Source organism: Camellia sinensis, chromosome 8 (assembly GCF_055761805.1).
Source record: "Camellia sinensis isolate YWXY chromosome 8, ASM5576180v1, whole genome shotgun sequence".
Lineage (NCBI taxonomy): Eukaryota > Viridiplantae > Streptophyta > Magnoliopsida > Ericales > Theaceae > Camellia > Camellia sinensis.
The window spans coordinates 168,007,546-168,079,634 of record NC_138968.1 but is presented as its reverse complement, the minus strand read 5'-3'; the positions used below and the strand labels follow the sequence as shown (position 1 = coordinate 168,079,634).

The following is a 72,089-nucleotide window of genomic DNA, read 5'->3' as shown; positions in this document are numbered from 1 at the left end:
TTGCCACAAGTCTTGCTTTTTTCTTTTGAATAGAGCCATCCGGATTGAACTTTGTTTTGAAAATCCACTTCACACCAATTATTTCTTTTTCTTTCGGTTTCTCCACTAACTCCCAAGTCTTGTTCTTCTCAATCACATGAATTTCATCTTCCATTGCTTTCTTCCATGCTTCATCTTTAATTGCCTCTTCAAAATTTTCAGGTTCAACAATGCATAAATTGCATCTTGCATACACATCACTAAGACTCCTAATATTTCTTGGAGTTGAACTTGGAGATGAAGAACTTGAACTTGAACTTGGAGAAGATTGTGAACTAGCAATTGGTGACAATCTTTGTGGAGATTCAAGAGTTGCAACATCTTCAACTTGTTGACTTTCCGATTCTTCATTGAAAGTAATGCTTTGATCTTGGACTTTCTTTTCCTTCCAATCAAAAGACGCCTTCTCATCAAAGAGAACATCTCTACAAATTATCACCTTCTTTTGATCCAAACTGAAGAGTCTATAGCCTTTGGATTTTGAGCTATAACCCACAAAGATGCATTTCTTACTATTTTCATCAAGCTTGTGCCTCACTTCTTTTGGAACATGAGCATAACAAATGGAACCAAACACCTTCAAGTGATTCACCGATGGTTTCCTTCCACTCCAAGCTTCAAATGGAGTTTTGTCCTTAAGAGCTTTTGTAGGACATCTATTCATCAAGTAAACTGCTGTATACACGACCTCACCCCAAAAAGTTTTGGGTAGCCCTTTCTCATGTAGCATTGACTTGGACATCTCCTCTATGGTTCTATTCTTTCTTTCCGCCACACCATTTTGTTGTGGAGTGTACCCAACAGTCAATTGCCTTTCCATTCCAATATCTTCACAAAATTTCATAAACTCATTTGAGTTGTATTCTCCGCCTCTATCACTTCTCAGTACTTTCATCAAACAACCACTTTGTCTTTCAATAAGATTTTGAAATTTCTTGAAGATAGAGAAAACTTCACTCTTTTGTCTCATAAAATACACCCAAGTCATTCTAGTAAAATCATCAACAAAGATAATAAAGTATTTGTTACCTCCATGAGTTGGTGTATCCATAGGTCCGCACACATCGGTATGGACAAGCTCCAATGGTGCTTTAGCTCTCCATGCTTTCTCCTTTGGAAATGACTCCCGGTGATGCTTTCCAAGTGCACAACCTTCACAAATATGTTGCACTTCATGAATGGTTGGCAACCCAAAAACCATATTGTTTTGTTGTAGATGCTTCAAGCTTTGAAAATTCAAGTGCCCAAATCTTCTATGCCAAAGCCATGAATTATCAATCACATCCATCTTCAAAGCCGCATTTTTACTATACCGAAAAATGAGAGGAAAACTTCTATTCTTCTCCATCTTGATTTGTGCTACAACTTGGCTTTTCCCCCCATTGTCAAAAATTTTGCAAAAATCGTCTTCAAAGTGAACAAGATATCCACACTCCATAAGTTGTCCAACACTTAGCAAATTTTGCTCTAAGTCTGGAACTAAGAGAACATCGGAAATGAATCTTGTACCCATCTTGGTTTCTATAGCAATAGTACCTTTTCCTTTTGTTTGGACTAAGGCACCATTCCCCATTTTTACTTGAGGACTGGAGGAAGCATCCATTTTTACAAAAATGCTTTCGTCTCCTGTCATGTGATTGCTACATCCGCTATCGAGAAACCATACATCCTTGGTTTGATCCGATGCCTTGTGACAAGCATAGAACATGTGCCCTTCACTTTCTTGCTCCTCAGAAAAATTAGCTTGTTGAGTGCTCTTGACTAGGCAATCCTTCTTGACATGCCCAAATTTGTTGCAATTGTAACATTTTGGCTTTCCTCGAAACCAACAATCTTTATCAACATGATTGCTTCGGTTGCAAATTCCACACTTTTGTTGAGTGGACTCTTCATTTTCCTTTCTTTGAAAATTAGACCTTCCTCTTCCTCTTGCATTTCTTACTTAATAAATATAAAATACATGAATATAAAAATACATTAATACAAAGAATGTATGAACTCAATGTATCCAATGCATGCAATGTAAATATGGCATTAATTTTAACACTCCCTTTTAATGCCATATTGAGTGACACCCAACATTTCTCTAAAAAATTCAAATTTGTCCCTTGGTAGAGCTTTGGTGAAGATGTCCGCAACTTGATCTTCAGTCTTGCAATACTTGATTTGAATCTCATCATCTTCCACAGCTTCTCTAATGAAATGATGTTTGATAGCAATGTGTTTGGTACGAGAATGGTAGACGGGATTCTTTGCCATAGCAATAGCAGACTTATTATCACACATAATTGGAGTAGCTTCACCTTGCTTCTCACCAAAATCATCCAAAATTCTTCTTAGCCAAATTGCTTGTGTAGTTGCCAATGATGCTGAAATATATTCGGCTTCAGCAGATGATTGTGCCACAGTTTGTTGTTTCTTGGATAACCATGAAATTACACCCGATCCAAAGAGAAAATGCATACCCAGAAGTGCTTCTCATATCGTCAACACATCCCGCCCAATCACTATCACAAAATCCAATTAACTTTGCATCAAGAAATTTCTCATAAAAAATTCCATAATCAAGTGTACCTTGAATGTATCTCAACACTCTTTTTGCAACCCCAAAATGAATTTGGCTTGACTGTGCATGAACCGAGACAATAAACTTGTAGCATACATGATGTCCGGTCTTGTAGCAGTTAAGTACAACAAACTTCCAACCAAACTTCTATAACAAGATGCTTAGCATTAATTTTAACATTTCTGGTTACATATTTTAACATTGTTGATGTTGAAGTTCTTATGATTTAGCTGTCTCATTCTCATTGTGTTCTACCTTGTTTTTTTCCTCAACTAGATGTAATCAATTGAAATTTCTATCCTAGTATGCTCTCTGGATTTTTTGGCGAAAAGAAAGGTAGGTTATATTGCAAATGGTGTTGTTTTTTTTTATTGACTATGGCTTTTTTGGCAAGATGAAAAAAAGTTAACTTATTGGTTTATTAGCTTATTAGAGTTACATTACTTGTCTAATTTTTTGCACATCCCCAAAAAAAATAATAAATAAAATTTCTTCCCAAAATATGCCTATATAATACGCCTGGACAGCTCCTGACATGGATCACAGTAATGTGGTTTTTATGGTCTATTTATTGGGAAAATAATCAATAAGTGTTATTTTGCTCTTAAGATTATTGTCAAGTCCTAGCAAGCATTTCATAACATACTTTCAAAAAATTCATTGCTCCATAATGGTGGATGTTATCTCAATTTTACCCCTCATTTAATATGAATAACAATTTTATAAATATTTTTAATAAAATAATATTTTTTTAATTATACAAATTATGATATGATATTAAAGAAAAATCATAAATCACAATGAAAAAAATTATCAATAAGTTCTATTATTTTGAAAATTATTATTGTGTTATATCAAATTTCAATATTAACAAATAAATTTTATTTTTTATTTTTATAAATTGTTATAAAAAAATTCAATTGTGCATAATAGTGTATTTTATTTTCATTTTATCTTTTTCATTAAAACATGAACAAAAAATTTGAGAAATAATTTTAATTTATTAGAAATTTTATAATTAAATTATTTTTAATTTTCCAAATTAAATGTTTTTTCATAAACAAAATTAAAAGTATAAGATTAATAATTTTTACAATTAAAATTTTAAATTTTAATTAAGTTAAAATTATTTATAAAATTGTCGTTCATATTAAATAGGAAGGGTAAAATTGAGATAAGACACACAATTATGGAGCAATGAATGTTTTGGGAACCTTTTATCACAAATAGGACTTAATTGTCTATATTGAAACTTGATAGAACTTTATAGTAATTTTAAGAGTAAAGTAAGACTTATTGATTATTTTTTCCTTTTTTATTTCAAAATAATACATCTAACGTTATAATTTATAATTTTGAAGTTATCACTGTCAAATATTTTTGGATGAGATTTATATGAATTAGACAGATTGTATATACCTGTGCAAAAAAGATTTATGTATCATTATTTTTTAATCACTCTGTTTGATTTTGAGTTTTTAAATATAGTTTGAATTTTATTTTCGTGTTTTGTCATATTTAGTGAACTTATTTAATAATTTAGTCAAATGTTTTTCAAATTTTTCAGATGTACCTAAAAAATAAAATATTTGTGGATAATCTCATAAAAAAAATAATAAACACACAAAATATGAAAATGTATTGGATTTTTGTATTTTTTTACATTTAATAAAAAAAATTTGATTTTTTTTCAAATATTTTAATTTTTAGGTGCATGCAAAAAGTATAAAAAAAATTGATTAAAATATTTAAACAATTTACTAATCACTGAAAAATACAAAATATATATATAAACAAGAAAATATACAAAATTGTATTTGAATACTCAAAATTAAACGAAATTAATATTTTGTATCTTATACTATGTTGGGATCTTATATTTGACGAGAGAGAGAAAAAATGAGAACACATTGAATCAATTTTTTTTTTTTAATGGGTAATTAAATAAAACATTATTTATTAGAGAAATGCTTGTTTATTTATTTTTCTTATTTTTCATTCTAGTGAGACAAAAGTAACAAATAGTCTCTCTCATTTTATTTCTCCTTTCTTTCTTTATCTTTAATTTAATTTTTTCTTAATAAATTTAAATTTGTAAACTTTATTTGTTTTGTATATCATTGGCTGGCTGCACCGAAAACACACTGTAACGAATTCATAGAAGAAATTCTGTTCAAGGCCCTACATCATTCAAAAACCAGGACAAGATTATGATCAAAGCCTGAAACAGCTTGCAAAACCTCAAAACCTTCCAAATATTCAACTAACTTCGGCTCATCTTCAGCAATGGAGCTACGTAATCCAAGCCTCCCATTTCTAACACTGCCCCAAACCCGTACCTCCCTTTTAGATGTCACAGCAACAGAATGTGCACGGAGCAGTGGGAGGTTCTCTGAGCCATCCGTCCCGGGTTGAGAACTCTGGTTCCATCCCCACGACACAATGGCCGTGGTAGCTTTTGTGTCGTCCGACTTTGCAATTTGACTTATGTCCAAAGAATGGCCGAGTTTTGATGCAATTGAAATAAAACGGAAACTTCATGTTGACTGGCAGCATTCCCAAATCTTGAATTACTCTGCTCAACTGGCTGTAACCGCTGCTCAAGAGTGCCATCACCTTAAATATGACAATACAATTCCGGTTATTGCAACTCCAAACATGTTAGGCATTTTCCATAGAGAACAATATATATACATGAACCAAAACAACATAAATCAATCATTTGAGCATAAAATAGAGCAGGTTGCAAGTTTGGAGACATATTAATAGTTAAAAAGTTAATTTTTCTGTACGTTTTTCATAAATAGTCAAAAAATTAACTAAAATAGCTAATTCTTATTAAAAAGATAAAAAGAAAAAAAAAAGAGCATGTCCCATTTGGTTGAACCTTACCAAAAGAGCACCTATTAGTTGAACACTTCGTATATATCATCTAAAAAAAATTAAAAATCAATTCTTCTCTTTGCTTTTTTTTGCACGATTTTTATAAAAAAAAAAATTTAAACTAATTAAAATAGCTAGTTTCCCCCCAAAAATACAATAAAATAATAGAGCATGCCCAATTTGGTTGAACCTTACCGAAAGAACACCTATTATGAAGGAGGTGGGTTCCCTTCGATCCATAAATAGAATGGATGGTATTTTTCAAATTCGTGGGGCTCATCATGGGTTTTATCTACAAAAAAATTTTAAAAATTTAGGATGTATACTTTTGTTTTTAAAAATATATATATTTTTGGACAAATTACGTATACCTCCCTCGAGGTTTAGCTAAATTGCAGATACCTTCTGAGATTTCGGAAATTACAGATACCCCCTGAGGTTTATATTTTCGTAACAAATTTTTCCCTGAGGTTTATATTTTCATAACAATTTGCCCCCTAATTTGTTATGCAAACAGTACCTTCAGGGGGTATCTGTAATTTCTCAAACCTTAGAAGGGTATCTGTAATTTTGCTAAATCTCGAGGGGGTATATGTAATTTGTTCTATATTTTTTGATAACAAACGCGATAAATTAAATAGGTTGCAATTATTAATTCAATCTTATTTTTTGTATAAATGTTGCATACGAAATGCTTATTCAAATATTGAAACGGAACCGTGATGAGTATCCGCAGACCCGAACAGTACACCGGAGGTCCGGAGGGAATCCCACTCCATATGGAGTGGTAGTCATGCGAAAAGTTGAAGTGATGAAACTGAAGTAATCTCTATCCAACAATTGTAAATGAGCAATGAAGAGAGATCCACCAATTCATATTAGGCAAAAATGTTAAACAAACTTGAGAGACAATGACAACCATCTCAGCCGTGCCGTAGAATGTAAGGCAGAAGACAATTTCAACCATGACAAATTGACCTTGACGTGACTTGTGGCACAAAATTATGCGATCATCGATATATAGATATGCACAAAAATGTCAACCGCAGAAAATTGGATAATCTGTATCCATTCTACAACCCTTGATCTCAGGACGAACAGGTGCATCTTCAATCTCTCTCTCTCTCTCTCTCTCTCTCTCTCTCTCTCTCTCTATACATACATACATACATATATGTGTATCTATGAACACGGTGATCAGTTCACGTTTTTGTCCGATTGAACACATCGATCAGTTCGGGCTGTTGTTGAAGTCCTCTGATTTGTTTGTTGTTTATAGAGTTGTGGAACTCGCTCTTGCTTTCAATCTTTCTCTTCCCTTCATTTGAATGGATATGTAGATTGATAATTGAGAACAAAAATAGTATTTTGTTTACGTAGTTCATGTACGTAATGTATTTACGTATGTATTGGGGTAGGACACTTTTGATACTTTATTTATTTGAAATAAATCTGTATTTTACTACTTGAAGGGTTAGGCTTTACCTCCAGTCCTCATCTGCACTGGCAGGTGCTTATGTAGGGCCAACCACGGGTTCGGTTTCAATAATTTGAATCGTTTATTTTGTAACTCTCTTTCGTGTATATCGTTTATGAAAAAAATTAGATTGATTCGAAAATCGTAATTTGTTATTTTTTGTGTGAATGATATACATAAAAACTCTACAAAATACATGGCTTGAATCATTAAAACAGGATGTGGGTGGACTACACGGGTGCAAACAACACCTTCCAGTCCAAATTATGGACCGGAGGCAAGCCTAGCCCCTGAAGGTAGTGAGGTTTTTTCCTCGTTCTTTTCTTCTTCCATAAAGCCAATTGATTGTATATTTTCTCTGGGAAGGGATGGTTGGATGCCTTCTTACTTGTTAGACCAATTTCGAACACTGAGATGAAGATTTCACTTCCGCAGATTTGATGCTGAATAAGCCTTCGACTGTAGCTTAGACTAAAGAATAGTTTTGAGGGATCTGCTGTGTGTGCCTTTTTCAAACTCAATGGCTTGTAAGTTGATCCCAAAAAGGGCATATTGGGTAGCTTTCATCTATACAGTTCTTGTTTCACAAGCCTGCAATGGCTTTTGTCTTTCGGAAAACTACATGCATACATATTCAACAGGCGAAGAAATATATGCTAAAGTTAATTCATTGACCTCTATTTACACTGCGCTTCCCTTCAGCTATTGCAGCCTCCCGTACTGCAATCCCCATATGGGCATAAAGAAAAGTGCAGAGAATCTTGGACAACTCCTCATGGGAGACCAGATTCTCAACTCTCCGTACCGTTTTCGAATGAACGTCAATGAATCTGTGTTCCTCTGCACTACAAGTCCATTACGTGAGCATGAGGTAAAACTATTGAAACAGAGAACTCGTGATCCGTATCAAGTAAATATGATTTTGGATAATTTGCCTGCCATCAGGTTTGCTCAACAAAATGGAATTAAGATTCAATGGACTGGGTTTCCTGTTGGGTATGCACTGCCAAATAGTAATGAAGATTACGTCATCAATCACCTCAAGTTCAGGGTTTTGGTTGGTGAGTATGAAGGGGCAGGTGTGCTGATAATTGGTACTGGGGAAGAGGGTACGCGTGTAATTCCGGAAGCTGAGAAGAAGCAGCCTCTGGATATGAGATAGTCGGTTTTGAGGTTGTCGTTCACTTGTGATGTCCAATTTGTGAAGAGCGATATTAGATGGCCATCTCGATGGGATGCTTACCTGCAGATGGAAGATGCTCAAGTCCACTGGTTCTCCATCCTAATTTCGCTAACCGTGATCTTTTTCTTAGCTGGTATCGTTTTTGTTATTTGTTTACGGACAGTCAGAAGCGATTTGACAATGTACGAGGAATTGGACGAAAAAGCTCAAGTACAGACAGGGACGGAACTAATCTAGAGGGGCCATAGGTAGGGTGAAAGCTGTAGGACAATCTTCACTGTATTTAAATAAGTTAAATTCTGTTGTGTACAAAACAACAACAAGAATATAAAAAAATAAAGAAAAGAAAAGAATTTGTTTGATTACAAAAATCAAACTCGAAATAATAAATAAATAAATAAATAAAACCACAGATTTTATTTTGTTACAAAAACAAAAATAAAATCTAATTAAATAAACAAATAAAAACAGAATAAACTTAAACAACTTACTTGGTTAATTTATTTGAATAACTTTTCTGATCAAGTCCAGTGTTTAACACTGTGTCCTTAAGATAGATTCGTCCTCTCCACGGTGCTATCAGAATTTGGACGTCTATCTCCCAGGATAAAATGATCTTATCAACGAATAAAAGCAGCACTACAATTTAATCGTTCGTCGAACACACAAAGTGTTTACACTCTTTCTTTCAGAAATAAGATGCAGCAAAATGCAGAGATTTAAAACAGAGAATGGAGTACGAAAATTAGAGTGAAATCCAAATGGGAGGCTAGTCTATTTATAGATGTAAAGGTGGCTCTTGGTTTTGAATTAAGCAGATATGAAACCTGTTAGTTTCAAATTCAAACAGATTTGAATCTGTTGGGTTAATAATTCAAACAAATAAAAACGGGAAGGGCTCTGTTTGGATGAGTAATAAATCTAAACCAGTTTAATTCTGTTTGAAAACGGGAAGGGCCCTGTTTGGATGAACAATAAATCCAAACTAGTTTAATTTGAATTCTGAATTTTATTTTACCAAAAAATAAAATTAAATTCAAATATTTTTGGCCCAAAAAGATTAGCCTGCCCGACCGGACGGCGGCGGCGGCGCGCGCGCGTGTGGTGATTTTTGGGTCCGATGGATCTAGCCCATTTTGTCCATAACCTCTCCCTCTAAAACACTTGGGTACCCCTTAGGACACACCCCAAGTATCTCACCCAAGCCTTATAAACCCTTTCAAAACTTCTCACCAAATCAATGTGGGACAAGCCAATTTACAACCTTAAGGAATTTCCACCAAAACTCCATTTCCATGGAGCACACTTTGGCTTCAATTTCCTATTCACTCGGTAATGGTTTTGAGCAACCAAATATACCACGTGAATCACAACGCGACATAGAATGCGTTACCACTTTGACCCGAGTAAATCGACACTCGGGGCCCACCTAAAAAATAGACCAAACTTGAGAAAAATTCTGGTTTTACCAAGAATTTTTCTACCATTTCCAACAATCCCCCACATGAATGGAATTTGATGACAACGGAAATGCAACAATATGTAGACTTTTACGAAAGAGTATAAGTCAAAAATATCTTGCATCAGGATAGGTAGTTTTCGGCCTTGAACCTTCCCTAGTGATAACCTATCGGACTTACTGGCTAACCAATGGACGCGATGCCTTGAATTGTTCAGCCGTTTGTGTAAGCCAAGACAATAGATTTCACACAAAATATCTTCTAACACATCGTGGTTCTCACTGTTGTGTTCATTTTGGCCTTGAACGCGCCTGGTTTTCATAAGTGTTTCTAGAGAATTTAGCCTTTTCATTCTCATAGAACCGGCCCCAGTTCAACACTCATATAGGTGATTCTTATTGTGAGTATCTCCTTATACTCGTCTTGATTTTATACCTTAATCAAGATATAAGTAATCATTAAAAGCAAAGCTTATCCTTATACCCCTGCATACAACATATGTTGTAGATATCACTCTCACCATAGGAATGGATAGGAATTTTAATCCCTTAGTGATTTCTGGCGAGCCATATATAACTTAGTTGTCCCTTTGAACTTAGTTCTTGGGATCTCCAGTCATATAAGTAGGGTTACCATTATGACGACTCTTATGTAATAGGCTTTAATCCCATCCCCTTTGATGAACTATACACTAGCTCTTTTGTCAAACCTTTTGTTAACGGATCCGCAATATTCTCTTTAGATTTTATATAATCTATTGAGATTATTCCGTTTAACAACAATTGCCTTACGGTATTATGTCGACGACGAATATGTCGTGACTTACCGTTATACATGTGATTCTGTGCCCTGCCTATTGCAGATTGACTATCACAATGAATGCAAATAGCTGGCACAGGTTTTGGCCACATTGGAATGTCTTCTAAGAAGTGACGAAGCTACTCTGCTTCTTCACCTGCTTTGTCTAAAGCAATGGACTCAGATTCCATTGTGGATCGTGCGATGCAAGTTTGTTTCGTGGACTTCCAAGAAACAGCAGCGCCTCCTAGAGTAAAGACATATCTACTAGTGGATTTTGAATCTTTAGTATCCGATATCCAATTGGCATCACAATAACCTTCGAGTACTGCTGGATATCGAGTAAAGTTCAAACCATGATCACGAGTAAATCTTAGATATCTAAGAACCCAAATGATCGCTTTCCAATGGTCTTCTCCAGGGTTAGTATTGTACCTACTCAATTTACTGATAGCATAAGCTATATCAGGACGAGTACATTTCATTAGGTACATTAGGCTTCCAATGATTTGGGAGTATTTTAACTGAGACACTGCATCACCTTTATTTTTCGATAAATAAAGACTGATGTCTACAGGTGTTCTAGCTAAATTCAAATCATCCTTGATAAATTTATCAAGAATTTTCTCAATATAATGAGATTGAGATAATGCATATCCGTCAGATGTTTTAGTAATTTTCATTCCTAATATAACATCTGCGACCCCCATATCTTTCATATCAAATCTTTTGTTAAGCATCTGCTTAGTTGATTTGATCATGTTTCGACTACTTCCAATGATAAGTATGTCATCTACATAAAGACAAACTATGACATATCCTTGGTCAGTGCTTTTAACATAGACGCATTTGTCACATTCGTTTATCTTAAACCTATTAGTAAGCATTGCATGATCAAATTTTTCATGCCATTGCTTAGGTGCTTGTTTTAATCCATAAAGGAATTTTACAAGTCGACAAACTTTCTTTTCTTGCCCTGATACTACAAACCCTTCGGGTTGTTCCATATAGATCTCCTCATTTAGATCACCGTTTAAGAAAGCTGTCTTAACATCTATTTGATGTATTTCTAAATTAAACAACGCTGCTATAGAAATAAGCATGCGAATGGATGTTATTCTTGTCACAGGGGAATATGTGTCAAAACAGTCCAGATCTTCCTTTTGTCTGTAACCTTTAATAACAAGTCTTGCTTTATACTTGTCAATTGAACCATCTGCTTTCATTTTTCTCTTGAATATCTATTTATATCCAAGAGGTTTAGAACCTGGTGGAAGATCCACCAATTCCCAAGTATGATTTTGCATAATGGATTCAATTTCATTATTAACAGCCTCTTTCCACAAAGGTGCTTCAGGACCTGTCATTGCTGCCTTAAAGCTTTGAGGTTCATTTTCTAACAAGTATGTCAGAAAATCTGGACCAAAGGATTTTGATATTCTCGCTCTCTTACTTCGTCGTGGTTCATCATTAGTTAAATCCTGTTGGTCGAGACTATTGCTAGTCTCTTGTGTTTGATTGTCATTAGTCTCTTGACTTTGTGTACAATCATAAGTTCTTTTCTGTGAACTTAATTCCTGTCCTTTCTTGTAAGGAAAGACATGTTCAAAAAATAAAGCATTCCTTGACTCTATAATAGTGTTCACATTTATATCAGGTATTTCTAATTTGTAAGTCAGAAACCGATATGCACTACTATTCTGAGCATAACCAATAAACACACAGTCTATTGTTTTTGGTCCAATCTTAGTCTTTTTAGGAACAGGAACTTCAGCTTTTGCCAAACACCCCCACACTTTTAAGTATTTGTAGGAAGGCGGTCGACCTTTCCATAATTTATAAGGAGTGCCGTTGGTTTTCTTGTGGGGTATTCTATTAAGAACATAATTAGCAGACAATATTGCTTCCCCCCACAAGTTCTGTGGTAAACCTGAACTTAGTAACATGGCATTCATCATTTCTTTTAGGGTTCTATTCTTCCTTTCAGCAATTCCATTTTGCTGTGGAGAATAAGGGGCTGTAGTTTGGTGAATAATGCCATGTTGTGCACAAAATTCATTTAATGGTGCATCATATTCACCACCCCTATCACTTCTAACCATTTTAATGGTTTTACCAAGTTGATTTTCAACTTCTGTTTTGTAGAGTTTAAACATTTCTAAGGCTTCATCTTTACTTCTAAGTAAATAAACATAACAATATCTTGTGCAATCATCGATAAATGTTATGAATACTTTTTGCCTCCTCTAGTTTGAATAAATTTTAAATCACATACATCAGTATGAATTAATTCTAGAGGTTCGGTTTTTCTTTCAACTGATTTAAATGGAGCCTTAGTTAGTTTCGCTTCTACACAAATTTCACATTTATGATTAGGATTAATTTCAAACTTTGGTATATGATCTAAACCAATTAATCTACGCAAAGCATCAAAATTCACATGTCCTAATCTACCATGCCATAAATTTGACTCAAGAATATAAACAAAAGATGTGTTATTCTTATTCATAGCAACTTTCGGTACAATTGTCATTACATTCAACTTAAAGAGACCATCAACCATGTATCCCTTACCAACATACATACCACTCTTTGTTAATACAAATTTATCAGACTCAAATACAAGCCTAAAACCATTTTTGCTTAACAAAGACCCAGAAACTAAATTCTTCCGGATGTCAGGTACATGCAGTACGTTGTTGAGGGTTAGTTCTTTCCCTGATGTCATCTTCAAGATCACTTTCCCTTGTCCAGCCACAGTAGAAGTAGAAGAATTTCCCATAAAAATTGTTCACCATTTGCAGCCTCATTGTAGGTAGTGAACATTTTCTTGTCCGCACATATGTGACGAGTTGCTCTAGTGTCAACCCACCACTCTTTGGGATTTCCAACCAAGTTAGCCTCAAACACCACAGCAGAGAGGTTGATGTCATTCACTCTGTCAGAGATGTAATCCAATTCTGTTACATTGGCCTGATTGGTGGTCTTCATACTTGTACTTCCATGATCCTTCTTAGGGCGGCGGCAGTCAGAAGCTCGATATCCAGTTTTGCCACAGTTATAGCATTTTCCTTTGAACTTCTTGCTACTATCGCTTTGTTTAGGACCACCTCCAGTAAACTTCCTCTTTTTGTTATGCGGTTTATGAACTTGTTCAACCACATTAGCCTTGGACTCAATGGGATTTTTCCCATTCCTCTTTTTAGCCTTTCGGTTATCTTCCTCAATTCTTAATCTTACAATCAATTCATCCATAGTCATCTCTTTGCGTTTGTGTTTTAAATAATTTTTAAAATATTTCCAAGCCGGTGGTAACTTTTCCACTAAAGCAGCGACTTGGAATGACTCGCTAAGAGACATACCTTCTGAATGAATATCACGCAAAATTATTTGAAAACTTTGAACTTGAGATATTACCGTTTGAGAGTCTACCATAACAAAGTTCAGAAATTTACCGACGACAAATTTCTTCGTGCCGGCATCTTCTGTCTTGTATTTCTTCTCAAAAGAATTCCACAATTCTTTTGTTGTTTTCAGAGGACTGTATACATTATACAGCATATTGTCAAGGCCATTCAGGATGCAGTTTCTACACAGGAAATCTGAATGTTTCCAAGCATCTACAGCGGCAACAACTTGCCGATCACTTTCACCCTCTTTAAGTGTTGGAGCCTCTTCATGGAGAAACCGGGCCAAATTAAGAGTCGTAAGATAGAACAGCATCTTCTGCTGCCATCTCTTAAACTCGGTACCGTTAAATTTTTTTGGTTTTTCTCCATGATTGATTGGTACATGAACATGGTTCTGGATAGGGACCGATGTAGGTGTAACAATAGGAGTACCACTGCCAGATGCAGTTTCAGTTGTAGTAGCCATAATCTCTGATTACAAAAATCAGAAAAAATTAAAACACAAATTAATTTTCTAGTTACAAAAATCAGAAAATAAATTATAACAACAAAATAATTTTATTTTCCTTGTTACTAAAACTAGAAAAATGAAATATCACAATAATTTTCTGTAATACCAAATAATATTCTGCAATTGTTAATGACACCAGTATATTACTACTAGTTGTCAAAGAAAAGAGACAGTATATTACTACTATCTGTCAAATAGCATAAATCACTATTTGTTTTTCCAACTAGAATATTACTTTGAAAACACAGAAAATTAAATACAATGAAGATACCAAAAAAGGAGTCTGTCTTAAGATTGTAGGACAATCTTCACTGTATTTAAATAAGTTAAATTCTGTTGTGTACAAAACAACAACAAGAATATAAAGAAATAAAGAAAATGAGAGAATTTGTTTGATTACAAAAATCAAACTCGAAATAATAAATAAATAAATAAAACCACAGATTTTATTTTGTTACAAAAACAAAAATAAAATTTGATTAAATAAACACATAAAAACGGAATAAACTTAAACAATTTACTTGGTTAATTTATTTGAATAACTTTTCTGATCAAGTCCAGTGTTTAACACTGTATCCTTAAGACAGATTCGTCCTCTCCACGGTGCTATCAGAATTTGGACGTCTATCTCCCAGGATAAAATGATCTTATCAACGAATAAAAGCAGCACTACAATTTAATCGTTCGTCGAACACACAAAGTGTTTACACTCTTTCTTTCAGAAATAAGATGCAGCAAAATGCAGAGATTTAAAACAGAGAATGGAGTACAAAAATTGGAGTGAAATCCAAATGGGAGGCTAGTCTATTTATAGATGTAAAGGTGGCTCTTGGTTTTGAATTGAACAGGTATGAAACCTGTTAGTTTCAAATTTAAACAGATTTGAATCTGTTGGGTTAATAACCGGACGGACGGCGGCGGCGGCGCGCGTGCGCGTGTGGTGATTTTTGGGTCCGATGGGTCTAGCCCATTTTGCCCATAACCTCTCTCTCTAAAACACTTGGGTACCCCTTGGGGCACACCCTATGTATCTCACCTAAGCCTTATAAACCCTTTCAAAACTTCCCACCAAATCAATGTGGGACAAGCCAATTTACAACCTTAAGGAATTTCCACCAAAACTCTATTTCCATGGAGCACACTTTGGCTTCAATTTCCTATTCACTCGGTAATAGTTTTGAGCAACCAAATATACCACGTGAATCACAACGCGGCATAGAACGCGTTACCACTTTGACCCGAGTAAATTGACACTCGGGGCCCACCTAAAAAATAGACCAAACTTGAGAAAAAATTCTGGTTTTACCCAGAATTTTTCTACCATTTCCAACACAAGCTAGGTAGGTTGGATTGAGTTCAAAATTTGTCCTTATCCAGCTCTAATAATGCTTGAAATTGCCCATGCTTGTCCAAACTCAAGTTGCCAACTTAAGGTATTTAGTTCAAGTGTTATTCAAATTCAATAAATTTAGCTTGTGTTAAGTGCATGTTAATTACAAAAGATTGAGTTGTGCAATTGAACTTAATTTTTTTAGACTTTTTTTTTTCGCTGGAAAACTAGATTCTATTTTTTGGGTTTATTATAATTTGTTTATATACCAAAAAAACTCATTTGTAATTTCACACTCTAAAAAAGAAAGTTACAAACAACAATAACAAAAAATAAATTATTCATAAAGACATGTCCCTTAACTAGTTAATAAGAATCAAACAACACACTTCAAATATCACACAAAATAGATTCAGTTGTTAGAGCGAATTATGTGGGGATATATTTTCTGAGTACCAATACGTGGCAAGGTGACGCCGACGTGTCAGCCGAGGTGCCACGTGTCTTGGTCGAGACGCCGAGGTGATCTCGGAAAGGCCAAGGTTATATCCGAAGATATCAGAATCCGAGATAAGCGGATAGGGGACCAGAGTCCTAGGATAAAGAGGAGACTTAGCCAAGATAAGGATAAAACTCTTAGAGAGTTTATCTTTATCTTTGGAAGAGTCCAAAGTAAGTACTGAATTGGAGTCCATAGAAGTCAGGCTTCTTGTGGGACTAGGATTAAGTAAACTATAAAAGAGAGGCACCCCCGTGGGTCTAAGGTACGTAATTTTATGCTTTGAGCAGTAAGTTTAGCACTTGATTATCTTTGAGAGAAATACTGACTTGATCGTCGAAGTGCCCCCGGGTGGAAGAGCCACTGCCAAAGCCTTTTCTTTCTGTTACAGGTTAGCTGAAGCCATCTATTCTGCTAGTGCTCTCTAGCTGATAACTAAGCAGGCAGTGTGATCAGAAAATCACCCACACAATTTGGGGTCGTCTGTGGGAAAGATAGGAGAATAAATGGCCAGTCACTACAACAAATTTGGGATTTAAAGACGAAACAAATTTGTCCCAAAATGTATATATTTCGTCACCCAAACTAATTACGACGAACATTTTTCGTCACCCGTTTTGTCTCCAAAGGGTCGTCGCTAAAGGGTCTTAGAGACAAAAAAAAAATTCGTCATTGAAAATGATAAATTTGTGACGAATTTTTTTTGTCTCCAATACAGTTTGTTGGGAACATACTTGTAAGTAATTAGCGACAAAATATTTTGTCATTAAAGAAGAAATTAGAGACAAAAGTATTTCGTCATAAATATAAGAAATAGAGACGATATAATCTTGTCACGTTTAATATAAACGAAGACGAAAATTTTTTGTCAAAGAAGCTACCAATAGAGACAAAAACAAATTCATCATTAAAAATGATACATTTGTGACGAATTTTTTTGTCTCCAATACACTCTGTTGGGAACATACTTGCAAGTAATTAGCGACAAAATATTTTGTCATTAAAGAAGAAATTAGAGACAAAAGTATTTTGTCATAAATATAAGAAATAGAGATGAAATAATTTTGTCACGTTTAATATAAACGAAGACAAAAAAAAATTTGTCAAAGAAGCTACCAATAGAGACAAAAACAAATTCATCATTAAAAATGATAAATTTGTGACGAATTTTTTTTGTCTCCAATACACTCTGTTGGGAACATACTTATAAGTAATTAGCGACAAAATATTTTGTCATTAAAGGAGAAATTAGAGACAAAAGTATTTTGTCATAAATATAAGAAATGGAGACAAAATAATTTTGTCACGTTTAATATAAACGAAGACGAAAATTTTTTGTCAAAGAAGCTACCAATAGAGATAAAAACAAATTCATCATTAAAAATGATGAAATAATGTCAAAAAAAAATCGTCACACATTAAGGGTAATAGTGACAAAATGTGACAATATTTTTTGTCATGACAAATTCATTTAGCGACGAAATAAAGAATTTATGACAAAATTAATTATCCACCTAAGCCAAATAAGAGAAAAAAAAACCTTCTTTAGGAATGGAAAATTTTGTCAATAATTGCATAATATTTTTTTCCACATCATATACCTATTTTTATCAAAATCTAAATTTTAGTTCAACAAATATGACCCTGTTCATGTTGAAACCTGTTGAATATAACAATTCCATCACAACTTAACCTAACCTGTTATCAACACATTTATGAATTAACAAAATGAAGATATCCATTCATCATTACAAATAATTTTATCCTAATATAATAAAATAGTGAAATATCCACAAAATATCCAAAAGTTATAACTTGTTCAATTCCACCAAAAATCCAACAATAACTAGTGCAACTCCAAAAAGTATGTGTATCCTTGTCAAACAAAAATGAACATTCAAGCAAATTACATCATTGTTGCACGTCAAAAATGCCACCCTAATCCAATCTGCAAAAAAATAAATTAAAAGTTTTAGTAATTAATCAATTATACAAAAGATTAAAAACATTAGTAACTCATCAATTTACAATTAGATCAATTATACAATTTGTCCCTGTAACAGACTTTTTTTGAGATTATGAGAACAAAAAATTAATTTTAAGGCTAATTCACAAATGGTGCATCCCATTAATGTGCCGTAAGTTCATACAACTTATATTGGTCCCTCCTAAGGTGTTTCTATTGGTTCTTGTACAAATCTATAATTGTGTGATAATTTAGCATTTCGACAGCCTTTTTTCAAGCTTTAAGTATAGAGAAAAAAATATATTTTTTAGACTAATTCACAATTTATACATCATGTGCACCTGTACAAATTGGATGTCATATGCATGTTTCCATTACTTCCTAATTCTTCAAACATGTATTCTTTTATAAAATTTGTTATATTAAAGTTAATATACTTTACCAAAAAGTATGTCCACTTGTGGATGAGTCCCCTCCACTTCCAAAGTGTCCAGTGAATCCTTTGGTCCTCAAAAAGGTGACAACATCAGCCATTATCTCCCCTTGCTTCTTCTTACCCTCTTCAAGATCTTCTATTTTATTGTTCTGCATTTGTATTTGTTCCTTTTGTGTCTCTATTTGCATCTCAAGGCGCTTCACATAATCATTTGTTTCAGCATATATGGTAGTGGCTCTCCTAATAGAGGATGAAGGTCTCATGCCAAGTCCCTTCACATAGCCAGACCTTGGCTTTAGGACTTTGATTGATAGCTCTTCTGCAGTCAAAGGGGTTGATCCTGGCTGTGAGAGGTGATTAGCCTGTGTCTGTATCATATTTTCCTATCAAATATAAAAAAAATTAAATAATTATTAGAAAATTAAATAAGATTATAACAAATAGTATTCTAAAAATTTGTTAATAAAAATTGCAATATATACTCACATAATTACACTGAGCTTGAGATGAGATCCACTCATGTGTTTTCTCATTATAGTGAGTTTCCTTGTACAACTCTGCTAGATCAGGTAGCATCTTCTTTTCTCGTGCCTAATTCGATAGACCAAATATTCAATAAATAAAGCTAAGAATCTAATATAATTCTGAAAGTGCAAGGATACGTACCAGTTTTTCTACTCTAACAGGGATTGACCTAGAACCACACCTATGTTTTGTATACATCCTTTCTCTGTTCGCGATGTTGGCCTTTGATTGTTCCTATAAGGAAGAATGACCAATATAACAATGAAATGTATCATTAGTAAGACAAATATGTTGGCTTTTGATTGTTCCTGTAAGGAATAATGAACCAATATAACAATGAAATGTATCACTAGTAAAGCAAATTTAATGGTTGATAATAAAGAAATTGCATTGTTCCTCTCTATCATTTTCCTATATATCATTTCAACTTAAAAGATATTTCAAATTATTCACTAGTTTCATTCAATTCTGTGAAAAATAGAGTAGAGGACTTGTTGAGATTTCATCATAAGATGGTGTAGACAACCCATTTTTGACCGTCCTCAAGACTTGGACGTCACCGTTTGAACACTCGGTGATTATCCATGTTTGTGTTCGTTTTGAGTTCCTGGAAGTCTTGGCCGCGCACCTCGCCTCAGGATCTCTCGACCTGACTGTTCCGTGTTTGGCTTTGACACCAAACACTTGTGTTTTTGTATTGAAGGGAGGAGAATGGCTTGTTGGCCACCCTCACATTCCACCGGCCTTCCCCTAGCATCATTGGCTGTTTAGGGGTGCCACCGGCCATGGTTTCTTAAAATCAATGACCGGTCGGTATAGTATACTGCCGATCGGCACTTTATTTTGCTGGTGACATCTTTTGCTGGCCGGTGTGACTCCTTTGCACCCTTGAGGCATGGTGCATGCCAGCTGTGCCAGCTGGAATGCACCATCACTCCTCCCCGTGCGGTTTTTGGCTGGTATGAGCCTTTGAACCCCTTGGTTCCTTCTAGAAGGATGAACCCTTGGCTAAGCTTCTTGGAGAAGCTTGGCCAGTTGTTTTAGCTTCTCCAAGAAGCCTAGACTCCTTTGCACCCTTTGCCCCTTTCACTTGGCTTCTTGGAGAAGCCAAGAACCATTTGCTTAGGCTATATATAGAGCCCTCCTCCTCCATTGTTAAAGGTTGGGAGTTTTAAACCTAAGAACCAGAGCTTATATACATATATCTGCTAGATATATCATCTCTCTCTATATTTCCCTCTCTCTCCTCCCTTAGTGTGTGTTTGGTAGCCCAAAAGTGCATTTTTATCTTACTTTTGCACTAATACACACACCATTACACCTTGCTCCGAGATTGAGAGGCTTTGAGGGTTGATTCTTAAGGTTTTGGACTGATTTTGATCAGCAGAAGGTGGCTGGATCATTTGTTCTTCAAAGTTTCTTCAAGGGTAATCACTTTGCTTTAGTTTCCTCAAACTTGCACTAGTTTTTTACCTGTCTTGCTTGCTGATTTAGGCTTTGTACATAACATAAAAAAAGCTTATATTTTCATGCTTAAGAACTTTCATTAAGGGTGTTTTATGGTTTGAGTTCAAACTCACCCTCTTAGGCTTTATTTGGCCTTTTTGGTGCTTCCTTTGTGAGGCTTTGTTTGCTTCAGTGTCTTAGTCTTCTCACCACTGAAAACCAGTGGATTTTCAGTGGTGAGGAAGGTGGTTTGAAGTCTTGTATAGGGGAGGGACACCCCTCTCCCTTCATTGCCTCATTTTCTTGCCTTTTGGCTTAAATGGTAACATGCATGCTTGATCTTTTTTGGCCTTATTTCAGAGGTTTTTGGGTGTCTCTAGGTCACATGCTATCTCTGTTCTTGGTCAGATTTGTGTCCTTTTGCATGCTTAACATACTTGCTTTACATTCCTCTATTTGGCCTAGAAATGCATCTTATGTTTAGGTCATGATTCTTGCATGTGTTAGCCTAATTTCATGAAGGTATTGGCATTACTTTACCATGTTTAAGGCCTGTTGGCCATCTGTTTCAGTCATGCTTTCCATGTTTGGAGTCATCTCTTTGTGTTTTGGCTTGTAAGCCTTGAGTATATTGGCCTCTAACATGCGTAGCTTAGGCCATCCTCATGATTTGGCATCATTTAGGATCATATTTTAGCCCATAAATCATGTTTGTATGTCTGCATATGTGACCTCTTTCATGCTTTGAGGATGTGCCCTTTTATGCCTAGAAATGAATTTTGGTGTATGCATCTCATTGGAGCCACTTAAGCTGCCATATCAGTGGGTTTGGAGTCCATTTTTGCATGCTAGGATTCTGTTTTTGCTTGTCTAATTCATGCCATGAATGGTAATGTTAGTGGAAGTAAAGTGCCCCATTTTTGTGCCTTAGCCTTAGGCCCATTGGCTTGCATGTTGGCATGAGTGTTAATCCACCATTTTGGACACTTTTGGCCACTGTTTTGAGGTGGATTGAGGTCTGCCCCTTTATGGTTTAAGTCCACCATTACATGCTTGTCTCATGTTTGTTGCATGATTGCTTCATTAGGTGTTGTAATATGATGATCCTATTGCTCAAATCATCCATGTTTGCATTGCATTTGCATCTTGCATGCCTAGCATTGCATACTTGCCATGGTAGTAATGCAATGCATGTTGGCATGCCTTGCATCTTAATCTCATGTTGTATCTTTGAGTCATGTTTGCATGACATGCATTGCATTACTTGGTTTGGGGTGTCAAACCAAGTGTGGGGGTTAAGGAGCGTTCATACTTTAAGTGATGTAACGCGTCTTAACTCTCGGTCACCAGGGCCCTTGACTTCAACATGATAGGGTCTTGGTCCTCATTTGTGTGTTGCATGCATTTTTACATCAAATGGCAAGCTTGATCTCTTAGGCTATCATGCACAATTGATGGCTCGAGGATCGAGGGCCACGCTTCCCTGAGTTCAATACATGATGGGGAATACGACCATGCTCACATGTGCCTGAAATCCCATGCCATACACTGTCTGTCCTCTGTTGCTGTCAAAACTGTCTTCTGCAGGAAGTCCCTGCCGACTGGCAGTGTTCAGTGCTGACCGGCAATCCTCCCTGGGCCGATAGCTTCATAAACAGCCGATGGGTATTTTCAATGGTCGGTGGACATTTCCTTCAGCCGATGATGTTCCATAGTGTTCAGGGGACCTGTCCCAGAACTTTGGCATTTTTCAGAGAAGCAGGGCAGTGTAAACAGAGGCGGCAGTGGTATGGTACGGACCTTCCGGGCGAGACGGGTTCGAGCATGCATCATTCGCACATCCCAAGGCGGGGGCTGTGGCCACCTTTCTTTTTGCATTCATTCTGTTAATTAATTAGAAGTTTTGTAATAATTTATGCGTTTATTATTCGGACTGTAATATTTATTTGGACCCTCCGAGTGAGGGCAATTATGTAATAAGTGTGCGTGAGTGTGTGTATGTCTTCCAACCCCACGTCTTTCTTCCCCTTTTATTTACCTGCTTTGATGGTTAATAATAGGACATGTTTAATTTAGCATACCTTATGCTATGCATGCGTGCATCATTCATCAGTATTGCATGCACCGGGCTCGGCGCATCATGCTAACTGCATTAGTATTTCAAATTTAACTTGAATACATGCTACTCGTGCATTTTCACATGCCATGTTTAGGTTAGCCGAGCCTATTCTAATTGCATCCTGTATGTGATGCATTAGTCAATTTGACATGAACTAGGACCATGCATGTTGGCTAACTAGTTTATTGTTTTGGCTCGGAGTACTCGGTAAGCATTTATGCTTTAGCATATCTCATGCGTATGAATGCTACCATGACAGCATGCTTACCATGTGTCTAGATGCTTATGTGATAAACTGTTTGAATGCCTGTGGGTGAAGGTTGGATTGTCTGAGTTGGAAACACTCGTTGAAATCCGTGTTTTAGCCTACTTGCGGGTAGCAAATTCCAAAACATTTTTCCAAAATAAACGGGCATGCAAAGCTTATTTCCAAATTAGGCAATCTAGTCTATACTTGTTTGCTGTGTGCATAACATAGTAATTCTAGGCTAATAAATGGAATAAGAACACATAACGTTTTCAAAAACGGATATCACGGTTAGTAGAGGCCGATCTTCGGATCGGGCGAGAGGGGGTGCTCATAGCTGACCTTCCCCAATCGTACCCTAGCTCCCGAGCCGAGGCAACTCTGGTGATGACGGACATGTGGCCTTTGGCACCGAGTCAGGGTTTCCTAAATTCCCCCAAAATAAAATATTTAGGTGGCAACTCTGTATCTGGCAAAGCAGTCCATGTTTGGCACTTCTTTTTCTAAAAACCTATTTTCTTAGAACGATTTGCCAGACTTGGACTCTTTGGTTCAGATTAAGAACCGTGACACAAAATCGAGTCCGAACTGTAGCGAGGGCCCCCCACGCGGGCGCGTCTACAGATGGTTTTTCTGGGTGAAAAAAGAAAAACGAGTAATTTACACCGTTCACAAATAGGGGGCATATAAGCATGGGCAAGATAGATTGTGAAAAAATCCATTTACATTTCACAAGATATGGAACAATTACTGATACCAAACTCATAACCCTTTCTTTCTTCCGCAACTCTATCAAATCTAAAGTTTTGTCTCAATACCCTATATTAGTTACTTAGCTAGTTGCTTACCATTATCATGAAACTTCAGACCAAACCCAAGAACAAACAGAAAATTAATACAATCATAGAAACTGAAATCTTAGTTCTTTATTCTATGATGTGAAAGATGCACTTTAAGGAACCATAAATTAATCTCCTATTATGCGAACCTTCCAATCCATGTTTAATAGTTTTCCTTTCTCATTTTTCCACTTATTTGGTTTTTATTATGTTCCACTTACATGCCTAGAAGATAAAGGGAAAAGAATACATATGGAATTTCACAGCAAATTGATTGTGTTCTTTCTAGTTGTTTTAGAATCTCTCCCTATTCTAATCAAATTCTTTCTTCGCTAATATAATAAAAAAGATGAAAATGTTACCAAAAATTCTTTAGTGTTCCACTTTTTATCAATAAGATCTATCCACTTGGTAGGATCGACATTCTTTGGTGGGTGGTTTCTTGCATACTCCTCCCCTTTATCCTCCTTCAGCTCCATGGATTGTTTGTGCCGCCTATAGGTATGGTTACTCAATTTCCGACCAAATTTTGTGTTCATTGCCTTCTCTATATCAACAGGGTCTCCTTGTAAATCAAATTGATCCTGCAAAAAATAGATAAGTCATAGATAATTCTTATAAAAAATAAAATAATTACAATAAATAATTAAGATTTCTAACTTATTATAAAAATGAGTAAAATCTCCTATAAGTAGACAACGAACTTACATTCAAGCGTTGAAACATCGCCTCCTTAACGGAGGCATCAACATACTTCCACCTACGAACACTTGGATTTGGTAAACGAGTTCGCACTTCTACACCAATCTTTGAGGCTAGTTTTGAGGCATAGTCCCCTACCGGTGCACGAAATTTTGGAGGGATAGGCACGCTTAGCTTTCCATCTTTATCAACAAGGCCTTGAACCTCTTTGCCTCGAGTCGGGCCACGAGCACGCTTAGCAGCTGATATTGTGAAGCCATAATATTGAAATAGTATGTGAACAAATTTAATTAAGATCTCAAATCAATGTACATAAAGAGTGTGTCTTACCAATAGTATTACCAGCAGTCACCTCAAGTTGAGGCTCCACATTGAGAGGTGGTGGCGGATTGCTAGTCACCTCAGGACGTGAAGAGGTATCCCCCTCTTCTAATGCGTGGGTCAATGCCTCATGATGAGATTGTGAACGGGCTCTCGATGGTATCTCTAACAGCTGAATAACATAATAAAATATGAATATATGTACAAAGATATACATGTCTATGTGTGTATGAATTGAAAGTAACAAGAAAGAATATATTTCACAATGCATAAATGTATAGTACCTCATGCTCAAACAAATCATAGGTTTCAGTGTCACTGCCATCTTCAGCCTCTGACGGTCGATAATCATCATCATTTTCCTCAATTGGTATTTGTTTTTCCTTCCTCAATTTCTTATGTTGAACCGTAGCCTTCAAACAAGTTGTTATATTCTTCACTCCTAGAGCATTCATTCTCTCACGGTTTTTATTAATATTCTTCATTCTTTGTTTCTCATAGTTCGTTACCTTCTTAGTTGTGGTACTTGGTTTGGTCAATTGCTTTTTTGTAGCGTCCATTTTGCCCAACTATAAAGCATAATTGAACATTTTTTTGGTGGATACGCATAATTGAACATTAAATGTAAAGAAAAGATAATTATATATTTCTATACATAAAGCATAAAGCAACTACAATCTCAACAAGTGGATATGTCATATAGGCTCTAAATCATTGAAATATGGCTAGAGTGATATGGATGATTTTTGTTTTTACCATTTACTTATCATAGAACAAATTAACTACAAAGCCATCAGACACACAATATGACCAATCAATGATAAACCTACATAACAGTGGATGAACCCCACAACTGAAATTTAACTACATTAATTAAGAACAATGTTCATATAGAAAGTGCAAAATAACTACAAATCCTAGTCTACATCAAGATCCATATCGTAATCCACATCAGGTTCGTCACACTCTTCATTTTGTTTGTCAGCTCTTTTCTGTATCATTGTTTCATCAGATGACCTAACCCTTGTAACAACTTCTGCTTCAACACCATCTCTATAACATTGAACATTAGGGCCGATGTCAATTGGAACAACATCGGTAATATTTTCTTGTTGGAACACATCATTTTCTTCTGGTTCATGTAATGATTCTCCATCACCTACCTCTGGTACATCAAAGACACCCCTATGTTGCACTCGTTGAACAACTTGCCAAGGTTGTCCCCATTTGGTATCATTTAGGTAAAAGACTTGCTTAGCCTGGCTAGGCAAGATGAAAGGGTCGTGTTGATACCACCGACTTGTGACATCAATACTTGTGCAATAATCATCAGTTCGCAATGTTCTACTTCGACCTATATTTCCTATGTTGTACCATTCACACTGGAACAATACAACTTTGTTATGACACATGTACTCCAATTCCCAAACATTGCACAAGTGACCATAAAATTCATGCGTCACTCCCTCATGATCCCCTTCCGTAAGCACACCACTATTCTGACTGTTACGGCGATTGTCTACTTCTCTTGTACGAAACCGTACGCCATTGATTATGCAACCTGAGTACTCTTTTACTAGTAAATTTGGGCCATTTGCTAACGACCATAAATCATTGGTTGCTTTTGGTGACTTTTCTTCTCTTAATATATTTATCTACATTCACATATAACGTACATTAAGATAGTAAAAATAAATTAATAAATGATCAAATCTTATACAAATTTTTAATCATGTCTTAAAATTGAAAATGCCTTGCCCGCTCTTTGAACCACTTGGGAAACTCTTGTTGTTGTATACGGGTTATGCCTTGGTCAGATAGAGTCCGTAATAGATTTTTGTGTATCCTACTCAAAAGAATGTGATTATTATGCACTGCTAACTACATTAACAAAGCTAAGAATACACATATTTAAATGGAAAACATACTCTAGATACTTCTCTATCTTGGGGCTATTGTTCAACAAGAACCAATAAGCCATATCATGATATTCTTGTGACATATCAGCATCCCTTGTGATTAGGCCAATAGGACGGGCAGTTTCTGTGAATACAGTTAACCCTTTGTGACGTTCGCCACGATCTTGATTTCGTTCGGGTCGATTATGCACTGTTTCGATCCCATCAACATACATTGAACAAAAAGTAATGCACTCTTTGACAATGTAAGCCTCTGCGATTGAACCTTCTGGTCGAGCTCGGTTTGTAACAAACTTTTTTAAAGCTCCGAGAAACCTTGAAAAGAGAATTAGTTAAGAGCAAGGTTACACATGCAACATATAATTACGAACCTTTCAATTTAACAATTACCTTTCAATCCGGTACATCCATCGATATTGCACCGGTCCTCCAAGAATAGCCTCACGCAGCAAGTGAACGGCCAAGTGAACCATCACATCAGAGAAGGCTGGAGGAAAGATCTTTTCAAGCTCGCATAATATGTGTACTATACGTTCCTCTAATTTCTCAAGTTCATTATGGCGCAGTGTCCTTGAGCACAAATCCTGGAAAAAGCTACCTAACTCAAATAGTGTTTTACTAATCTCTTTGTCTACGTAACCACGCATCCCAATTGGAAGAATCCGTTGTATGAGTACATGGCAGTCATGACTTTTCAAGCCTGTTAATTTACCATTTCTCGCATTCACTGATCTTGATATGTTTGCAGCATAGCCATCCGGATACTTCACTGATTTCAAGAATTCAAAGAAACCCTCCCTCTCTTCAGGGGTCAATGAAAAGATTGCCCTAGGTTTGACATAAGTTCCATCAGGACGACGTGTTAACCACAACTCTTTCCTTATACCCATATCTTCCAAGTCCATCCGTGCTTTGTCGGTGTCTTTGTTCTTTCCATCAATGCCTAACATAGTTCAAAGGTATTTTCACTAAAATTCTTCTCGACGTGCATAACATCAATGTTGTGTCGAAGCTTCCGTTTCTTCCAGTATGGTAACTCATACAAGATGCTTACCTTTGTCCAATTTGGTGCCTGACGGAGTCTTTTCTTATTTCTTGGATGCTTCCCATATGTGACACCTGTCACTCTATCCAATTGCTCTAATATCTTTTCCACTGGTAACTTTAAAGATCTCTTTCGCTTTTCATGCTTACCATTGTAAGCCTTACTCTTTCGCCTTTCGGGGTGGTTTTGAGGCAAGTAGCATCGATGGTTAGTGTATGCAGTCTTACCTTTCAAGGATTGAAAATATGGTTCATCATTGCAAGTGTAGCAAGAATAATGACCTTTTGTTCTCCACCCAGATATGTCACCAAATGCGGGCCAATCGTGTATAGTCCACATCAAAGCTGCACGCATCTGGAAAGACTCACCAGTTACGGCATCGTAAGATAATGCACCATTTTCCCACAACTCATTCAACTCATCCACCAGAGGTCTCATGTAGACATCAATATCGATCCCTGGTTGTGATTCTCCAGGAATAAGTAGTGACATCATAAGAAAGGGGTCTTTTATAACCAACCAAGGTGGCAAGTTATAAGGAATGAGTACTACAGGCCATAAACTATACGAGTTGCTCATGTTCCCGAAAGGATTGAACCCATCAACAGCCAACCCTAGCCTCACATTTCGAGGCTCCAGGGCAAACTAAGGATGTTGCACATCAAATTCCTTCCATTCATCACTATCGGCGGGATGTCTCAATACTCCGTCATCTATACGTTTCTCCTTGTGCCATCTCATGTCCTCAGCAGTCTTTCTTGACATGTACAATCTTTTCAACCTTGGTGTTAATGGGAAGTACTGCAACACCTTATGGGGAATCTTCTTACCCCTGCCACGATTGATCTTGTATCTGGATGCCTTACATTTTGGACATTTATCTAACCTTGCATTTTCCTTCCAAAAGAGTACACAATCATTTATACAAGCATCAATTAACTCATATGACAAGCCCAAATCTCGAAGTATTTTCTTAGCTTCATAAAATGACTTTGGAACCAAATTATCTTTTGGTAAAAGTTTTGTTAAAAACTCCAATAGTGTGTTAACCGACTTATTGCTCCAGTGGTTTGTTACCTTCATATTAAGCAGCTCGATGACAAACTTCAACAGAGTGTAGTTTGTGCAACCTAAGTACACCTCACGTTTGGCATCATTCAATAGTTTATCAAACGTTTGTACTTCCTCATTCTGGGGTGCATCGTTGGGTTCTCCTCTTATTCGATCTTCCACTAAGGCATCAATACCACCTAAAACCTCATCTTCATCAATTGCCATTTCATGATGAGCCTCATTTGATACACGTGGTTTCCCGTGCTCATGCCAAATAGTGTACATTTGCATAATCCCATATTGAAGCAAATGAATTTGCACATTTCGAAGATTTTGGGAATAATAGTTCACACAATTCAAACATGGGCACGGAATTTTACCTTCCTAGTCAACAACTGCCATTGCAAATTTGATAAATGATGTCACCCCATCAATAAATGGCTGACTCATCCTTCCATTAGGTGTCTTACCCAATGCAATCCAACTCTTGTCCATGTCTGATCACAAATGAAAGATCAAGTTTTTTTTAATTTGTTTATGTCATAAAACGCATCATGTGTACTATTAACCTATTCCATTTAGGAATGCACAATGTGTATCATACAAAGAAAATCATATGACGTTGTCTATCTCTAATCTTTCCTTAGTTCTCCAAGTATATAACATAGATTAAGATGGAAGTATTATGGGAAAGGATAGAGTAGAGAAAAAAATGGTTCCTGACAAGTTTACAACATTAGTACATTAAAAGGAATAAAAGAAAATTTGCTCATTTAGGAAACTAGTTATTTTTGAAGAAATAAAAAGAATCTTAGTTGATTGGACTGTTTATAGAGGCAATATTGATTATGGTGTGTAACTGTGGCTTCAGATTTCTCTAATAACGATATAATTGGAAAAGAAGATAATCAGGCACAATATTATTTGTTCTTCCTTTCATTTCTTCTATTTTCTTATTTTTATTGCCTTCGTTTTAAAGAGAAGGTGAACTTAGAGTTACTAATTCTTTCCTCTATCCATCCATTAAGTTTTTAGGAGAGATCTTTGTACACACTACTTAACTTATCATGTAACAGCATCACACTTGATATGTTCTTTAGTAACTCTAAGTTCAAACCAAGTCATGGAATTATTTATCTTCACTTTGACTTGTACACTAACAACCACATGTTCTCTACCTTTTGTCGTCTTCCATGGTAATTTTCTAATTTTTCTCTATATTTTTTCATCATTTTTTATTTTGTAGTCATTAGCTAGCCACTTTGTCCTTTGTTAGTGCTCTACTCTCACTATGCTCAATTTGGTTCAATTAATTTATTGTTTGATGTTTAAGTGCTTTTACCAAGTTGGTTTGTGGAATGTAACAGTTTGGTTGTTTTGGATTGTGGCTTTATGAAATTTTCTATACCCTTATTTGCTGCGCTAAAAGCTTAAATTCTTAGGACTATTAGCATTAATACGAACACATAAATTGCTTTCAAGTCACTACTTAATTCATGACCTGTTTGGTAATGTTGTGTGTTTAAGGTTGGCCAATTGTTGTCAAATTTTGTCTTCCTTAAGTTAGTGATTTTTGTTATTAAACATCTTTACTTAACAATTAAACCTCTTTAAAAAAATCTGACAGATTAAACCTCTATAAAAATAATCTGATATAAAAATAATCTGAAATAAAAAGATTTGACAGATTAAAAAATTTAAAATAATAAAAAAAATCTAAAATAAAAAATCTGACAGATTAAATCTCTTTAAATAATATATATAAAAATATATATATTGAGCATATGTGCATTTAAAATATATATACAAAATTATATATTCTATGCCGATAATATATATATATATATAATATATATATAAAATTATGAGAGAATAACTTAAAACAAAACAGAGCATCACATATTATAAACAAAACAAACCAAACCGCTTACTTAAAACAAAACAGAGGATAATATATATATGCCGATTATATATATATATATAAACAAAACAAAGAAAGGAGCTGATCTCTTGATATACAAGTGCTAGTGTTCTTAATGTTGTTAATAGGGTAATTTTTTGTTTAACATTTTTATTGGTGTTTCATATTTTAAGCTAATTTTAAAACTTGACCTTCATTATCTACATGGTAACGGACAAAAGTAAAACATTGGGGGTGACACTCCTACTGGGAGTGGCAGACCAATTGACCTTGACGTTAAAGGAGACAACCACAATACAGAAACTCATGACCAGGGCCACGGAGAGAAAGACGTCGGGCAGGAGGGCGACACTTCGAAGAGGACAAACCAAGGCAAGTACTATAACGAAGATAACCTTCATGTATGGAGGGATAGGTGCCTACGGAGGGATGAGGAAGTAAGAGAATTGGCAAACAAGTTGGCAGACCTACAGTCGGTCGTCAACTTCATGATGCAAAACAATGTCATGCAGCCACCGTACCCGCTGCAGGATACGCCGATGCCAGTAACTAATACCCAGAAGGGAGGAAGAAGAACAATCCCCGAAGTCCCTCAGCACACCAAGAGCAGAAGGCACTCTCACCGACCTTCCAGGGAAGTCGGATGAGAGGAGCCAAGACGAGAGGAGTCCTGAAGAACGTATCACACGAAGGACCCACAGTCTAAAGAACATCAGCATGTTCAAGGGCAGGCGCTCTGCTTTGACACAACACATGGAGAGAGATCAAAACGAGCCCACCACGAGGCCGAAAGTAGTGTGCCGAAAAAATTGAAGTCCAAAGACAGCCGAGCTCCAGGAAGGAGTAAAGAAGACTTGAGAGATTACCTCAAGAGGAAACAATAGAATGCTGAAGCCGAGGTAACTTCCCCGATTAAGCCGAAGACACCATTCTCGGTGGAACTGGACAAATTTAATGCACCAAAGAGATTCAGTATGCCGAGGTTCCAAATATATGATGGAAAGTCGGATCCCAACTTTCACGTTCGACTATACCTGAATTCAATGGCATTATATAGTGGAAACGAGCCGTTGCTCTGCAAAGTATTCCCCTCGTCCTTTGGGAAAATTGCATCAGATTGGTTCCATAAACTACTGAAGGGAAGCGTAAAGACTTGGGAAGGCCTGACCGAGATGTTTGTGGCCAGGTTTGTGACAAATAAACTACAGCCCTTGAGGGTCGACGCACTGATGGCTTTAAAAATCACCAAGGATGAAGGTCTTAGGGCCTACGCAAAAAGATACTACGAGGTGTTCAATCGAATACCCGAATGCAACCAAGAGGTAGCAGTCGTGTCTTTCAAGAACGGCCTGAAAGATGACTGTCCACTACGGAAGTCTTTGGCAAAGACATTGCCAAAAAGCATGGAAGAACTCATGGCGAGAATCGAGAAGTACGCCAGAGCCGAGGAGGATGCGTCGGGAAATAAAGAAACAAAGCAGGAGAAAGGAAACGGCTCGCCGAAGCGAAGCCGAGGTAACAATGGACCGACCAAGCAAGAAACGGAACTGAGGGCTAAACAGGCAGTAACGACTATATTCCGAGTCTCGATCCACAAAGTCTTGGATCAAATACGAAACCAACCCTATTTTAGAGGACCGACAAGAACACCAGGGGAATTCATGGGAAGAAACGTCAGTAGGCGTTGTGCTTACCACAATGAAAAAGGGCACCCAACTCAGGGTTGCAGAGCCCTAAAAGCACACTTAGAAGACTTGGTAAGGCAAGGACATCTGAGGGACCTTGTTGATGAGGCCAGGACTAGAGAAGAATATGCAAGATTGTCTCAAGCACCAGCAGCTCCGCTTCCCCCAGCTCAGCAACCACAGGCAGGAGGACCATGGGTGGTTAATGTAATTCACTCAAAAGTGAACGAAAACGACATATGAGGGGAGACCCAGAAGGTAAAACACCTACAGCACGTGAACCAGGTCGGACATAAAAGACCTCGGCCTGAAGAATTCCAGGGACCGACGATAGCCTTTACTAAAGCCGACCTAGAGATGGTCCAACATCCACAAAATGATGCCTTGGTAGTATCCCTCCAGGTTGGGGAGTGCCAGGTGAAACGCATCCTGATTGATCAAGGCAGCTCTTGCGACATCATGTATGTTAGATGTTACAAAGAGCTGGGCCTTCATCCTGATGACTTGGAGCAATCTAATGGCCCGATGGTCGGCTTCAATGGAACGCCGACGTGGCCACTGGGCACAACAAGCTTGGAAATGCAAGCTGGCACTAAGAAGATCAGGATAGAATTCATGGTGATTGACACACCTTCGCCATACAACATCATCTTGGGAAGGCCATGGTTGCATGCAATGGGGGCAGTTCCCTCAACATTGCATCAACTACTGCGGTTCCCAACAAAGCATGGGGTTGAAGAAGTCAGAAAATATCAACTACAGGCAAAGAATTGCTCCATGGCAGCAATGAAATCCACATGCAACATTTGAGAACCAGAAAAGGTAGAAATTGAAGATGAGGACGTGGAAGTCCTAGAAGACGTCGGCAAAGAACCAGCCGAGAAAAGCGAAGAGGCACTGAAGAAAATCCTCGTCCAGGATGGGGATGAAGAACGCTTCTTTCTTCTCGGCTCAGGTTTAGCCAAAGAAGAGGAAAAAGAGTTAGAGACTTTTCTAAGAGCCAACATTGAGGTGTTCGCCTGGACACCTTACAAAATGCCTGACATCGACCCCGAGGTCACTAGCCACAAACTGAATGTCGATAGGTCGGCAAAACCTGTGATTCAACGAGCTAGAAGACCGACGTTGATGCACGTCGAAGCAGTAGAGGAAGAAGTGGACAGACTTCTGGAGGTCAGGGCCATTTGAGAAGTTCATTACCCGACATGGCTATCCAACACAGTAGTGGTAAAGAAGAACGGTAAATGAAGGGTCTGCGTAGATTTTACAAGCCTGAACAAAGCTTGTCCCAAAGACAGCTTTCCTCTACCCAAGATTGACCAGTTGGTAGACGCCACATCTGGACATGGAAGGATGAGCTTCCTGGACGCTTATAGAGGATACCACCAGATAGCCATGTACCCCCCAAACGAGGAGAAGACAGCGTTTATCACCCCGAAAGGACTGTATTGTTACAAGGTAATGCCTTTTGGGTTGAAAAATGCAGGAGCAACTTACCAAAGGTTGGTAACCAAGATGTTCAAAAACTTGATTGGCCAAACAGTAGAAGTCTATATCGACGACATGGTCGTGAAGACCAAGGAACCTAAAGGCCATCTTGCCGACCTAAAAAAGGTCTTTGATATACTCAAAACATACCGGCTCTGACTCAACGCATCGAAGTGCGCATTTGGAGTTGGATTAGGTAAATTTTTGAGGTACCTGGTAACAAGAAAGGGCATTGAGGCCAGCCCAGACCAAATCAAGGCCATCCTAGAGCTTAAAAGCCCGACGTCGGCAAAACAGGTTCAGATGCTTACTGGAAGGGCCGCAGCCCTAAACAGGTTTATAAGCCAAAACTCAAACAGATGTAAACCTTTCTTCAACCTGGTGAAGAAGGCTACGGACTTCCTTTGGACTGAGGAATGTGAGGCCGCCTTGGCCGACCTAAAGAAATATCTGACCAGGGCTCCAGTCCTCTCAACACCTGAACCTGGAGAAGAACTGTTTTTGTATTTGGCAGTTTCAGAACACACAGTAAGTGCAGTGCTAATCCAAGAGGAAAAGGGGGAGCAAAACGTTGTTTACTATGTAAGCAAAACCTTGGCCGATGCAGAAACAAGGTACCTCCCACTAGAGAAATTAATGCTGGCCTTAGTAATGGCTTCAAAGAAGCTGAACCATTACTTTCAAGCGCACAAGATTATAGTGCTAACTAAGCACCTATTGAAGTCCTTGTTACAACAAGGAGACTTAACAGGAAGAATAGCAAGATGGACAGTGGCCTTGGGCCAATACGACTTGGAGTTCAGGCCTAGAACAAAAATTAAGGGCCAAGTTTTGACCGACTTCGTGGCCGAATGCACGCCAGAATCCATCAAACATCAGGCTCCATTGAGCCAAGATGAACGATGTCCAAGCAAACAAGGAGAAGCCCAGCCAAAGGTAAAAGAAGAGGAAAAACTCAGACCCTACAGCATTTACATCGGCGATTCCTTTCACCTGTTTGTCGATGGGAGTTCAAACCGGCAAGGAGCAGGGGCAGGAGTAGTGTTGATATCTCCTGATGGGGAGATATTAGAACAGTTTATTCGATTGGGGTTCAGGGCCTCAAACAATGAGTCAGAATACGAAACATTGATTACAGGACTAAAGCTAGCAGTGGCAGCAGAAGTAGATAAGGTAATAATTTTTTGTGATTCACAACTTATAGTAAATCAAACAACATGAGAGTTTGCAACTCGAGATGAAAGGATGTCGGCATATGCAAAGGAAGTCATCAGGCTGGCAGCCTTGTTTCGCAACTGCCGACTTCTTCAGGTCAGCCGAGATAATAACAACCACGCCGATGCGTTGGCCAACTTGGCAAGTTCAATGCAAACTAGGAAAAACAAGAACAATAATGATTGACTATCTGTCAAGCCCGAGCATAGAACAACTAATCACAGAGCAAGAAGCAATGTGTATGGACTTGGGACCAAGCTGGATGGATGCAATTGTTGTATTCCTGAAAGAGGGAGAACTGCTAGAAGACCATAAGGAGGCACACAAGGTCAAATTGAAGTCGGCAAGATTCAATCTGACAGCAGACGGACATCTCTATAGAAGGTCCTTCACTGGACCCCTTTTAAGGTGCGTACACCCTTTGCAGGTTGAAGATTTTCTATACGAAATTCATGAAGGGATTCGTGGAAGCCATGCTGGGGGCAGATCACCAGCTCACAGGGCCATTACCCAGTGGTATTGGTGGCCCTACATGCAAAAAGATGCAGAAGCCTACGTGAAGAAGTGTGAACAATGCCAAAGGTTCGCACCTTTGATACACCAGCCAGCTGCTGACCTGAACCCTGTATCCAGTCCATGGCCATTTGCCCAATGGGGCATGGATCTCATTGGGCAGTTGCCCCAAGTAACTGGGCAAAGGAAGTACTTACTGGTAGCAACAGATTACTTCACGAAGTGGATAGAAGCAGAACTTCTTGCCAAAATCCGAGATGTGGACGTCAAGAATTTCATATGGAGAAACATCATCACCAGATTTGGCATTCTAAGAGCAATAGTTGCCGACAACGGAACGCAGTTTGACAGCAAACTTATCAAGAACTTTTGTACGAAATTCAAGATAAAGAATTACTTTTCAACACCAAGTTTTCCCCAAAGCAATGGGCAAGCAGAAGCATCCAACAAAGTAATTCTGGACGGGATAAAAAAAAGACTACAGGCAGCAAAGGGAAAATGGGTAGATGAGTTGCCTAATGTACTCTGGGCATATCGGACTACGCCGAGAAGATCAACAAGGGAAACCCCCTTTGCCATGGCCTACGGCACAGAAGCAGTCATTCCACTGGAGATCGGCATCCCAGGGATCAGAACCCAAGGAGTAGAGAATGGGACCAATGATATACTTCTAGCTCGAGATTTGGATCTCTTAGAAGAAAGAAGGGAGAAAGCTGCAATTCAGCTCGCAGCGTACCAACAGCAGCTTGCTAGAGCTTACAATAAGAAGGTCAATCCAAGGGATTTTTAGGTCGGCGACCTAGTTCTAAGAAAAGTTGTCGGCAACAAGAAGGATCCCAGAGAGGACAAGCTTGGCCCAGACTGGGAAGGGCCCTACAGAATCACTTCGGTATTGGGCAATGGAGCATACCGACTTGAAGACAATGAGGGCAAAGCATTGCCAAGACCTTGGAACACTTGTAATTTGAAATTTTTCTATCATTAAATGTTCCTTGTTATTTCTTACCGACATCATCAATAAAATTTTAGCAGAGTTCTCCAAAGACTTGTAAACTAATAAAAGATGCATAATGATTGTTTCTGAAATAATGAAAACCCAAGTGGAACTCAGGTTCACATTGGGGGCAGAGAGAAGACAGTAATGCTTAACGCTTGTTGAAATTTGTAGCAATTTACAAGTTGAAGTTAAGCTGAGATAATTGTTTATCTTCACTTGTTGAAATTTGTAGCAATTTACAAGTTGAAGTTAAACTGAAGTAATGCTTAACGCTTGTTGAAATTTGTAGCAATTTACAAGTTGAAGTTAAGCCGAGATAATTGTTTATCTTCACTTGTTGAAATTTGTAGCAATTTACAAGTTGAAGTTAAGCCGAGATAATTGTTTATCTTCACTTGTTAAAATTTGTAGCAATTTACAAGTTGAAGTTAAATCGAAGTAATGCTTAACACTTGTTGAAATTTATAGCAATTTACAAGTTGAAATTAAGTCGAGATAATTGTTTATCTTCACTTGTTAAAATTTGTAGCAATTTACAAGTTAAAGATAAACCAAAGACAAGAAACTTGCCGAGGTATATCATCGGTTGGCATAACCAAGGTGTGTCACCCCGAGAAGGTTACACAAAGGAGGAAGAGTGTACATATGCAGAATATTCTAAGTATAGAATCATGCAAAGACAAAAAGAAAAGACAGGAGTGCAAGCACTTAGAAAAGAAAAGTTATATTCATTCACCAAAGGGCACATTGGCCACACAAAAAACATACATTGTTCCAAAAAGATAAAGAAGCAACAAAGTACAAGTAAGCAAAAGAAGAACATAAAACTAAGGCTCCTCTCCTCTAGATTGTTGAATTTGAAGATCAGATACCACCTCGGCCTCCTTCTCTGCCTCTATCTCGGCGTCAATTTCTTGGAGAGTTTCTTCAACAGTCTTGACCTCAGAAGGGATGTCGGCTGGTGCGATGTCAGAAACAGCTTCCTGGACAACCTCATCGCCTTCTTCATCATAAGTCAAGTCTAGGACATGCTTATTCTGAGGAGGGGACTTGGCCCCATCAGCATCTTTGGATTTTCTGACCAAAGCCTCATCCTCTTCCTCATCGGCCTCATCCTCATCCTCAGCATCAGATTCGTCGACATCTTCACTCGGAGTTGGGGCTGGAGGAAATGGCAAGGGAATGGCGTCGACCTTCCGCAATGGAGAGTCATCAGGAACATTAAGCTTTTTAAGAAGGGACATCCAACCAAGGGTGAAACCCTTGTTGCATGCCTTCTTCACTTGTTTTTCATAAGCCTCAGTAACGACGGCCATACCCTGTGAGTACGTCTTTTCGTCAGTGTCTTTGATTTCAGATTCTTTGGTAGCCAGGGCCTCCTGAAGCTCCTTTTCAGCTTGGGCCATTTTTTCCTCGACCTCTCTCCTCTGCAATTCGGCCACCTTCCTAATGGCCTCAGCAGCCTCAGCCTTTTCTTCGGCTTCGGTTTGAGCCTTGATGGCTTCCTCAGCTTGGTCTTCCAGCTTCTTCATTTTTGACTGGAAGCCTTTGTTGGTCTTTTGGAGGCTGGAGACCTCCCTCTTCATCTCGGCAAGCCTCTCCCTGTTCTCAAAAGACTGCATTGAGAAAGAGTGGGCATGCTGGATGGCTTGAAAGAAAACAGAGGTATTAAAGAATATTCAAAGTGTAAAATAAAGAGAAAGGAAAAATTTACCAAGAAGAAGATTTTTACCTGAACAGAGTGCTGTAACATTAAAGCATAGTTCTCATACTCGCTATACTGGGCGTTCCACTCCAGGTCACCTAGCAGAAGTAGAGTAGTATTGAGGACAACGCCGACATTGATATCGTCAGCGCTGTCACTTGCCATTACGGGCTTATCCTCGAGGGTGATTTCGGGGGCCCAGGGGGCATCTGGTTTCTTTGACCCCGAAGTCATTGCAGATGACCTCGACCTTTTTGATTTCGAGGATTCGGAAAGAGGTACTTCGGCAGACCTCTTCGAAAGGACAGAGGCAGTTTTCTGACTAGGAGCCAGTTTTGGGGCTGGCAAAGTGTCCTCAGTCTCAACCTGAGTCACTTTCGCCTTCGGTTGAGCTTTCTTAATTCTTTTTGTTTTTTCTGGAGGTTGGGTTTGTATTGGTTGTTCATCAATGGATGATGGAATGTTGGCTAGGAGGTCTTTAGCAACTGGCTTTGCGCAACCCATCTCGGTTATAAGAACAGGACGTCAGCGACGCTTTCTTTGGGATAGTGGAATGAGGTATGGAGCCGAGGTCGACAGCTGTTCTGCTGGATCAGAGATTGATCCTTGGTCTGTTCGTGATGTTGATGTAACTGGAAGAGTTGTAGCAGAGGGAGGAGATAAGCTTTTCTTCTTCTTTTTCCTGGGGACGTCGGGGAGAGCTGATTTATATGTTGGGATGAAGTTGAGAAGCAGGGGTGCCTTTCGCTTCTGGATTGGCAAATCCAGAAGTCTCTTCAAGTCTTTGCTGGGGACAAAGGATTAGCGAAAATCTTTTGGTGGCTGACGAACAGCTGCAAAAAGAACAGACGTCAGAAACAAGTAAAGTATTTAAGACTTTGAAAGAAAACAGACAAAGCTAAATACTGGGCTCTTACCCTTGCCCTCTAAAACTGATCGGGGAAGAGGGTATAGATGGATGTCCTCGTCTGGAGCAAACTCCCAATTTCTCGAGGTGATGAGATAGTCATCTCCAGCCCCCTTGTTGGAGTCTGGGAGGTCGGCTATGATTTTGAATTCTGTAGACCTCGGCTTAAGATAATAAATGAAGCCTTTTTCTTTCAAGTTAAGGGCACATATGGTGTAACAATACTGTATATCGGCTAGGGTGATCCTAACCTTTTCCTGTTTAGTTAAGGCGATAATACCAAAAATCACTCGATAAGAATTGATTGCCAGTTGCATGGGGTTCAACTTATAATAATGAAGAATCTCGCGAAAAAGGATGTTGAGTGGAAGCTAGAGTCCGCACTCAGTAAAAGCTACAATGGGAAGGGGCATGGCATTTTTTGTAGGCATGATGGAGTCATCATCCCCAGCCAGTCTCAGATGGACATCGACAGGGATGGAGAACTTTTGCCTAAAGTACTCAAGTTTGGTCGGGGTATCTACCCTATGTCTCCACATACCCATGATATCGGCCTGAATTAGAAGGGTTGAAATTCAGAAAGAAGATGTTTCTTATTGATGGGACCTCGGCAAAAACCTAGGTTTAGGTTGGTACAGAAATTTGTAAGGAATGTTTCAGTTTTGCCCTAAATCGTGGGTTCTACAAACAAATCCCAAACCTAAAGCTATCAAGATAAAGATCAAAGGCACAGATCTGGAAAAGATACAAAAAATAGAAAACAAAAACGAAGTTTCAGAAACAAGAATTGAGATGGGCTGTCAAGAACATGAAGAATACAAAGGGTTGAAGGCCAGGAACAGTAGCAAGACATGCAAGAAAAACTAAGAACAGTATATGTATTCAGGGCATAAGCAAAAAGCAAAATCAACGCATTCAGATGTATGATTTACAAATTGATTATTTAAGCAAAGCAGTAGTAAACAAGAAATTCCATAAAATATCAAGAACAGGAATAGAAAGAAACAGATGCTTACCAGAAAATATGAAGCCGGTATGAAGATTGCCGAAGTCAGACGACAGTTACAGATGTAACGAAGACAACGAAAACTTCACAGGAAGAACGAAAGGTAATTACAGAGCTTGGAGCTTGAGCAATGGCGGATTCGAAAGAAGGGGTTTAGAGAGAGAAAAAGCAAGAGAAATCAGATGCAAAAGTGAAGAGACGGAAAAAAGGGAAAAAGTTTTTTAAACAAAAACGGCGGCAAAAGCAATCAATATGCCTAGAAGAACGAGGGCGTCAGATGGCGCACATGAAGAAAGAGGCAGCTAACAGGCGCGTCACGTGTATGGACCAGTAAGAGGGAAACGCGTGGCTAAAACAGTTGGGTTGAAGTGCATGATAGCTCATGCGCATAAGAAGGTCCTTAAAAATCTTGATTTTTTAGGAAAAGCATGTCGGCCTGAAATAAATGATCTCGGCTGTCAAATTTTAAGCCGATTTACTGGAAGAAAATATAGATATAGGTTCCATCACCTCAGAATGTCGAGGTAATAGAACCTAGGGGCCAGTTGTGGGGATATATTTTCTGAGTACCAACACGTGGCAAGGTGACGCCGACGTGTCAGCCGAGGTGCCACGTGTCCTCGTTGAGACGCCGAAGTGATCTCAAAAAGGCCGAGGTTATCTCCGAAGATATCGAAATCCGAGATAAGCTGATAGGGGACCAGAGTCCTAGGATAAAGAGGAGACTTAGCCAAGATAAGGATAAAACTCTTAGAGATTTTATCATTATCTCTTGAGGAGTCCAAAGTAAGTACTGAATTGGAGTCCATAGAAGTCAGGCTTCTTGTGGGACTAGGATTAAGTAAACTATAAAAGAGAGGCACCCCCGTGGGTCTAAGGTACGTAATTTTATGCTTTGAGCAGTAAGTTTAGCACTTGATTATCTTTGAGAGATATACTGACTTGATCGTCGGAGTGCCCCCGGGTGGAAGAGCCACCGCCGGGGCCTTTTCTTTCTGTTACAGGTTAGCTGAAGCCATCTATTCTGCCAGTGCTCTCTAGCTGATAACTAAGCGGGCAGTGTGATCTGAAAATCACCCACACAAATTATATTTATAGTATTGCTCTAAATATATTATATTCAATTTCAATTTCCTTCAAACATGTCATATTGGTTAAACATTTGCTCTTGAAGACATGAAATGGAAAGGGGCCCATGCAAACAAAAGTCTTGCAATGCTCTTCTAAACCATTGCAACTAATAGGATAGTCTCAAAGACAGAGGGGCCACAGCCCCCTATAGTCTACATTATGGTCCGTCCCTAAGTACAGATGAACGAGCAGCTTTCAGGCTCACTACAAGAAATAACACCTTTGCCGACCAAAAAATTGATCGCTAAAAGTCCATTTTTAGTCGGCAAAAGTTATCCGCGACCAATTTTTTTGGTCGCTACTTTGGTCGCCAATTGAGGGTCGGCAAAAGTAATTCGCGACCAAAATTTTTGTTGGTCGGGAAAAGTTAGATTTGCCGACTAAATATTTAGTCGCTAAATATATCGTTACTGCGACTAATCTATTTTGTCGCTAAAACACTTTGGTTGCGAAAAGTGATATTTTCCCGACCAAATATCTTAGTTGCCAATTGTCACATTCCACGACCAAACAGATTAGTCGTCAAAAGTCGAGGAATCACCAACTAACAATTTAGTCGTCAAAAGGTAAGGAATTGCCGACCAATGATTTTAGTCGCAAAAATGTAGAATTTGCCGACCAATTTTTTAGTTACCAAATCTCTTTTTTTTTTTTTTTTTAGAACAATCAATTTTTGTTTATAAACATTTAATCCAATATCGAACAAAATTCATTCAACCCAACCACAATTAAGGAACAATAACATTTAAAAAAGAAAAAGCTTAGGAACAATAATTATCAAATTTCCTTTCTTGTAACTTCACTAAATCATCAAACAATAATTAAATTCCATTTAAAATAAAGATGAGTCATATTCATTTTCCAATTTTGCAACTCAATACAAAAAAATAAAAATAAAAATTGCTAAACAAAGCATTACACTTCATCAAGCAGTGTCACAAGAATTATAAATTCCAAATGCCACTTCCTCAATGCACTGTCACAGCACCAACCAACCTATTATCAAAGATGAACACACCAAAGATATAGTATAAACAAATTTTACAGGCACATAGAGAAAATAATACTTGATCAAAAAATTCAACATGAAGACATAAATTGATTCACAATCAAGAGAACTGAAAAATTCATTAGGTAAAAAGAAAAAGAAAAAGAAAAAGAAGTTGATTCCTTAAAGAGACATGGTCCAAAGACCACAAGTTGAACAAATTTGGGATATAATGTACAAACAAATTAGTCACTAATTCGACATATCCCAAACATCAAACGTAGCCTAAATAGTCACTAATTCCTCGGTCTTGCACACTTTTCATTGAAGAAGTCTACGACTAGACTAGGGACTATATTCCCTATTTTGTTACCTGCACAGCTTTCTCATGTAAGAAACAAATCTCTGAATTTGAGATCTGGAAACTTCTCATACCATATGCATATCCCTGGCTGCAAAAATAAAGAGGTCCACTTGGATCACATATGACTACATAAAGCTTTCTGTATAAGCATAGAACAAATAATCTTAATTCAAAGTATAGAGGGTGTGGATGGAAAAAATAACTAAAAAATGACCACAGTAGCTCTAGCTTGAACTCCTCTTCTAGAGCCTTTACAATCTCCACAGTATCTAAGCTATCCAATCCCAAATCTTTCTGAAAATGGATGTTTATAAGTGAAAGTCTATCTTTGTTTTCACGAGTAAGATTGTTGAAGTCTTAAATTGGTTCCAGTTTTAAGTTCATTCCCAATCCTAGCCTAAACCTGAGGGAGTTGGTTAACCAATATTATGAGCCAAGATGAACTATGGGAACAAAGAACCAAATCACAGCAATCCAATTTGTAACTCAGTTTATCAATATATTATTTTTAGTTGCTCAACATTTTTTCACAAAGCATCACTAGCCTTAAAATATATGTGCATGCACTAAAAGCATTTCTTGATTCTACAAATCAAATATCATTTTAACTAAAGAATTTTATCGTAAATGAAATTTAACTAGCACTTCAATCCTTTCAAAAATATAATAATAATAAAATAAATAAAGTAGTTATTCTATCTAGAAAATTGATTCATCAAGGCTTGGTGTAAACATATAAGCACATACTCTAAACTATAAAATAAAAATGCCAAGCCACATAATATTAGTATATTAAGGAATCAAGAAGCATAAAAGTGAAATTGATTAATTTAGTATAATTGTAGTTAGTTCATCATCTGTGCAAACAGGACAGAATATAACTCATTAAGCCTATTTACCATAATGCATCCAAACACATTAGAAGAAATTGCCAAGTCAATGCAAACCAAGAAAAAAGTTATTTTAACAGCAATGGCACTCACCCATTCACCTAGGCAAAGGGACCGGTAATATTTGGCAAATCTTTGACATTCACTAGACTCCTCTCCTTTTGCTGCTAAGCACCTGCATTTTTTGATTGAAGAATAAAAATAAAAATAAAAAGGCAATTACTTAGTTCTACAATAAGTTGGTAAGATGCTTAAAACTCTTCATATAGAGCCCATTCATTCATGAATGCCTCAAAATGATATAATACTAAAAAAGTGTGCCTGTGAAACTCAATGTAGTGAGTGAAACAGTGTCTGGTCTAATTGGTTGTAGGAAATCAAAAATCAACTGGTCCAGTCTTCAGTTCAATCTGAAAGGAAACATAAAGAAGTTGATATCAGTAAAAAAGAAAACCAAAAAAAATAATAAATAAAATAAGCTCCATAATAGAACTAACCACTCAAACATAGGATTACACATGTTCAACCGCCACATAACAGGGTCTATGGGGGTGTTGAACACATGATAGACCCATTTTGAATAGTATAACAACCACCAATGAGAACCAAAAGGAAAGAACAAAACAGATTGAGAACAAACACACAATATAGTCCTTAGCCACTCAACACACACACTCAACTCACACATAAAACACTACAAAATATATGCTTACATTCATCTCAACCCACCAAACAAAAAATTCACCAGCTTGCCAATCTGCACAACAAACATTAGAATATATATATATATATATGCTCAACGTCACTCAACCCACAAGTCTCACCAGCACCACACAAGTATGACTACTACCTAGCAATATCTGAAAAGTACTTGTAAAGAACAAGATATGCCCCTTTGATTAGGAAAGTCAGGATACAACATGGCAGGTAAGAAGTGTTTTCATTTTCATTTTTGAAAAACTGACATGAAGCATGCAGAAGAATAATACATAAAGCAACTCAGTTACATTAAGCTATTTCCTATTCATTTTTGTAATTTTTTTTTACCTAACTCAGAAAATCCCCATAACTCATCCTTACCTTTGTTGGGTGTGGAATTTAATACCAGAACAGAGAAATGTCAATTTCAACAGGACTCATACGGTGAAACTCAAAACCAACGATTTCTAGAGCTTGAAAATGCTCACGTTAAAAAGAGTATAAAATGGACTAGAAAGTGCATTCACTGGCTTTAGGTAGCATGTGTTTGTTTTCAGTCTTCCTTCTTGTCAAGTTCATCGATTGTAGCAAGTCTTTCAACAAAGGAGGATGAGAATAGTGATAGGCAGAATACCAAGGATCAGTATTCATAGCTGACAGGTTCTCTTCCTGAAAAAGCCATTATTAGCTCGGTTAATCAGCAATTCAAACACTTATAACATTATGAAGTCCTATAAAAATTATGAATTTATTATAATATGTTTAGAATAGAAGTATTTGACCACCCATAGTACTATTGAAAGAGATGAGGCTTTGGTCTAGCACAACTGTTAATCATATTATCTTATGCATATATCAAAACACATCTGTATTGCAAACACACAAATGCTATGTGGCCCATGACAGGACAAGAAAAAAAATACTTGGTTATTAATATTATTTTCTTACCTCGCCCTGCTCAAGATGCATGAAGGTTCTGGCTCAAACAGAAGATAGTAACTAAGTAGAAATGAAACTGAAAGAATAAATGCAGAACTGAGCAAAGTCTACTAAAAGCAGATATATGACAAGAAATTGTGACTCAAGAAAACTTTTCTTCAACGTAGTTATCGCATAAGCCCAATAGCACGTGTCAAAGTGCACTAACCTAGTATGAGCTTCTTCTTTCCCTATACAATATTGTTTCCTGCTACATTCACAAGAGAGAAGTTCAATTCCTTTCCAATCCGTATAACTTGGTTGCAATTCTCAACTTTTCTGAAAGGCGTCTTGTTGGGAGGTTTTGTTGCTTGCTTCCAATTTACTGATCCTAGGTAAACTTTGTCAAGAACTTCCAATATAACACATCTGCATGTAAGAGGGATAGAAATCAAACAAAATTAACAAGCACTCAAAAATAGGGCAAGGAAATTGTAACCTCACCCTGTTCTGACATCATCAAACATATTATTGACATATGAATCGACTCCAAGACTGTTAATCCACAGTCGGAACCATCTCTCCTCCCTAGAAGTTTGAGCATCATCTATCATCATCTCAGCAAAAGACATATTTTTGGTGTCCATGGATAAGCCATTCCTGCATTAAGAAATTCACAAACTAATTACAAAGAAATCCACGGTGATAAAATCATGGGAAAAGCCAAAATATGCATAAGCAATTAGTCCGACCTCTACTGGAATATTTGAGCAACAAATGCCAGATTTAGATTTGCCGATCCCTCAACAATGTCCTTTGGAGTGACATATCTTTTGTAATCCATTCTCTCTACATGCTCAATAATCAAATTCGCTCTTTCAGTAGGATCCTTAGTATCCAATGTGGTGGCACTACCATGTTCTAGTGCAAGAACATTAAGCAAGTGAGCACAGGCTTCGCCATCCTGCCAAATTAGTGTTAAAAAATAAAAAAAAAATAAAAAAAATAAAATAGAGAGTGGGGAAAGAGAATTCAAATACTACATGACCAACCATAAGTAGTAAACAGAGAAATCTTTATCATGACCAACCATAAGAATTTACATTTCAAGAAATTATTGCTACATTGATAGACATCATCTCATCAGAATTTTCATTAAAAAAAAAAGTTTGTACATAGGCCTGAATGAATGTAAATACCATACTGAGAGACAACATCAAAAATCAAATTTATGCAATATAAAAACTCCAAATGAAACAATGTATTCTAAAAAACATGACATGTGCATGAATATGTAAAACACACATGTATAATAAAGCTTCCTCAATGCCAGAAAGTTAGGAAGAAGCAGCATGAAAAATACTAAGTAGAGCCCCCAAATCTAATAGGTAATATCTACATGGACATTATAGCATGGGAAAGTATTTCAAAAAGAACAATGCATTTACCTTATTTATTCGTAACCAATTGTTTATGCATTCAGAATGTGTCACGACCCAAACCCGGCCCCATGGGTTTAGCACCGTAACCGGCCAGTAATCCGAGATTACCGAAGGCCTGCTGAACAGTAACACAGAAAACAGAGTACAGGGCCTGGCGGAAGCCAATACAGTAAATAAATAATGTCCATTGAGCTGTGACAGTCTGTATGCCAAAAAGATTTTTTTTCATGCATTCACATATACAAACGGTACAGTCTATACAAAATTTACAGTCACACAGTACATGGACCAAATCCCTTGATAACAGTACAGTTAGTAGCTGACAGTCTATACAGTAAACCAAACAGTACGGAGACAGACGGGGGAAAAACAAGACACCCCAAAGACATAGCATGGCAACCCGGAACCTCACAGCGAGGCACAAAGGCTGGCTTGACAAAACTGGAGTCTAACCCGCGTTCCTATCTCCGATCTGGTGGCTGAGCACCTACATATATATATAAACAGTGAGCTAAAGCCTAGTGAATAACATAATGTGTAAGGAGGTTAAGAATGAAATGTCCTTACAGTAATGAAATCAGTTCATTAAACAATACTTCAGTCTTTCAGTCAGAACAGTTATTCAATCATATGTGGTACATCCATTAGCATAGCAGTAAACAGTAGGTGTTAAAGACCGAACAGTAATGATGCCCATCAATCAGTAAACAGTAGTGGTTCCACGAGGGAACCGACAGAGATCTCTGTAACAGTAATAGTCAGTAACAGTAGTTGCTAAGGATGCCACAATACAGTTCAGAATAGAGGACATTCATTCATTGAATTAACAGTAACAGTTCAGAAAGCAGTACAGTTCAATTGTTCAGAAGATAATCATTTTTGAACATATCTTTACACAGTTGTTACTCACAGAGTTTGGGCTACAGTATGCTAGAGCGCGTCTCCCCAGTCGCCAACCCTACACAGTTAACAGATTAAACACACACACTAAGCTACACAGTTGGGAGATAACATAATTTAACCCCTAATGCCTCGGTGTGTTCTACATCTATCCTCAACGAGATGTCTTAAACTAGGCCTAAGAATGCAACGATGTGATCAGAAGACTGTTTCAGGATTTTCAGAAAAACAGAGTCCCGCTCGAGCGCAGGTTTTCCCGCTCGAGCGGTCATGCAACAAAGGTACACACTCGAGCGTCAACTTTCCTGCTCGAGCGTACTGTAAAAGTACTGGATGGGTGAAATCTCCGCTCGACGCCCGCTCGAGCTTGAGACATGAATCCGCTCGAGCGCCCAATCCTCCACTCGAGCAGACTGTAAAACAGTGCAGAGATACTGGATGCTCGGATTCCCCGCTCGAGCGTCTCTTACCCCGCTCGAGCGGAAGTGCAAAATCTGGAGATTCCAGATTGCACCTCCAAGCCAAAAACCAAGTTCAAAAGCATCAAAACCGATCCTCTTGGGCTGAATTTCCAGAAAACAGTTGTAAACATATAGAATATCATAGTGCAAAACTCAATTTGAGAAATCAAAGCCCAAGGGTGTTTAATTGAAACCCAATTTCAAACCATTTTTCAAGAACAATATGAACATGCAAACATGCATGAATTCAAATCATTTTGAAGTTCCAAATTGATGCTCAAAGGAGCCAATTGTTTCCAAAACATGATGAAATCATGGACTTGAACATAATTGTGAACATGCAAGCAATATTTTGCCATGAACTCAACTCAAACTCCAACAACACTAACATGCATGCATGAAATATGCTCTAAATCAACAACCATGAACCAATTCTAGACTTATTTCACTAGAGGCTCAAGAATCTTGCATGAATAAGCTTAAACACAACAAGGGGGGGTTGAAATCCTTACCTAGAGCTTCAATTACAAGGTGAGAAAGCTTAATTTGCAACCTATACTCCAATTCCTTCAATTACCAAGCAATTTACAATCAAAATGAGATGAAATCCACTCCTCTAGTTCCTCTCTCTCTCTAAGGTCGGCAATGCAAGGAAGAAGGCTGAGGAAAACATTTTGATTTAAGTGTAATGAACTCAAAGGTGTATAGGTAGTGGCCCACTCAAGGGCAAGGTTGTAAATAAGTCCAATTCATCTATTTAACTCATTTTAATCTAATTTAATCATACCTAATCAGTTTTCAGATAATTATACCATAAAATCACATTAATTATGATGATCATAAAACACTAATCAATTTCTGGTTCGGCCGTCGATAAGGCCTTCAATTAGCAGTTTAAACATAAAACACGAACAGATAATCAAACAGTCAAATAGATGGATTATGCATTTACACAGATACAGTCAGTCAATTAATTCCAGATTCCAGTCAGTCAATTCAGTACTTTAATCAGTCCAATTGTCAGTCATAATCAATTCGGTTTAACGGTGATCGATGGTTATCGGTAATCAATCAGTCATTAATCAGTAAACAGTATGAGGGTTGTTACAGAATGGTACAAGTGTTTGTAGGAAATTATAGTCAAGGTGTCACCATCCTCGTAGTCTAACCGGCAGATAACACACTTGATACATGAAGACAAATGTTATCCATACAAACCTTAATAATTATAATAATCTAAAAACTACACTCACAAATCATTGTTTCCATCCTGAGTGCTTTGTGTCTTATAATTCACTGAAGGTAAAGAGGCAATTGTATCAGAAGAAAGCCCTTTGCTCTCAATTCTAACTAATTTCCCCACTGCAAACAGCTCCTAAAATATCAAACCAAACTCCATTAGCAAAGTATAATAATGCTTCAACCAAAAGTCAGATTCTATAGACAAATTTACCTTATATGATAGCTCATCCAGATCTAACTCCTCCCATGTATCCTAAAAGAACCCAGTGACACATGAGATATTAAGAACTAGTTAAGATTAACTTTAAAAGTAACAACTTTGGTAATCATATGCATACAAATGCATACATAACCTAAATTTCATATACAGGATTAATAGCCATAGACTAAAAATCTTATTTCATTACAAAAAAAGAGAATGGGGAGAGAGAATTCAAATACTACATGCTTAATTTTTCTTTTTCTTCAAATTTTTTTCCATATTGTCCATCTCCCCCATACACTAGCCATGAGAATGAAACATCTCCTACAGGCAGATCATCAAGCAATCAATTCATGAAGATGAAACATCTCTTGTAGGCAATTATCAAATATATGAACATCAATCAATTTTGCATATTTCACATACATATCAAACCACGAAATCCAGACATATCCGTCAAACTCCAAACCAACAATCAATGCATTCAAAGATGAAAATCTCTCATATTATGACATAAATTAAAAAAGAAAAAAAGAAAAGAGAGAGAGAGAGAGAGAGAGAGAGAGAGAGAGAGAGAGAGAGAAGAACCCAAGCCTTCAGAAGAAGCTGAAATTGTTGGGGAAAAAATAATGGGTTATCAAAGTTTTCAAGAACCCCCCTCCCCAAAATTGAGCTATTAACTATACCCCTGGCTCACCCCTCCCCAGCAATCCCCTTTGGTAACCACCCTCCAAGACCAAACTCAACAATCCCCTCACCTATCCTTCAAAATCTGACGATCCACCTACCTCTTCCCAGCCCCTACGTTATCGCAGAACCATAAGAAAGAGAGAGAGAGAGATAAGGGGAACAACAAATAATGGAACTAAAGATCATATTGAAGATCTATGTGCACATCAAACTTCAACAACAACAAATCACAAACAAATCGAGAAGATAGATAGATCATATTCAACTTTCATTGCAAAAATAGAATCAAAGCCACAATTCATAGCTTTCATACACCAAATCAGATCAGTTTTATTAAAGCTAAACCAATACAAACAACACACATATTGAAATAGAGAAAAAGAGAGATTGAAATTGATCGAACCTTTAGATGAAATCGAACTGCTTGAAGCTCGGTGAGATGGCGTAGAGATCAAGCAGAGAGAGAGAGACAGAGAGATAAGAGGCAGGAGAACCATCGTAGGATTAGGGTTTGATAAGAAGAGATAGCATTCATGGAATAGAAGGAGGGGTAGTGTATGTACCTGAAGGATAAGGTCGTCGTAGATATCGATGATCTTGTTGTAGGATTTGGAAGCCATTGTGTCGCTGTGGATCGCTCACGACGGTAAGATCTCGGCCTAGGACTCAAATCTGATTCAGATCTCGACGATCTTCTCGTATTCGGCGGAGGCACAGGCGGAGGAGAAGGAGGAGGAGGAGGAGGAGGATCATCGATGATGTAGATGTGGCGACCTGTGGCGATGGGGTGAGGTTTGGTGGGAAGGAGAATCTGTGCGAGAGGTTTGAAGGAAATGTTGTGTGTTATTGTAAACAGAGAACAGGGGTGGGCGCGTGATTTCCATCTAAAAAAATTTCGCCTTCAGCGACTAAATTCATTTTTTGTCGCAAAATCTCAATATGTAATGACTAACTTTTTTTGTCGCCATATCTCAATCAGCGGCGACTAAAACATTAGTTGCTAAAAGTATTAATTTGGCGACTAATTTTTTTTGGTTGTTGAAAATAAGTTTTTGGCGACCAAATTTTTGGTCGCCAAAGAAAAAAATAATTTTTTATTTTCCATTCGGCGACTAAATTGTTTTAGTAGCCAAAACTCAATATACGGCAACTAAAGTATTTTTTGGCCGGAGAAAATAATTTTTTGACGACTAAAATTTTGGTCGCCAATTCCACAACCAACTTATTTTTTGGTCGCCAAAATGTGACCTTCTGCGACCAAATTTATAGTTGGTTGCCAAAAGCATATAACTTTCTGTGACTAACTCGTTTTTTGGTTGCCAAAATATGACCTTCTGCGACCAACTCATATAGGTCGCCAAAAATAATGATATTCGCGACTAATAAATATTTGGTCGCCAAAAGGTAACTTTTAGCTACCAACTTTTATATTGGTCGCAGAAAGTGGTTGCTAAAAGTGCAGATTCTTGTAGTGGCTGGAGGTTTGTTATGAGCAATGTGTTTAGAGAACCAAATCATTCAAAGCCAGGGCCAGCCCGAGGGTAGGCAAGAGAGGCTTGTGCCTCGGGTCCCCAAATTTGGACTGTGAAAATAGGGGCCCCCAAATAAAATTGTGTTTTAGATTAAAAAAAAAATGCCCAAATACTATAGGCCCAATTGAACTGATCGTGGTTCAATTGTAAACGATATTGCCAAACTATAAAGTAACAAGACCAGATTTTTTTTTTTTAATAGTATTTGTAATGATTGCTTCTTATCTTAATATATGAAAGTAAATTTTTATTTATAATTTTAATGATTATATGTGCAAATAATTTTTTTTATGGCTATAAATAAATAAAAAAATTATTGTAACTTATCGTTTCATCCGTGAATTCTTTTTTTTTTTTAATGTAAGAGAGACTCCATTTCCGAAGTTCGCCTTGGGCCTCTTAAATCTCAGCGCCGGCTTGTTCAAAGCTACTGTGTGTGATGATTGGAGGTGGGGTTCAGATCACTGGGATGGCAGTTGTTACTGTTGTATTGGCTGCCTTTGGTTTCATGTCACCAGTTTCTCGAGGAATGTTGTTGACCGGTATGATAATTTTTTATCTTTTCCCGGGGACTCTTGGTGGTTATGCTGGTGTACGCTTGTGGATAACAATCAAGGGAACTTCAGATGATTGGACGTCAGTTGCCTGGTCGGTTGCATACTTCTTCCCTGGAATTTGTTTTGTTATTCTCACTGTGCTGAATTTTATTCTCTCGGGTAGCAAAAGCGCCGGTGCAATTCCCATTTCTCTTTATTTTATTCCCGTGTCTCTCTGGTTCAGCATTTCAGTGCCGCTCACCCTTCTGAGAGGTTTCTTAGGAACACAAGTTGAGCCTATTCAGTATCCTACACGAGCCAACGAGATACCAAGAGAGATCCTTGCACGCAAATATCCGTCATGGCTTCTGGTTCTTGGGGCCGGGACCATTACATTTGGAACCATATTCATTGAACTTTTCTTCATCCTCTCTAGCATCTGGCTCGGGAGGTTCTATTATGTCTTTGGATTCCTGCTTGTTGTCTTCTTGTTATTGGTTATCGTTTGTGCAGAAGTATCTGTGGTCCTTACATACATGCATCTCTGTGCTGAGGATTGGCAGTGGTGGTGGAAAGCATTCTATGCATCAGGTTCTGTTGGCAGTGGTGGTAGATATCCTTAAATTTAAGTAAAATATTTGTGAATAAATTTTTTTAAAAAAATAATTTAAAATACAAAAAATATGAAAATGAACTAATGTTTGTTTTTGGGTGTATTTAGTGAAAGACAGAAAAATATAAAAAATAAAATACTCAAAAACCACTTTTGAAATTCAAACCATGGAACTAATATTTTGTATCTTATACAATGTTTGAATTTTGATCTTTGACGTCACAAAGGAAAATGAGAAGGAATTGAAATTACTTCTTTTCTATTATTTTTTTTATGACTATTTAAATAAAGAATTATTTATTAGAGAAATGTTTGTTTATTTTCTTTTTACTTTTCATTCTAATGAGACAAAAGTAACAAATATTCTCTCACAATTTATTTCCACTTTCTTTGTCTTTAATTTTGTTTTTTCATAATAAATTTAAATTTGTAAATTTTATTTATTTATTTTTTTTATACCATTACTCATGCACCTTTTTGGAGGAGGGGTCAAGTAATAATCAAGAAGGGGTTAAATAACATGATTATTAGAAGAAATTTACAATGTGCACCCATTTAAATGGTTCATATCGTAAAAAAATTATTATTTTTTATGATGAACGTTATGATTATTTACGAGGTGTGTTATGACATTTTGTAGTAAAATTATGAATAACGAATTTATGATGTGTATCCTAAAGTTAGGGATGATAATTTTATGACATTTTATGATTTTTGTTATAATATCTTTTGATTTTGTTATGACATTTTTCAATTATGACTTTTGTAGTGAAAAAAATGACATCATTTTGTATTTAAGTTATGAAATTTTGTAAAAAAATTATGAAAGGCATACCATATGCACAAAAAGGTGCATATTGTAACATCTCCTTTCAAATTATTCACTTTTTAAAATTTATTGAATAAAATATTTATGACAAAATCTAGATATGAATAATTATATATTTAAATCACATTTATATTACAAAAAAATATATAACTATTTTTAAAATTATAATTATCGTCTGTTTTTATAAAATAAATATAATTTCAATATATAATTATTGATATTCAACAATCTTAATTTTTTATATAAATTTTTTACTCAACGAGTTTTAAAATATAAGTAGTTCAAATCATCGAGATCAGCTTCAAAATCAACTCACTAAGCCAAAATATGTAACTAGACCAAAAAAAACTTCAAAGGGATTTTTTAACGTTAAGTTATTCGTATTCTACAAAATCAATTCCATTAATTTGTGCTGATGTATGACATCAGCAAATGATCATCCACCCCCCACCCCCCCGAAAAAAAAAAAAAAAAAAAATATGACATAACTGAATAATTGAATTTTGATGCTCTACCAAAACAAGCTGTAACAAATTCATAGAAGAAACTCTGTTCAAGGCCTTCATCAAGATATACATCATTCAGGGGCATTTGTTTTGGGTTATGTAGATAGAAAGGGATTAGGATGGTGGAGGTGTTATTTAGTGTTGTTTTTATTTGTAGAGTTGGAGAAGGAATTAGGATAGTGGAGATGATATTGATGGAGGTTGGGGAGGGAATTGAGATGGAGGTTAGAGAGATGGTATTAGAAAAATAGTGATGGGATTAAATTTTTTTTTTAATTTTTTATATATTAAGAATATTTTTATAAATATTAATGTTTTATTTTTTATATTTTTTTATTTGTTTTATTATTTTATATAAAAATAATTTAACAATTTCTATGCTAACAGTTATCATCAAAACAAAAATAATTTTACTTAATCCCCTCATTAACAATCTCCTCGCTATTAATCCCCTCACTATGAATTCTCCCATTCTATCTCTGAAAACAAACGGGGCCTCAGAAACCAAGGCAAGATTATGATCAAAGGCTGAAACAGTTTGCAGAACCTCAGAACCTTCCAAATATTCAACTAACTTCGGCTCATCTTCACCAATGGAGCTACCTAACCCAAGCCTCCCATTTCTACCACTGCCCCAAACCCATACCTCCCTTTCAGATGTAAGAGCAATAGAATGTGCACGGCCCCCCGACACTGAAACAAGGGTTCCCCTCACCAGCTCCTCAACCACCAGCGGAAGTTGCTCATGGCCTTCCCTCCCAAGCTGAGAACTTTGGCCCCATCCCCATGAAACAATGCCTGTGGTATCTCCTGTGCCCTCCGAGCTTGCAATTTGGCATATGGCCAAAGAATGGCCGAGTCCTGATGCAATGGAAACAGGACGAAAACTTATGTCAACTAGCAGCATTCCCAAATCTTGAATGACTGCCCAACTGGCCGTATATATTGCTCCCACTGCTCAATAGAGTGCCATCACGTAAAACAAGACGGTAGAATTCAGATTATCACAATTGTAAACATGCTACATAGCTAAATGCATTTTGATAGGTACACAGTACACACTGTTTCAACAAAAAACATTTCCTACAGAAAATATTTTTCATAGATGACATTTGTTTTATGTTTGGTTTCAGCCTTAAGACAAATGTGCTAGTGGTTGTATTAGTGGTACGTGGTGTGGTAAAACTATAGGCTGGAAAATATTTTCCACCTTTCATAAGTGGAAAACATTTTCCTCCAAATAAACTTATTTTCCTTTTGACCACGAAAAACATTTTCCATTGACTTTCATTTTCCATTGTATCAAAAGCTAAAAAATGCCAAAAACATTTTCCATAGAAATGTTTTCTGTCCAAACAAACAGAGCATTAGTACTTACTGCAAAGAACTAATGAATGGTCAAGCCCACATGCCACATCTACAACTCCGAAATGACATGGTTCTTTGACTAAACAGGGCTCCCAGACAATAGGCATGTCTTTCTCCTTCTCCATTCCCTCTCATACCAATTTTTCAGCAGCTTCTAGAACTGAACTTGAGAGTTCTGTTGCTTTCGGTATGTCACTACTTGAATCTAAATGAGAGGACTCCAATGGCTTTCTCATCTGTCCTAATCTAGCATCTGCAGAATAACCCCAGCCAAACAACTTTCCATCCTTAGTCTGTGCCAGAGCGTGTCCCCAACCAAGTGATACCTGTCAGACAAAGATGAACATAACAATCAATCCATCCTATCAGACAAATGAACTCAAATGTGCTAGAAAGAGACCGTGAAATTTTATATGAACTAGCTAATCACAGGTCACCGACAACATCATTGTGATCAGTAAGTATTACATTTCTCTCCCTTAAAGTATATGATTAGAAGACCACCTTAACTATCTCTTCTCCCGCAAGAGCTTCAACTCTGGATGGTGAAACACACTCAGATTTCGCAAGTTATGGATGCTAGCAAAAAGAATATTTATACAAGTGAGGTTGAGCATTTGAGAACTAATTTTATTTTGAAAATTTGTCTCTCCGAAAGATAGATATCATTATGGCTATTCAAAACTTATGGTTGGAATAATTTTCTTCTAATTTTTTTTTTTTGCTTTAACTTTGTTAGTGTGGTAGAATATTTTATAATTTTGGCAGGAGATTTTTATTGTAATATAAATAAATTTATATTTGAATAATAAATAATTGATTGTGGTTTGAATTTTTTTTTTTGTTTTTGATATGATGATCCTATGGTGGTAATATTTGTTTATTATTATGAAAATATTACAGGATGAATGGATGTCAAATTAATATAGGATGTGGCAATTAATATTCAATTGTTTATAAAATTGATTCAATTTTTACAGGCATTTACGCATGCTTGTAGTTTTTAAATGTGAAAAATCTAGAAATCCCCTAGATGTTGATTTGTGATTATGTATCAATTTTAAGAAGTAAACAATAATCCTAGTCAAACAATCAAGACAGATTGACACAACGATTTTACGTGAAAAAATCACAATTGGACACCTCCAATTGTGATAAAAAAATCACGGGCAACAGCCACAAAACAATTCACTAAGAAGATATAAAGGAATTACACAGGTATATATACTCTCAATTACCTAGCGAATCCACGCTCGAATTGAACTAACCTCTATGTGTCTCTTCTAACCCCGTCTTCACCTCGGAATTGTCTTGACGATGAGCCACTCCGGAATCCACCAAAGCTTCAGGCTCGAATTCTTCAGAATCCATCGAAGAACAACTCTCTCTTTTGTGTAGAATAAACAAACAAACCTTTGATGTATGCTTCTTGAACCATGAGTTGAATACTCAATGAAAACATCAAAGAAAACTAGTAAAATATCCCCAGATATAAACCTTAGAACCCAAAAAAAAGATTTGGAGGAGTTCCACAAGTTTTGGAAGAAAACCAACTACTTATAGAATCCCAAGTAATCCTAGTTTTGGAAGAAAACCAATTCCTTATAGAAATCCAGATTTTGAAGCTCGCTCGAGCGAAGCTTCTCTCGCTCGAACGAGAACCTTAATTTGCGTGATTTCCACTAGTGCCTTGGCTCGAGCCACGAATCCTTGGCTCGAACGAGCAATCAACTCTTTCAGGTTTTTGTGTGGATGCAATCCTTCGCACGAGCGAGACCTCCTTGGCTCGAGCGAGCACTCCTTGGCTCGAGCAAGCAAGGGCGGACATTTAATTTTGAATGCAATTTTGCATTGCAATCTTGAAAGCATTAACATCACAAACTTCTCTGCAAGGCATAATTCGGGTTGGATTCGCATCTAAACACTCATAGTCTCACTGAAATAAAAAGTGCGAAAACAAATGCAACTGAAAGGAGTTTTGTCAAACGGGGTTGCCAATAATAAAAACCTAACAATCTCCCCCTTTGGCAATGCCGTGACAAAACACACCTAACAAATAAAATCCTAACCATCCCAATCCATTACAGCCAACAAAAACAAACTTCTTTCTTAAGGTTATGATCTACAAAACAGCTATTAGTGCCACAATCTCCAAAACAACTATTAGTCCCACAAGAGTATATGAAAAAGCAATAGACATATGACACGATTATCTTGAAACATGAGATGGAAAACATGAATAGATGAAAACTAAGACTCATGAAAAACAACTCTCAAACAACAAAAGCAAGATCATAAACCACACAAACAATGATATGACGATGTAAATACCAAGAAGATGCAAGAAGGAAGTAATTAGCAAACAGTGCATAACAATATGCAAAACAACTATAGCCAATCTCCCTTACCAAACAAATCAAAGTGTCCTGTAGACACCCCATTTTTGACCGTCCTCAAGACTTGGACGTCACCATTGGAACACTTGGTGATTACCCTTGTTTGTGTTCGCCTTGAGTTCCCGGAGGTCTCGGTTGCGCGCCTTGCCTCAGGATCTCTCGACTCGACCGTGTTGTGTCTGGTTTTGCACCAAACACTTGGGTTTTGCCTTGGAGGGGCAGTGAATGCCTTGTGAGGCATCCCCACACATCACCGGCCATAGCTTGAGGCCACCTGCTAGTGATTTTATGCCATCGGCAATGTATATTGCCGGTCGGCACTCTTTGTTGCCGGTCGGCCATTTATTTTGCCAAAATGGAAATTTTGAATGGCCGATCACTGTTCATCTACTTTTAGTAGATATTTTGTGCCAGCTGTGATAGCTGGCAACCACTCTGCTCCCCTCCATACACGTGTATGGAGGGATTTCCCTCTTGGATGGCTTGTTTTGAAAGCCTTATAAGAGGGAGTTGCCTATAAGAAGAGGCTTCCTCTCTTGGCATTAGGGTTACAAAAAAATTTCAGAGAGAGCTCTGGATTAGGGTTAGGGTTGATACATATTTCCTATCTCTATATCTCTCTCTTGTGTGTGTCTAGTGTGTCTTTGTCCATACTATTGCACACAAACACATAGTGTTACACCTTCTCTTGCTTGTTGAGGGACCAGAGGGTTGTTCTTGGTGTTCTTGATTGGATTTGAGCTCAAGGGGGCAACAAGATCATCATTTGTGAAGGAGGACTTCAAGGGTAAGAAACTAGTCCCTTTTTACCCCATTTTTGCACACTACTTTTACCTATCTTGCAACTATTTTTTGGCTTTGCATATAATACATAAAAGTTCTGTTTTTAAGGCTTCTAAATAGTTTGTCAAGAGTGTTTTAAGCTTTGGGGTTGTTTGCCCCCTCTTAAGCCTTGTTTGGCCCTTGTTTTGTGCTATTTTGTGTGAGCTCCGGGACTTTGGTGTTTGGGCCTCCTCACCACTGAAATCTTGAGAGATTTCAGTGGTAAGGATGGTGCCTTGAGGTCCCAAGAAGGAGAGGGCCACCCCCTCTCCTTGTTGTCCTTGAAAAGGACCATTTTTGCCTCTTGAGGGAGCACCTAGCTTAGGCTCTTGTTGACCATGCCTTAGCTGTTATTTATGCTTATTATGCCATGATATAGCATTGTTTTAAGTTGGTTTTGGTACACCATGCTTGCTTAGCATACATGCCTTGTAATGCCATTTTGTTGCCTTAACATGCCTTAGGTTGTAAACCATTGTTCAAGCATGCTTTAGGCTTAGCTTTGTGAAGCTTTCATGTTTATTTTGCCTTGTTTAAGGTCTGTCCTTAGTTGTTGGGGTCGACTTTAGCATGCATTGCATAACCCCTTTGCATATTAGCTTGTAGGCTTCAAGTATGTAAGTGTATAGCATGCATTACTTGCTTTGATTTAGTGAGTTGGGACTATTTTCCATGTCATTTCAGTCCACTTAGCATGCTTGTATGCTTGCATTTCATGGCTCTTTGATGTTTCAAGAGTTTGTGTTTCATGCTCCTTGAAAGTGCATTTGTGCATGCTTCCATGTGTAAGTCATTTAGATGTCATCTAAGTGGTTTTTGGGGTTCATTTTGACATGCTAAAACCCTAATTTTAGTTGCTTAAATCATGCCATGTTTGGTCTTGATAAGTGTAGTCCAATGCCTCTTTGGTGAGCCTTAGGCGTTGGGCTTGGTTGCATGATATGCTTGCTTTGTTTAGTTGGTTTGGCACCTCCTATAGCATGATTTTCAGAGCTTCATTTACATGTTAATTGTCCATGCTATGCTTCTTTCAAGTGTGCTTGAGAGTTGCCCTTTTGTACTTAAGTATTAGCCCTTTAACATGTGCATGTGTGTGTGTGTGTTAGCCTCTATGTTTGGGCACTTTGGCCACTGATTTAGGCTTGTTTGAGAATTGCCTAATCATGTTTAAGTCCATCTCTTTGCTTGTTTGCATGCTCACCTCGCGTGGTTGCTTGCATACTTGCATGTACACATTGCATTGCCATGTTGCATCCTTAGTTCACATGCCTAGGCTGCACTCCATCTAGCATGCATGCCTTGTTCCTTGATTTAGTGATGGGAGTTGGGCCTTTGTTTGTTGGTTTGCATTGCATTTGAAATCAACATGCATAACTTGGTCTCTTGGGCCATCACGCATTGAAATGCTTGATTGATGGTCCGAGAACCAAGGACCATGTCCCTTTGAGTCATAAACATGATAAGGGATATGGTTGGTGCATACATTGCTTGAATTGCATTGCCATGCAAAGCTCTGTCCTCTGCTGCTGTCAAACAGATTCTGCAGGAACCTTTTGCCGATCGACTGCACAGAGTGCTGACCGGCAATCCATTCGTGGCCGATATCTTCATCAACAGCCGATGATCATATCCTACTGCTGGTGGCCATTCTCCTCAGCCGGTGGTGTCTCCCAATGTCCAGGGAATTAATTTTGAGACTTTGGCAGTTTTCAGAGGGGCAGAGCAGGGAAAACAGAGGCAGCCTACGCATGGTAGTGGACTTCTGAGCAAGACCCGAACACGCGTGCATTGAGCCCTCTTCCCGAGGCCGTTTTTCTTGCTTTCTTAAAGTAATTAATTTGTTTAATTAATTTAGTTGGTCTGTAATAATTAATTAGCTAGGATAGCTAATTCATTATTAGAATTGTATTATTCTTTTGGTCCCTCCGAGCGAGGGCGAATTTGTAATAAGTGTGGGTGAGTGTGTGCATGTCTTCCAACCCCCACTTCTTTCTCCCTTTTACTTACCTGCTTTGATGGTTAGTAATAGGTCATGTTTAATTTAGCATACCTTATGCTATGCATGCGTGCATCATTCATCAGTATTGCATGCACCGGGCTCGGTGCATCATGCTAACTGCATTAGTATTTCAAATCTAACTTGAATACATACTACTTGTGCACTTTCACATGTCATTCATAGACTAGCCGAGCCTACTCTAGTGACATTCCGTATGCGTTGCATTAGACATTTAAACATGGACTTGGATCATGCATTGATTGCTAACGAGTTCTTTGTTTTGGCACGGAGTACGATGTAAGTATTTATGCTTTAGCATCCTTGTATGCGTGTGAGTGTTGCCATGATAGCATGATTACCATGAGGCTAGCTGCTTATGTGATATAACTGCTGCCTGTGGGTGAAGGTTGGATTGTCTGAGTTGGAATAGCTCATTGAAATCTGTGTTTTAGCCTACTTGCGAGTAGCATATTCCAAAACATTTTTCCAAAACAAACGGATATTCAATGCTTTTTCCCAAATTAGGCAATCTAGTCTATACTTTTGTGCTGTGCGCATAACATAGTAATTCTAGGCTAATAATCGGGATAAGAACACATAACGTTTTCAAAATTGGATATCACGGTTAGTAGAGGCCGATCTTTGGATCGGGCGAGAGGGGGTGCTCATAGCTGACCTTCCCCAATCGTACCCAAGTTCCCGAGCCAAGGCAACTTTGGTGATGACGGACACGTGGCCTTTGGCACCGAGTCAGGGTTTCCTAAATTCCCCCAAAATAAAATATTTAGGTGGTGACTCTCTATCTGGCAAAGCAGTCCATGTTTGGCACTTCTTTCAAAAATCTATTTTCTCAAAATGATTTGCCAGATTTGGACTCTTTGGTTCAGATTAAGAACCGTGACACAAATTGAGTCTGAACTGTAGTGAGGCCCACGGGCGCGTCTACATGTCCACGCTAACAAACTCTTGCAATGATAAACCAAACTCCCTCTCACTAAAAACAAAGAACAAGAAGAAAAACAACAAAAATAATATGGTGGAGCAAGCAAGAAATCTCAGATTTGTACCTTAGAACACACAAGATTATCCAAGAAACACAATTACTAGTAAACACAATGTGCACAGTCTGTAGAAGATTCCTCATGCAAGAAAATGATGCATTATGTGAAAAGCACAGATCCCATGATAAAAGTGTGTGTGTAACTCTTGGAGTTCGACAAGCACTAGATTTGATCCTAGTAGTGATCTGAAAGTTGGACCTTCAACAAGAGAATCTAAGCACAACAAAGGAAAGTCAAACCAGTAGGAATCAAGGGGTATTTGGTGAGTAAAAGCGGAGGCTCCCCCTCAATCAATGAATCCCTTTTTTTTTTCTTTTGCACATTTTTTCTTTCTTTTGCATATTTTTTTTTTCTTCTTTTTCTTTTTATTTTTCTTTTGCACACACATTGGTGGCTGACACACTCAAGAGTATGGAAATCGAACCAGAGAAGCATGGATATAATAAGGATGGCTTGGTTGGTGACTCTGAGGTAACCTTTTCCTCATGGCTGGACTACAAAGAATAGAGGGGAAAGCCGTGGAGATGCAAAAAGATGGAAGGTGGTTAAGAGACTCAACATCACCCATGATATGCTAGTATAGGTCAATTCCTCTAGAAAAGCAAAAGATACAATGCCAGAAGTCCACAGAAAAAAATAATCACTAAGGCAGAAGACTTCGAAATTTGCTAACCCAAGAGTGTGTACAGAATGAGACATACTAATCAAAAAACACACACTACAAAATGAGTAATGACCACAGAAAGCACACATATATTAATATGTAATGGATATTTTCATCAATTCCAATATGTACCAAGGACCACTCAAAAATTTCAAGCTTGCAAAACCATACAAAGAAAATCTTTTTGGGAATTTTTTTTTTCAATTTTTTTTTCTAACTAAAGCAAGAAAAAAAAATGAACAAGCACACATGTAATGACAAAAAAAAAAATGCAAAAACCCAAAAACTAAAATGACAAAACAAATTAACACTAGTCAAGTTTTCTCACCCAAACTACTTTAGTACAAACAAAGTTATGAGAATTGCTGTTCTTGGGTGGTATCTTGTCATTGTGGTTCCTTTCCCCTGCAATGAGAACCCGTCTCGACTTGGCTTCCAACTTCCAATTTTTAGGTCTAGGCAAATACATTCTCCCATGCAACTTATAACAATAAGGGCGAATATGACCATGCATACCACAATGATGACAAATAAAAACAGGGTGTACCTTCTTTTCTTTTACCTTACCAACTCTAGGAAGATTGAGAAGTCCATCCTTATGTTGAATTTGTTGTTCTCCCTTTCCTTGAGTTCTTGTATCATGAGATGTTGATGCACTCTGTTTTTGCACTTTCTTACTACCAAAGCCAATGCCACTCTTGTCAGAACAGATTTGTTGAGACCCAATGATATTGTCCAAAGTTTTGATCCTTTGTTCCAAAGACCAATGGTAACCATGGCACACTTGAGTTCTTCCCCTTTCTTGATCATAAGTTCTTCCAAAGCAACTTGAGACATCTCGAGAGTTTCAATTTTTTCTTCATATGTTGCATAGATTTGCTGAAGCTCATTCCTCTCTGTCTCACAAGTCAAGAGTTTTGCACAAAGAGCTTGTCGATCATTAGCTATCTTGAGGTCATCAAGCCTAGCCTCGGAAATCTCCTCCTTTAGTTTGACAGTCTCACTTTCACATGCTGTGAGTTTCATAGTTAGTTTGTCATTCAATTTGGATAACTTAGGAGATTCCTTCTACAACTTTTCATAAGCTTGCTCAAGCTCTTCATCATCACTTCCCAAGGATTCATTATCAGTGGTATTCTCAACCGGGCTCTTCGGATACTCTGTTCGTCCTTCAGTTTCAGAAGCCACCATGAAAGCAAGGAATTGTTTATGTCCTCCTTCACCTTGATCTTCATTGGCACTTTCATCTTTATCAGATTCTAATTCATCATCCCAAGTGATGACGAGGGCTTTCTTCTTCCTCAAACGAGTAGGGCATTCTGAAGTAAAGTGACCAAATTCTTGGCATTCATAGCATTGGACTCTTTCAAAGTTCCCTTGTATCTTTCCTTTCTCCTTCTTGGCTATAGAATTAATTTTTGAGTTTATCTTTGCCTTTAGATTTATGAGTATGAGTAGATTCCAAAAGATTAGGATTCTTTTTCAAAAAGATTTTTTAAATTGTTTAACAAAAGCAGCCCTAATCTTAGAATCTATTTCACAATCATCATCAGAATCCTCTCCAACTCTATGATCACTACTAAAAGCAATATCTTTTTGTTTCTTTTTGAAATTCCTGTGTGCCTCATAAGTTTGGAGATTTCTAACCAACTGATCTAGTTTGAGGTTGTCAACATCTTGAGCCTCTTCAATAGCCGTAACTTTTGGTTGGAACCGATCGGGCAAGGATCTCAAAATTTTTCCCACAACTTTGGATTCTGGTATTTTTTCACCTAAATTGAAGCTGGAATTTACAATGTCACTCAACTGCGCATAAAATTCATCAAAGGTCTCGCTATCTTTCATTGAAAGGTTTTCGAAACTAGACATGAGCCTTTGAAGTTTTGAGCGTTTAACAGAAGGAGTGCCCTCATGAATAGTTTGTAAGATATCCCAAGCCTCTTTTGCGACTTCACAATTACAAATACGACTAAACTCTTCAGGTGTGACAACGCAAAAGAGAGAATTGATAGCTTTACTATTCTAGCTACTATTTTGGTAATCAATTATGTCCCACTTTTCAATTGGTTTGGGGAAAGTTACTCCATCAATGGTAATTGTTCGTTTAGTCCACCCATACATGACAGATTGCCAAACTCTTTCATCAATAGATTTTAAAAACGATCTCATTCGAGCTTTTCAAAACGTATAATTGGATCCGTCAAGTAGGGGTGGTTGAACCATAGAATTTCCCTCATGAATTGAGTCCATTATCACAAATCAAACAAGATCTCACTCTAATAGATTTGTAAAACAAAAAACGTAGAGCCACTCACTCTGATACCAATTGAAAAAACAAGAAATCCCTTAGATATTGATTTGTGATTATGTATCAATTTTAAGAAGTAAACAACAATCCCAATCAAACAATCAAGACAAATCGACACAACGATTTTATGTGGAAAAACCACAATTGGACACCTCCAATTGTGATAAAAAAAACCACGGGCAACAGCCACAAAACAATCCACTAAGAAGATATAAAGGAATTACACAGGTATACTCTCAATTACCTAGCGAATCTACGCCCGAATTGAACCAACCTCTATGTGTCTCTTCCAACCCCGTCTTTACCTCGGAATTGTCTTGACGATGAGCCACTCCAGAATCCACCAAAGCTTCAGGCTCGAATTCTTCAGAATCCACCAAAGAGCAACTCTCTCTTTTGTGTAAAATAAACAAACAAACCTTTGATGTATGCTTCTTAAACCATGAGTTGAATACTCAATGAAAACATCAAAGAAAACTAGCAAAATATCCCCATATATAAACCTTAGAACCCGAAAAGAAGATCTGGAGGAGTTCCCCAAGTTTTGGAAGAAAACCAACTATTTATAGAATCCCAAGTAATCCTAGTTTTGGAAGAAAACCAATTCCTTATAGAAATCCGGATTTTGAAGCTCGCTCGAGCGAAGCTTCTTTCGCTTGAGCGAGAACCTTAACTTGCGTGATTTCCACTAGTGCCTTGGCTCGAGCGAGCAATCAACTCTTTCAGGTTTTTGTGTGGACACAATCCTTTGCTCAAGCGAGACCTCCTTGGCTCAAGCGAGAAAGCCTTGGCTCGAGCGAGCACTCCTTGGCTCGAGCGAGCAAGGGAGGACATGTAATTTTGAATGTAATTTTGCATTTTGCTTCGGCCTGCGAGCCGACCGGGCAGCTCAACCCCCGTTATAATCAGCGAAGTGGCAATCTTGAAAGCATTAACATCACAAACTTCTCCGCAAGGCATAATTCGGGTTGGATTCGCATCTAAACACTCATAGTCTCACTGAAATAAAAAAGTGCGAAAACAAATACAATTGAAAGGAGTTTTGTCAAACGGGGTTGTCAAGAATAAAAACCTAACAAAACGTGTCAATGAAAAGAACCTATAAGTGGCATTTTGTAGTAGTGATAGTAGTTGTGCAAAGTGTCACTAAAATAAGTTCCAATAGCACTTATATCCATTTAATAGCACAAATGAATTGGATTTAGTGGCATTTATGAAGTTGTTATCAATTGTGACATAACAAGCGTCATTAAAAATCCATATCGTGGCATTTTTTAGATTGCAAGTCTTCTTTAATGGCACTTGATAGCGTTATGAATAGTGTCTATCATGACATTAAAGTGTCACTGAAAGTTTGTAGCCCTGATGGTGTAATGACACTTACAAGTGTCACTGAAGTGCCACTAACTCTTTTTTTAATGGCGCTTGATAATGTCACAAATAATATCTATTATGACATCAAAATGTCATTGAAAGTTTTTAGCCATGATGGTGTAGTGGCACTTGCAAGTATCTACTGTGGCACTAATATCTACCGTGGCACTAGTATCTACCGTGGCACGAGTATAAATGGCACTTGTTCAAAATGCCACAAGACTAAAAAATGTCACTAGAGGAATAGTCTTGTGGCACTTTTGAGTGTCACTAAACTAAGAAAATGTTGTAGTGATTAATTTTTACTTGTCTAAGTTTAACACTTTTGTAGAGAAAAGTCAATATATATGAACCAATTATGATAATGTTAACTATGGAAATCAGTCGATCGCATAATATTCTGTTGTATGGATTTTTAATTACCTAAGTTTCTTTATCATATACTTGACTTTTGTATGATAATGTTAGTTATGAAAACCAAACAGTCGATTACATTGTCTCTTAATCAACTATGTTTCATAACCTTTTTCATTTATTTTCGTTCTTCGTTCATGATTTTGATATATTAATTTTTAATTGCTTAAGTTACGAGAACATGAGCAATTAGTAAATTAATGAAGAGAAATATCTATTTGATAGATTCAAGGTATGAATTATAATAACTCTTAAGTTACCAAAAAAAAAAAAAAAAATATTGAAAGTACTAAAAATTTATATTTTCCATTGTCATAGCTCTCAATCTATTTTTCTCACATTATGGGAGGATGTAGCCCAAAACAAAAGAGGGAAACTAGAAGATATGACAAAAGAAAGATCAATAGTTGCAATATCTAAAGTAAACATGTCAACATATGTAGGTACATTTAAACACTTAAAATAATATTACGTATCAAATTATTATTATTGCCTCATGATGAAAATATATAAATTACTAATTATATAGATTTACAATGTTATATTGTTTAATATATATACTCATAATTTTCTTTTAGATCAAATGTAATATCTATATCCATAATCTTAACAACTACAATTCAAATAAACTCATTAACACTTTAAACTAATAGAGAATGGTATATCAAAAAAATATAGGGAGACTTATGTACAGGTCCTATCTAGTGGACTTATTGTCTAATAGATCCTATGATAATTAATGACATTTTTCATCATACACTATTAAAAAGCGTCACTAATTATTAATTTTCAGCGACAGATTAAAAATTTTGTCACAAACATGTCACTAATTATAAGTTTTAGCAATAGTTTTAAAAAAATCATCACAAAAAATGTCACTAATTTTTAACTTTTAGTGACAGTTTGAAATATTCATCATTGAAAAATGTCACTAATTATAAGTTTTATAGACAATTTATAAAACCGCAACAAAAAAAAAAGTCACTAATTGTCAATTTTTAACAACATATGTAAAAAATCGTTAAAAAAAATTATTTTTACCGATGATTATACTAAAACTTATTTTCAATAGGATTTGATGGGAATTAAGTCTAATTACTAGGATCTATTGGTAGTTTACCCAAAAATATATTGTTCCTATTTCTATATTTACAGTTTTTATACTATAAGAAAATTAACAATTATTACATGTGCAGTTGCAATAAAAAAACAATTGAAAACAAGTTAGGTACAACATCATGAGCCATAAACAAGCAAAATTCTGAACAAGTAAAGATAAAAGATTTGATAGAACGTTCATTACTTGATTTTCAGGTACATAATTTATCATCCTAATAATAATTCAAATTTCCAAATATCATGATTTTTCTTTTACTCACCAAATTAATATTAATATTAATATTAATACACCATGAATAAAAATATCCATATAGAATACACATTGTTCCTTCAAAGTGACAATCATTCGTATAGACAATCTGTATCAATCTTAGTATATTTCTTGCAAAGTATGCAATAAAAAAGTTTATCAAACTGAACAAAGAGCAGAATGTAGTAAATGCAAGAACTCAAATTTAGAGTATCATCCAAAGTAACACAAATTAATGCATAGCATTTGTTAAATATCAAAATTATAACCTCATAATTTACTTACATTTGTCATATCAAATATTAGATATTTGATGAAGCTTACAGTAGAAGATGGAGAAAGACATTAGTATGTCACATTATTTGAAGTGACTGAGAAAATTATTGGATGTCTAGCAACTGAACTCATAGCATCCAAAGAAAAGACAGGTTTATCAAATGCATTAGTAGTGTCACATTGGTAACATACATACATAGCAAAGAAAATAATTTAATTTAAAATTATACTATTGTTATTGTTATTGTAGGAAGGTAAGAATAACAAATTTTATAAGACACTAAAACTTTCTTCTGAACATGCATACCTATTTTACATAAGGTTGGATAAGATGAATGACAAGGATCACACATCTGGAAAGATTGTAGCAGAAAATTTACAAAATGACGAAAATTAATATGGAATGGAAAATATCAATATAACAAATTCTTAAAATTTAATGGTAAAGAGGATCAAACTAAAGAAGTAATGAGTTTTGTAAAATTACTTTATAGCTTTCAATTTCCTTTACTTATTTTATTTCAAAATAATAATAATAATAATAATAATAATAATAATAATAATAATAATAATAATAATAATAATAATACAATGTTAGTTGGATGGTTTATTTTTTCACCTTTAATAATAATAATATTACAATATTAGTGGGGTATTTTATTTCTTCACCTTTTAATTGTCAAGTGGTTTCTACATATATATATATATATACATAACAAAATTCAAACAACTTGTCAATTAAATATTTAATAGCAATAAGTCCAACCATGCAGTGGCGGAGCTAGGAAATTAAGTTAAAGAGGCACTTATTAATTATAATTTTTTATTTAAAAAAATTATGAGCAACATTAAGATAATAATAATTTTATGAGCTAAACTTAAGCATAAAAAAATTACATATTCATGTAAGTTTGCAATTTTAGAACAAAAAATTATGGATTAAAATTCCTAATTTAGAAAATAAAAACACATAATTTATAGCACAAATTATTATAAAATTTATGAAATTTTTATTTGACAGAAAAATATTAAAGAGATGACATTGTTTACAAATGATATGTTTTGAATGAAAAATAAAAACACATAATTTATAGCACAAATTATTATAAAATTTATGAAATTTTTATTTAACAGAAAAATATTAAAGAGATGACATTGTTTACAAATGATACGTTTTGAATGAAAGTTATTAAACAGTCTTAGAGTACTATATGGAGTTACCTACGTGATGCTCAAAGTATGGAAAATGTGGGAGAGTATTTTATGGATAACAACACGTGGCTAAGGTGACGCCGAAGCGTTAGCCGAGGTGCTACGTGGCTTGGTCACGTTGCCGAGATGATCTCGGCTAGGCCGAGGTTATCTGCGGAGATACTGAAATTCGAGATAAACAGATAAGGGACAAGAGTCTTAGAACAGGAGAGAGCCTCATTCTAGATAAAGATAAGGCTCAAGAAAAGTTTATCTCTATCTAGATAAGGGTCCATGATGAACATTGAGCCTGAGTCCACTGAAGTGAGACTTCTGATGGGACCAATGTTGGTTTTAAAAGTAAAGGCACCCCCGTGGATCTAAGGTAGGCCTTTCTTTATGATGCTCTTACTTATGCATTGAGTATTTATTTGTTATCTTTAGGAGATATTGATTACTAACTTGATCGTCGGAGTGGCCCCGGGTGGACGAACTACCGTCGGATTCTCATCTTCTTGTACAGGTTGTTGGGCTTAATCTATTCTGTCGGTGTTTTCCAGCTGAGTTTTGTCACGACCCAAACCCACCCCTATGAGTTTACCATCGTAATCGGCTAGTAATCCTTGGGTTACCAAAGGCCTCTTAACAGAATATTATATAGTTAGGGGCTACGGAAGCAAATATACAAAATATACGAGGTCCAATGAGCTGTGATGACATGCATGGAACAAATAAAAAAGTAATTTAAAACTTTTAAAAACTTGCAAGCGAAGCCAAAAGATATAGTATTTACACATCACTCCAAGAACATATAAACAAAAATCTTAAGTGAGCAAAGTCTAGCACATCACAAAAATAGCCACTAAACTTGTTTCCATTCGGAACCTCCTCGGGAGGCACAAAGGTTGGCTGACAAAAATTGAAACATAGGCCGTCAACTTTGGGCCTGGTCACGTGCCTGTTCACCTACATACAAAATATAAATAGTGAGTTGGAGCCTAGTGAATAATAATGGAGTAAATGATTTTAATTAGTGATGTCCATACAGATTCAGAAATCATAATTCAGATTCATAATAGATTCATATTCATACTCTTGCTCAAATCATATATAGAAATCAGAATTCATACTTAATCATACGTGGTACATCCATTAGCGCTAACAGAACAGATACAGAACAAATGCAGAACATGTGGTGGTTATAAATAACCAGTTCCATAAGGGAACCTCCGGATCTGGGTAACAGAGAATAAACATGCTGAGCCTCATGATGGAGCCTTTGGTACGGGTAACAGAGTGCAGACATATTAAGTTCCGTAATGGAACCTCCGATACCAGGTAACAGCTAATAGATATCACATGATATGGATGCCACGAATACATTGTCAGAAATTGGACAATCATTTATTGTACATAACATAGCATTTTAGAATATAGATCTTATTTTATCATATAGAAAGTAAATAAAGTTGAACATAACTTTACTAAGTTATTACTCACAATTGGCTTCGGGTACAGACAGACAAAGCAGGTTAAGCAAACGGTCTATGGCATGTGACCTAGATTAACACATAACAAATATACATTTGAAACACACGTTGGAATACATCTAACCCATTACGTTCTTGTTCTTAGTGTGTCTCTTTATTGATCCTCCTTACTATGCCTTAATCTTGGCCTAGGAGTGCCTAGGATGGAAGAGAATGCAAAAATGTATTTGAAACACTTTTTCAAAACTTGCTGAAAAACAGGGTCCACGCTCGAGCGTGGCTTTCCTCGCTTGAGTGGACATGCAAAAAGTGAGGGTTCGCTCGAGTATGACTTCCTTAGCTTGAGCGGACTGTAAACTCTGAAAAAGTACTGGTTACTTATTTTTCACACTCGACGGACGCTCGATCTCTACTCGAGCGTGAGACGCAGGCCCTCGCTCTAGCGTGACTTCTGTCGATCAAGCGTACTGCAAAACATGTGAACTTCTGGATACATGCATTTCACACTTGAGTGTGTATCATATCGCTCAAGCGGAAGTGCACGCATTCAGAGTGCTTCGCTCGAGCGTGAACTCCTATGCTCGAGCGTAGATTCAAATTCTGGAATTTTCAGATTTGATCTCCAAGCTTCAAACTCAAACTAAACACTTCAAAACTCATCCTCTTGGGCCAAAATTCTGAAAAACAATTAGATATTCACAAAACATCGTGGTTTAAAGATCCTTTCATGAAATCAAGACCCAAAAATATGCCAATTGTTCACAAATTCAACTTAACTTCATGAATTCTCCAAAAACATGACATGCATGAAATGGTTGAGCTTCAACTTGCTAAATCATGATCAAGTGAAATGAGAGGATGTAAAACATGATGAATTTCTACAACTAAGCTCAATTTGTAACATGCATGAGAGAATTCCTAGTAAACATGCTCTAAATGTAATGAAATGTACATACATGTTTGAATTGGTCTTCCTTCCTACTTCTTAAGCTTGGTTCATACATTTCCTAGCTCAATTCACTTAAATTCATGCGTGAATCAACTCAACCTCAAGACTAAAGGTTCGGTTTCTTACCTAAAGTCTTCAATTCTTTCAGCTCTTGGTGAATCCTAACTCAATTCTCCAATTCTCCTTTAATTTCCTAGCAATTCTTCCCCTTTTGCCTCTTGAGATCAACTCTTACTCTCTAATTCTCTCTTCCC

General features: G+C 37.0%; 2 protein-coding genes, 2 long non-coding RNA genes and 2 pseudogenes across 5 annotated transcripts; 2 read left to right on the top strand and 4 right to left on the bottom strand.

Moving 5' to 3' along the window:
* Positions 1-7,485: 7,485 nt before the first annotated feature.
* On the top strand, positions 7,486-8,127 carry LOC145798272 (transmembrane 9 superfamily member 12 pseudogene; annotated as a pseudogene).
* Positions 8,128-17,868: 9,741 nt separating this feature from the next.
* LOC145798271 (uncharacterized) lies at positions 17,869-24,213 on the bottom strand. Its single transcript, XM_082885781.1, has 5 exons — positions 24,097-24,213; positions 19,225-19,317; positions 19,045-19,149; positions 18,565-18,941; positions 17,869-18,104 (listed from the first exon to the last, which is right to left on the bottom strand). Coding segments are annotated over exons 1-5 (693 nt in total). The 3' UTR covers positions 17,869-18,103.
* An 18,482-nt stretch (positions 24,214-42,695) lies between these two features.
* LOC145796745 (uncharacterized) lies at positions 42,696-44,948 on the bottom strand. Of its 2 annotated transcripts, none has more exons than XR_014337252.1 (3): positions 44,665-44,948; positions 43,678-43,994; positions 42,696-42,782 (listed from the first exon to the last, which is right to left on the bottom strand). It is a non-coding gene; the product is annotated as an uncharacterized LOC145796745 (long non-coding RNA). The 2 variants fall into 2 exon arrangements; XR_014337251.1 differs by lacking the exon at positions 44,665-44,948 and adding an exon at positions 44,298-44,327.
* A 504-nt stretch (positions 44,949-45,452) lies between these two features.
* On the bottom strand, positions 45,453-50,758 carry LOC145798270 (fimbrin-5-like). Its single transcript, XM_082885780.1, has 7 exons — positions 50,702-50,758; positions 49,458-49,499; positions 49,258-49,379; positions 46,401-46,404; positions 45,960-46,165; positions 45,706-45,861; positions 45,453-45,630 (listed from the first exon to the last, which is right to left on the bottom strand). Exons 1-7 carry the CDS (start codon positions 50,756-50,758, stop codon positions 45,453-45,455), a joined length of 765 nt encoding a protein of 254 aa, XP_082741906.1.
* A 1,107-nt stretch (positions 50,759-51,865) lies between these two features.
* Positions 51,866-52,911, top strand: LOC145797303 (transmembrane 9 superfamily member 12 pseudogene; annotated as a pseudogene).
* A 1,539-nt stretch (positions 52,912-54,450) lies between these two features.
* Positions 54,451-56,082, bottom strand: LOC114308941 (uncharacterized). The gene is made up of 3 exons (XR_014338666.1): positions 56,027-56,082; positions 55,533-55,848; positions 54,451-55,108 (listed from the first exon to the last, which is right to left on the bottom strand). It is a non-coding gene; the product is annotated as an uncharacterized LOC114308941 (long non-coding RNA).
* Positions 56,083-72,089: the final 16,007 nt, after the last annotated feature.

Bases quoted from the DNA above. Each gene is read 5' to 3' on its own strand.
- LOC145798270 (XM_082885780.1), bottom strand. From the start codon at position 50,758: ATGGCTTCCAAATCCTACAACAAGATCATCGATATCTACGACGACCTT. The intron at 49,380-49,457 runs GTAAATTTGTCT...TTGATATTTTAG, and splicing joins TGGATGAGCTATCATATAAG to GAGCTGTTTGCAGTGGGGAA. The intron at 45,631-45,705 runs GTGAGGTTACAA...TCTTACATGCAG, and splicing joins TTTGATGATGTCAGAACAGG to ATGTGTTATATTGGAAGTTC.
- LOC145798271 (XM_082885781.1), bottom strand. From the start codon at position 24,213: ATGGAGCTGAAGGAGGATAAAGGGGAGGAGTATGCAAGAAACCACCCA. The intron at 19,318-24,096 runs GTAACATTTTCA...TCTTCCTTATAG, and splicing joins GGAACACTAAAGAATTTTTG to GAACAATCAAAGGCCAACAT. The intron at 19,150-19,224 runs GTACGTATCCTT...CTATCGAATTAG, and splicing joins CTGTTAGAGTAGAAAAACTG to GCACGAGAAAAGAAGATGCT.